The 71,120-nt window shown below is 32.4% G+C and overlaps 8 protein-coding genes, 1 non-coding gene and 1 pseudogene across 15 annotated transcripts; 6 read left to right on the top strand and 4 right to left on the bottom strand.

Annotated features, from left to right (window-relative positions):
• The first annotated feature begins 9,431 nt into the window (after positions 1–9,431).
• Positions 9,432–11,231, top strand: LOC148204849 (uncharacterized). Its single transcript, XM_088099173.1, has one exon. It carries the CDS (start codon positions 9,520–9,522, stop codon positions 10,840–10,842), a length of 1,323 nt encoding a protein of 440 aa, XP_087955299.1. The 5' UTR covers positions 9,432–9,519; the 3' UTR covers positions 10,843–11,231.
• A 5,351-nt stretch (positions 11,232–16,582) lies between these two features.
• On the top strand, positions 16,583–18,851 carry LOC148204848 (exocyst complex component EXO70I pseudogene; annotated as a pseudogene).
• Positions 18,852–20,122: 1,271 nt separating this feature from the next.
• LOC148204847 (F-box protein At3g12350-like) lies at positions 20,123–22,924 on the top strand. Of its 3 annotated transcripts, none has more exons than XM_088099156.1 (3): positions 20,123–20,251; positions 20,337–21,137; positions 21,735–22,319. In XM_088099156.1, exons 2-3 carry the CDS (start codon positions 20,349–20,351, stop codon positions 22,218–22,220), a joined length of 1,275 nt encoding a protein of 424 aa, XP_087955282.1. In that variant the 5' UTR covers positions 20,123–20,251; positions 20,337–20,348; the 3' UTR covers positions 22,221–22,319. The 3 variants fall into 3 exon arrangements, with proteins under 3 accessions (XP_087955282.1, XP_087955285.1, XP_087955278.1); XM_088099159.1 differs by adding an exon at positions 22,675–22,924 and having other exon boundaries at positions 20,171–21,137; positions 21,735–22,019; XM_088099152.1 differs by having other exon boundaries at positions 20,171–21,137.
• Positions 22,858–24,800, bottom strand: LOC124837615 (LIM domain-containing protein WLIM1-like). The gene is made up of 5 exons (XM_088099167.1): positions 24,426–24,800; positions 23,873–23,969; positions 23,743–23,783; positions 23,566–23,655; positions 22,858–23,398 (listed from the first exon to the last, which is right to left on the bottom strand). Exons 1-5 carry the CDS (start codon positions 24,558–24,560, stop codon positions 23,171–23,173), a joined length of 591 nt encoding a protein of 196 aa, XP_087955293.1. The 5' UTR covers positions 24,561–24,800; the 3' UTR covers positions 22,858–23,170.
• Positions 24,801–25,919: 1,119 nt separating this feature from the next.
• On the top strand, positions 25,920–25,991 carry TRNAP-UGG (transfer RNA proline (anticodon UGG)). The gene has a single exon. It is a non-coding gene; the product is annotated as a tRNA-Pro (tRNA).
• Positions 25,992–33,017: 7,026 nt separating this feature from the next.
• LOC148204845 (uncharacterized) lies at positions 33,018–34,271 on the top strand. The gene has a single exon (XM_088107222.1). The coding sequence runs from the start codon at positions 33,218–33,220 to the stop codon at positions 34,091–34,093; it is 876 nt and encodes a 291-aa protein (XP_087963348.1). The 5' UTR covers positions 33,018–33,217; the 3' UTR covers positions 34,094–34,271.
• A 1,645-nt stretch (positions 34,272–35,916) lies between these two features.
• ZCW7 lies at positions 35,917–38,626 on the bottom strand. 2 transcript variants are annotated; one of them, XM_088099146.1, is made up of 4 exons: positions 37,951–38,626; positions 36,686–36,845; positions 36,271–36,411; positions 35,917–36,140 (listed from the first exon to the last, which is right to left on the bottom strand). In XM_088099146.1, exons 1-4 carry the CDS (start codon positions 38,553–38,555, stop codon positions 36,078–36,080), a joined length of 969 nt encoding a protein of 322 aa, XP_087955272.1. In that variant the 5' UTR covers positions 38,556–38,626; the 3' UTR covers positions 35,917–36,077. The 2 variants fall into 2 exon arrangements, with proteins under 2 accessions (XP_087955272.1, XP_047171734.2); XM_047315778.2 differs by having other exon boundaries at positions 35,917–36,172; positions 37,951–38,618.
• A 6,162-nt stretch (positions 38,627–44,788) lies between these two features.
• Positions 44,789–47,188, top strand: LOC124839844 (uncharacterized). Its single transcript, XM_088099134.1, has 4 exons — positions 44,789–44,966; positions 45,807–45,912; positions 46,192–46,246; positions 47,001–47,188. Exons 1-3 carry the CDS (start codon positions 44,857–44,859, stop codon positions 46,204–46,206), a joined length of 231 nt encoding a protein of 76 aa, XP_087955260.1. The 5' UTR covers positions 44,789–44,856; the 3' UTR covers positions 46,207–46,246; positions 47,001–47,188.
• Positions 47,189–47,573: 385 nt separating this feature from the next.
• On the bottom strand, positions 47,574–51,724 carry LOC124839843 (protein NPGR1-like). 3 transcript variants are annotated; one of them, XM_047315772.2, is made up of 6 exons: positions 51,301–51,724; positions 50,574–50,859; positions 50,224–50,482; positions 48,822–50,044; positions 48,404–48,551; positions 47,574–48,315 (listed from the first exon to the last, which is right to left on the bottom strand). In XM_047315772.2, exons 2-6 carry the CDS (start codon positions 50,763–50,765, stop codon positions 48,005–48,007), a joined length of 2,133 nt encoding a protein of 710 aa, XP_047171728.2. In that variant the 5' UTR covers positions 50,766–50,859; positions 51,301–51,724; the 3' UTR covers positions 47,574–48,004. The 3 variants fall into 3 exon arrangements, with proteins under 3 accessions (XP_047171728.2, XP_047171727.2, XP_087955254.1); XM_047315771.2 differs by having other exon boundaries at positions 50,574–50,842; XM_088099128.1 differs by lacking the exon at positions 51,301–51,724 and adding an exon at positions 51,026–51,274 and having other exon boundaries at positions 50,574–50,842.
• Positions 51,725–54,423: 2,699 nt separating this feature from the next.
• On the bottom strand, positions 54,424–61,276 carry LOC124839845 (uncharacterized). 2 transcript variants are annotated; one of them, XM_047315776.2, is made up of 13 exons: positions 60,996–61,276; positions 60,594–60,765; positions 60,294–60,374; positions 58,429–58,523; positions 58,231–58,349; positions 57,721–57,831; positions 57,434–57,543; positions 55,926–56,235; positions 55,680–55,757; positions 55,543–55,596; positions 55,349–55,438; positions 55,158–55,235; positions 54,424–54,805 (listed from the first exon to the last, which is right to left on the bottom strand). In XM_047315776.2, exons 1-13 carry the CDS (start codon positions 61,003–61,005, stop codon positions 54,752–54,754), a joined length of 1,362 nt encoding a protein of 453 aa, XP_047171732.2. In that variant the 5' UTR covers positions 61,006–61,276; the 3' UTR covers positions 54,424–54,751. The 2 variants fall into 2 exon arrangements, with proteins under 2 accessions (XP_047171732.2, XP_047171733.2); XM_047315777.2 differs by having other exon boundaries at positions 60,594–60,663.
• Between the last annotated feature and the right edge of the window lie 9,844 nt (positions 61,277–71,120).

The following is a 71,120-nucleotide window of genomic DNA, read 5'->3' as shown; positions in this document are numbered from 1 at the left end:
TGATCCATGACCCCGGGGCTAGCCCTAACCCACTCTTGAAAAAGCCCCCTCTTAAGAAGGGGTGTTGCTCCCTTCACCACCACAGCCTTCTCCCTCCACCTCCCCTTTATTATTTTGCCCCTCAGTAAAATTTTATTTTTAGAATTATTGTTTTTTAATTTTACTCATTTATAACATATTTCACTGATAACATACGTAGTTCCTTGTATGAGTAAAATATTTTTCTGCAAAGCTCAGTGATCGTGAAAAGAATTATCAAGCAATCTTCCTCTTGCTTTCGGTGCAGTACGTGGTGCAGTGCGTTTGTGGTGTAATGTGCTTGTCGTGGTTCCTCTCCAGGTACGTAGTCATAATCCTTCCAATAATCCTAAACCCTAAACCCTAAACCCTTCCAATAATCCTTCCAATAATCTTTCCAATAATCCTTTAACCCTAAAACGTAAAATGAAAACGAAACCTAAACGGATGACATCCTTCAACGGATGTCAACATCCGTTTAAGGCAAAACGGATGACAACATCCGTTTAAGGCAAAACGGATGTCGACATCCGTTTCGCCTTAAACGGAAGTTGACATCCGTTGAAGGATGTCATCCGTTTAAGCTTTGTTTTAATTTTATGTTTCTGTTATTATTTTATTAGATATTTTAATATTTTGATTTATTATTTTTGAATATCTTTTTAATGTATTTTAATAATGTATATTTATATTAGTTTATATTTAAATATTAAAATATTAAAATAATAAAATAATAAAAATAAAAAATTTTAACTTTAAGGATATAATTGGAATTAAAGATAATTGGGGAGGTGGATGGAGAAAGCTGTGGAGGTGGAGGGAGCAACACCCCTTAAGAAGCCCTCAAATGGGAGCCAAAAAAAAAGCCCTAACCCCCAAAGCCCCCTCTCAAGGGGGTTAGGGTCAGGGTTAAGGTGGGTTTAGCCCACTAAAATTTTTTTGGAAACTAAACTTCAACATTCTTAATAGTAACTATTAAAAGTACTAAATTTTATATTCATGTAATTGATTTCTTATTTCAAATTATTAAATAAAACTAATTAATTATAGTATAATAGAATATTTAATATTCAAAATAACCACTTTTTTAAATAATTAAAAACAATTGCAAACCACACACTTAATTTTATACAACTAAATAGTATTACAAATTTATTTTACTGAAATATTATAAAAATGTTTTATTTTGTTGTCAATTTTAATAAAATTATGTCTTATGTTGCAGACACCAATTATTAGAAAATTATATATAATTAGTAATATCAAAATAACCCCAAAGAGATATAATAACATATTAATTTGATTTAATATTTGCACTGCTTTTACAGTTCTTAAAAAGAATCACTGTTTTGTTTCCTCGACTTCTAAAATATCACTCAATCTGCTTTTAATTATTTAAAATTAAAAATAATTCAAAAATTTATTATCTAATTTTTTTTTATCAAAAATAGTATTAATATTTTATGTGTAAATTAAACTTATGTTTTATTTTGTTTTTTTCTCTCTAATAATTTTTCCTCAAAATCACCATAAGATATATTATAAAAAGAAAGTTAATTTCTTAAAAAATTTTAAAAAAATGAAAATTTTAAATAGACCTAAAGTACTAAAGAATGACAAATGTTATAGTATTTCAATTCTTTAACTAACACATTAAATAATTTATTTTTAACTTTCAATTAGAACACATAACATAAATGTATGTTTATGTTTATGTTTATATTTATGTTTATGACATTTAAAATGTAAACATTTTGAGTGAGTAGTACGACGAGATTGAATTCTATGGGCGAATACAACTTTAGTCTGCACAAGGTTTATGAGTTTTTTTTTTATTTATTATTTTTGTTATGAACATGATTTGTTGAGTATAAAATGAAAAAGAAAATCATTTATATTTAATTTCTTTTTCAATAACTTTATAAGAAAATAAAGAAGCCTTTTTTTTAAATTAAGAGCTTCAATTAGAGAAAATCTTCTCTTAAATTTCAATTAGGATAATTTTAGATAAAAAAGTTAATTTCTTACTTATAACTTAAAAAAAAGTGAAATTAAATATTTAAATTTCAAATTTATAAAATGATCCTTTAATTATATACTTAGAGAATCTAACTCAATAAATATTGTCATTTTGCTTTTGCTTCTTGATTTTAGAACTCTCCTCTTATAAAAATTTCAATTTATTTTCTATAGTAACTATTTTTGTAACAAATTAGGAGTTAATTATATTTTTTCTTGTATTCAAAATGAACATTTTTTCTAAAAAAAAGGCCCATGGGTTGGCCCTGGCCCACAGGGCTTTTGAAGATATTTTGGCCCCGTGGGCTTTTTCTACGAGAGGTTTTTTGGCCCTATGAATTTTTTTGGCCCCAACCCACGTGGGTTAGGGCCAAATCATGTAAGGAGGGCCAAATTGACAGGTCTACAAAAAACGCTTGATAATTGAGGAACTAAAAACATATTTAACGTGTTTTTCTCACCTCGTCTATTTTGAGAAGATATTTAGAATCTTATTTAAATGTTGTGTCAAGAAAACATCGTCTTAAATTTACACATTAGATCAGAAGTACCATTGAAATATCTAATCCAAAATATAAACAAAAAAATCATTTTGAATTAGATGTTCATAAATGAAAAATTTTATTTTTTAATTTATATTTTGAATTGGATAAACGAAACATATTTTTAAATTCAAACTGTTTAATAGTTAAAAAAGAAAAAGACATAGAAATAACTTTTAATGAAAGATAATTGAAAGTTATAGATTTTATGGGAGTGCCTGAATCAAAAAAGGGGAGTGGGGAAAGAAACGGCCATCATCCAATGACTCCTTCTTCCTCCAAGTCTTGATTTCTGGCACCTATAGTCCAAATTGTCTAAAACTACCTTTTTAAGTTGTACAATTTGAAAACAGATGATGTAGTCTCCAGTAAATTACATTTTCAGTTTGTAAATTATGGAATTCATTTAATGCTTTACAAATGTAATCACGAATTAAATAATCTATAGATATATTTTAAATTCGTATTATATTTATAGATTGGGTTTTTAAAACAACTTATAAATTCTTTAATCCATAAGTTAAACTTAGAATTTTGAATTCCACGATCCAAAATTATTCTATCGTGATAAATCATTGTCGTTACTGTTAAATCTATTGAGGAGGAAGTTCCTTCTTTACTCAAAACCTCAATACTGTTCTATTTTTTTTTTATTTCTATATAATATCAGACTTGAATTCACACTTGAATACCCAATTATATCCGAAATGTCATAATTTATTTTTTCATCATGTTATCCCTCACTTCACTAAATATAAAATTATTATTTTGAATTGTTAAATCCTTTATCACAATCCACAAATAACTCTTGTACCACTGTGACATTTGCTATTTCTATGTTACTTTCAAAGAAATGAAAAACTTATTAATAAGAGTTAACTAACTTTATACCCTACTATACCATATGACGAATGAGCTACCATCAAGACCGGATAGCTATAAATTAAAACAATTAATCTTGACTGACTAAAGATAAAATATGATTATTTATATTTTCAATTAGATATAATTAAGTTGATATTAATAAAAAAATTACTTAAAAATCTATAAATACATATTTAAAGTAAAAAGGTACGTAATTTGGATTTATTAATGATTTCTGGACGTATTTTCTAGATTGTTTAAACAAACAATTGTTCTAAGACTTGAATTTCAGGACAGTTTTTGCATTCCAAATAACTTATCAAATTTTAGATTATTGATATCGATTCTATATCTTGAAATATACAAAACATTTACTTAAATGAATTATAAATAAGAAAAGACAAAATAAACATTTTAAAGAAATGGAGGATGATGAAAAAGAATATGGAGAAGAAAATGACGGTGATGTTGGGTTATTTGGTGTGTAATAAATATTCTTCGTAAAACTGGTAGGCATCATCACATTAGCCTCTAAAACTAAAAAACTATTAAATGAATTTGTAAATATTAAATAAATTCTTTAAGTTTAATATACAATAATAGTATAAATTATACTGAGCTAATTACTATTAAATATGATAATATTTTGTTTTATCCATCGTCTACCAAACAAGATGCTGGAAAAAATCACTTCCTATAACTAAAAACATATGTTGTGTTGTTGTTTATATGTTATATACTTGTTCACCCTTACCTTAAGCATGCTTCTGTTACAGGGAAAGTTTAAATTTAATGGAATTACATACTTTTGCTATCTAAAGGAGGGAATTTTGGTTCATGATATCAATACAATTAAAACATTTGAGTTGGTATTTTATAAAAGTTCTTGTTAAAACCATGTTATTTATTTCATTAAATTAAAATTTAATTATTATTTTATATATTAATGTGTGAAAAATATTGAAACAAAAATTGCGCAGAGGGAAAAATATCTTAAAGTAAGAGAAGATTTGTCTCGTCTATAAAATCGACATTGAACTGTCACGACACCAGCAATTATTAACATAGTTTTTCGAAAAAGGCAAAGTAAAAAACTGTATGATATACATTATTAAAAAAAACTCTTTCAAAATATGTTTGAAGTGTTAATATTTGTTAAAGCGAAGTTAATGTGAATTTATGATTTATTTTATGTTTTGAGTGTGAGGTATTATCGAAAACATTAGACATAATGACTGTGAATTTTTTATTTTATTATGATATTGAGATTGAAATAGTGTCTTATTTGTAATTATTTGTAATTATTGATTTGATTAATGAAAAGCTAGTGCGACAATTCATTTAAAAGCGACAATTATCAATTGGACCGAGATAGTAGGCCCACTGTTCATGAGAGACAAAACTTAATAAAAACTTTCTACACGTGTTCTTTGACATCTGAGAACTCATATGGGCATGGAATCTTTAAAAAAAAGTTAAATATGATTTTAATTTCTTAAAATTAAATTAATATTCTTTTCTCTTTTTCAAATTTTAATTAAAACTCTTTTCAAAACAAATTTAAATTTTCTGTTTATATACTCATACAACTGATACTCTATTTAAATTCAAACTCTATTTAAAGTCTCGTGAATAGGAATGATGAAAGGGAGTTTGTATGGTAAAAATAGTGGCCTTATAACCTATTTTAAAAGAAAGCTATGAAAAACAAAAATGGAGGTGTGTTAAAAGAATACATATTGGGCCACAAACATATTAGAGAAGATGTAAAAATAAGATGAGAGAGATGTAAAAAGAAAAACAAGTGATGTGAATATTATTATATTTTTTTTAAATGGGTTTTATAAAACTGGTTTGATTTTTTTTAACTAGATGATTTTAATAAATTCTCTTTTTGTAGTTTTCTTTTCCTTTTTTATCTTCTTTGTTCTTTTTTTTCCTAATTTTTTAATAAATTCCAATTTTTAATTTGTTTATTGTTATTTTTTCTGCATATTATTATTTCAAAAGAATTATTTAAATACTTATATTTTTGAAAAAGAAATTTTATTTATCTCAACGAAATTATTTAATATTGAAGTTTGAATGTTGTCACTTCAGTTATTCATATTACCATTTGAAAATCATTTATCACCAATGAAATAAAAGATTAAGAATGTGTTGTTTATTCTCGTGGTAAAAACATAAAAGCAATTGATGTAATTACCTTTTAAATTTAAGGCATTCTTATAAAGTGTTTCAAATAAATGTTTTGATATTCAATTTTTATTGATTAATATACTATATGAAAAACTTGAAAACTCTTTAAGGCTTTTGTCATTACATTGAAATAATCTTTTAATTTCTGAGTCAATGATTTATAATATCATTACAATTATTAATATTTTAATAAATGTTTAGGTTTAATTAGTATTTTGATCAGATAATAAAATTTATTTAATGTGATCTTTTGATTTTTTTTTTCTATTTAATCCTCATTTTATTTAAAATGATTCAATAAAGATTTTTTTCATTAAATTACAAGTTAGTTTTGTTTTTTTTCTTTTGTCTTCACCTTCAATCTTATTCCACCACCTCCTCTTTTTCTAATCCCATCACACTTACTCTTCTCTTTTTTTTAACCATAAGATAACACTTCATATAACATGACTTTCCCTTCTTTCTATTCTATTGATCAAAAGAAATCTAACAATTTTCTCTTTCAGTTTTGTTATTAAAAGAAGCAAATAGAAGATGAAAGAAAAAACCAAATGAATTTTTTTATTTATTTATAAGATTACTTAATTGCAAAATTAATTCTTATATGAAATTATTATGATCAATTTTAAATGATTTTTGAATTGCTTCTTGTACTTTGATGGATAATTTCATGGGATTCCTTGCAATGTTTACATGAAGTTATATATGGATGAAAAGTTTTAGAAAAGAGTTCTAAGGTGGAACTTCCCATTGGTGGTTTAAAGTGTTGCTAGTATAAATATAGGAAACTCAGTCTTTAGGGTTATCCTGAAACTCTAATGATTAGTCATTCTCAATTATACGTGTGGTGAGAGTAGCAGAAGATATTAGTCTAGGCGCTTCTAGTATGGCCTAAGACGCGATACAGACTAACTTTGTGAGTGTAATAAGGTGAAATTCATTAGCAATAACTTTATAAAGTAGAGACCACCACAAGTGTACAATCCATCATAACTCAACATTCTTCCTAAATCCAGATAGTCTCACTTTCAATCTTGTTTTTTCATTAAATTACAAGTTGGTTTTGTTTTTTTCTTTTGTCTCCACCTTCAATCTTATTCACCACGTCCTCTTTTCTTAGTCCCACCTCACTTATTGTGCTCTTTTCTTTTTAAACAGAATCAACATAAGATAACACTTCATAAGACGTGACTTTTCATCCTTTCTATTTTATTGATCAAAAGAAATCTAATAATTTTTTTCTTTCAGAGTTGTTTTTAAAGAAAGCAAATAGAAGATGAAAGAAGAAATCAAATGATTTTTTATTTATTTATAACATTACTTAATTACAAAATTAATTCCTATATGAAATTATGATAAATTTCAAATAATTTTCAAAGTAAAATTATTTAGTTGTTAAAATAAACTTTAAATATGATATGTATAAAAAGTTGTTATATGGTAAAATCTAATAATTTGGTTGATAAAACATTCTCATTGTGTTTAGATATAACTTTTAATAATTTTTTAACTTGATAATAAATACCGTGGAGCTTATAGTTGCCATAGGATATCTTTATAAAAAAAAAAAATATTTTTATTCATTCTAAAAATAACTTGACCATACAAAATATTTTTAAAAATTTAAATATATAAAGAAAATACTTATATAAATTTATAATTTCATATTTTATTAGGTATTTTAATTTATATTAAAATGCATTTAGGAATGATAATAACTCTTTAATGGGAAATTATTAGTCAAATTGCCAGTTTATATATGATCCCAATTGATCTTTAGACTAAGATAATGAAATTAACATGCTATTGCCTTAATATTCTAAATTAGAAAACCAAGTTAAATTTTGAAAAGAAAATTAAAATATTTAATTAAAAAATAATTGTTCAAATTCTATCAACATCCTTTCTTTGTCATTTCAATATATTTAACATATATATAGTGCATATTAAGAAGAAAAAGACATCCCATATAGAAATTAGAAAATATTAGTGCATCATATTAAATTAAAAGGGCAAGAAGAAACATAAAAGAACAATATTAGTAAAATTGAAGTAATTATTTATTGAGAAATTAACATAAATTTTCTTAAAATATTTTAATAGATAAAACCGTGTTAATATATATCAATATATCACATAATAATTACATTATCAAATATCATATTTTATTATGAATTAGTTTTAACCGAGGTTCATAACTGTACAGTAATTTTTAATTTCATTCACCCTACTTGTATCATTATTTTGTATTATATCATTTATTATATACTTAGAGAGAGAAAACATGTATTTATTATAGTGTAAAATGTTTTACATTTCTAATTACAAAAAGTACTATACATAATAAACTAATTATCAATTTTTAACAGTGTTACTTAAAGAAGTTAGTAACTTTGCCTTTATACTTTTTCTTTGTCATCATCTGAATGTTAAGCTGATGTTAATTAGTATTATCAGTATAATCTTCTTCCTCAATAACTTTAGAACTTATGGGTCTGCACTTCAAAGATACATTATACTATATTTATTTAAAGGGGGTAAACCTTGTAAACTAGAGAACAACACTCTATTGTACCTTAACAAACGACAACTTGAGACAGTTTTACTAGGAATTTTTTGTTCTGGATTCTGTAACGACACGTTGAAACAGTTTTATGGAGAATTTCTGGTTCTAAATTCTTGAACGCCGTTTTATGAGAGATTTCTGATTCTAGTAAATTCGGTAAATTTAAGGACACGCGTTAGAAAGAGATTTATGAGAAATTTCTGGTTCTAGATTCTTTAACGACACGTTGAAACAATTTTATGAGAAATTCATTGTTCTGAATTCTTTAACTCATTCGAGGAAAGGTTAGATTAAAGGGAACGTTGAGAATGACCGAGTAAGAGGATGTCGGGTTGCGACGTGGCCGAAATGCAGCATGATAAACCTATGGAAACTCAAAGTTGAAGAGTGAAAGACAGTAAGTATATATATAGACTATGTAGCAGAAAAGTAGTTGTAACGTTTTTTTTGTTGTGTCACGCGGGGTACTAGTAATAAGGGTAGAAAGAAATAATTGATGTGTGAGTGGTGGTAGATGAGAGTTGAAAAGAGTGAAAAATAGATATATATATATTTACTGTCATTTCTTGAGATTGATTTCATAAGAGTGATGAGTTGGCTTGGCCAATAGAGGCTCTCCAATGAGAGTGAATGTCATTGATTGCATGTAATGGGAAAAGGTGGAAGAGACATGTGTAGAAACAACAAATGTAACCGACTGCAAAGGGGAAGTGTTTGATGAAAGTAGGGAAAAAGACAGAGGGACCAAACCAATCCTAATAGGTGTTTTCATGCATGGCACTCTAAACCACACGCGTTATCATCACAGACCCTTTTCGTAAATAAGACCAAAATTTACCTCATTGGTCTCACAAATTGAGCCTCCCTCTTCATAAATGAGAGCATCTCTTACCTTTCAAAAAAATTACCCTATTCACAGCACTACACTACACTGTGCACAATGCTGCATGCTTATCCAATACCCTTATTACCAATAGAATCACCATGCATGGTCCCACTTTCACAGTCCAATCCCCACATCTCTTCCTTCTTGAGACACCCAACACGTACCCACACCACAGTTACAAGTGTCATTTTCTCCTTCCTTCTCCCTTCATGTTGCCTACCTCTTATTGGCTTCTTATCAATACCTCAGTGCCACCAAACACTCTTTTCACTCTCTCCCCTTCACCTCCCCACACCCTAACCCTCGTCACTTCCTTTATAACCCTCCCCATTTCCCCCTCTCTTCTTCACAATGCTCCCCACACTAGCTCTATAGAAGCATCCTCTCTCCTCTCTCCTTCTGCACTTTTTTCTCAAGCCGAAACCATGATCAAGACCTTGAATCCTTACCCCAACCCAGCAAAAACTGCTGAGATCATGTCTAGGTACAGACCTATAGCTCCCAAGCCTGAAACTCCCAACTCCATGACCGAGGGCTCTTCCTCTCTCCCCAAGCAATCTCCTTACCTTAGGAACTTATGGCCCCAGTTGCAAGCCAGGCCTACCAGAACCAGAAAGAGAGGTAGAACTCCTTTCACACTCCCTTCCTCCCTCAAGAGACCCAGAACACATTTCTTTGGATTTTGTCCCCCTTATCATGTGACCTCCCCAGCAAAGAACCTTTCCTTACAGGGTTTTGCTCCTTCACCACTCCCTCTTCCCCATCCCAGCCATGCACATCCCAGCCATGGACATCCCAGCCATGGACATCCCAGCCATGGACATCCCAGCCATGGACATCCCAGCCATGGACTTCCCAGCCATGGACATCCCAGCCATGGACATCCCAGCCATGGACATCCCAGCCATGGACTTCCCAGCCATGGACTTCCCAGCCATGGACATCCCAGCCATGGACATCCCAACCATGGATATCCCAACCATGGATATCCCAACCATGGACATCCAAACCATGGACATGCAGTTGGAGTGCTCAATCGCAACATGCAAACAAACACCGTCATCAGTCCTAGTCTGGTGACACTTCCTCTTCTTCCTTGTTCTCCTGGAGGTCCTGCACCCAAACTGGACTCCATAACAACAACAATGAAGCCCTGTGGGGGAGGGGTGATAGATTTGAACACCAAACTGAGTGTTCCTGAGGAGAGAGATCTCTTGCAACAGCTGCAGAAGCCAGTTTCCAACAATGTTATACAGCCTCTGCCAGTTCGCCCCATTGGCTCTTCCATAACTGTTGTGTGCATCGGTGAAGACACAGCTCTGCCATCTGTGCCTCGAACCCCAAAAGGGTCTCGTCAGGTGGAAAAAGAGGTTGAATCTGAGGCCTTGCCGGTTGTCATATCAGACTCAAAGCACAGGGTGAGGATGGCAAATTCTGCATACAAGGAGATGGTGGGTCAGCCACTGTGTCCTTGGCTCGAGTCTATGGTGAACGTTGGTGCCGGAAATCTGCCATGCAAGAGGATCAGTGGGGATGTAGCACTGCATCTTTGCGACTCAAACTTTCCAACTTCTGCAAACGGATTCTCTTGCTGGGTGAGGATAGAATGGGAAAGTGAGCTGAAGAAGTGCAGTGTTAACGCCTTCTGTGACGTTATGAAGTTGGCCTGTGAATCCAGGGACTACCTCTTCACATGGAGGTTCCACACTCGTGCCAGGGAAGCTCCTAAGCCAAGTTGCACCGCTTGAAAAAGTTGAAATCAATATCGCAATGAATGCACATACTGTTCTACTCGAGTCTCTCTAGTATCATGATTACCTTTCTTTTCTGCTATCATACATATATTTATATGTATATGTATGCACATAAGTATTAGGGAGATGATCGAACACAGTTTCTATGTTTCTTTAGTATAATGTCATCAAGAACTAGTAAGTGCTTGATTAGTATTATTTACTAATAAGTTATGTTTATGTTTCGATGAATCCCTCTCTAAGAAGTCCTTCTGGAGAGGAGAACATCAGAAAAAATAAATAAGTCAGTACTATTGTAAGTTGTTTCGCAGAAAATAAAAAACTGCTTTTATTTCTTCATTGTAAGTTGTTTCGCAGAAAATAAAAAACTGCTTTTATTTCTTCGTTAGCTGTTTTTTACATTTTTATTCTTAAAAGAGGTATAGAAATCCGGGGCACACTTTCACACGAACAAAAGAACATAGAATGGGGAAATTGCACCGTTTTTTCTGTCAGTTTTGCCGAATGAAACTGTCTTTATTTCATGGTATTAATTGGGATGTAATAAAGAGAGTTGAAGAAGATGATAAAAACAAGGTGGTGAGACGGAGACGTTACTGCCTCGGTTTTTAAGGTGATCTTCATCAGACCTGAGGGAGAAAATCTGGAAAAAAGGAAAATTTAATGCCAGGGGTTTAAGGGAAAGTAAAGAAACATGCACTTGCACACCATTTTCATGTTCCATGAACAGACAAGAAAGGTTTTTGAAGCACCGAGGAAGAGACACGTTTTAAATAAGCTTGCAAGTGATGAAGAAGGAGCAATCTCATTCTCTCACCTTCAAAAGTGATGCGTGAGGCTGCTTAGTTTTACGTTAAAAGAAGTGCATCAGATCACGAGAGGAACAAAGAAAACATGACCTAATTAGTCATACGACAAGTAATTAATGCCGTGCCATCAAGTGTGTTTAATTAATGTGTAGCTTAATCAGAAAACTTAACGGTAATGCAGATCTCTACGAATGCAGACATGGCACACATGCACAGGCTCGTCAAACAGAAGATGTCTAAAAAGACAAGTGTCAGCAGAAAAGATAGCGAAAGCGAAATGTTTTTCCTCGAACATGCATGTTAATGCAAACTTTAACCTCCAAAAGGTAAACAAGATTATGAAATAATCACCAAGTAAATGGGTAGAAGGATCGAGAAATTATGAAAAACAAGGCTCTGAAACTACATCGCTGTCAATTCTGAGAACTGCATACATCTGTAGGCAAGTGTTCTCTAACCATTTGTTATGGATATTCCCACCCACTGTGACAATGAAAGAAAAGGTGTTATTTTTTTAATATTATTTTGAATTATTATATTCCTATCAGTTTTTAAATCTCGAAAATATTCTTGAAGAGATTCTTACAAAGTGATATTTTTCATTACATATGGATGAGATCTAGTGAAGTTTGTGTTTTTGTTGATTCCTTTTAATAAAGCTCTTCATACTTAACCTAGATAAATACATAGTATAAAATATTTTATGTAAAAAAAATTATTTCATATAAACTACTCTTAACCTCGAATCGATTATTATTTTTCTCAATTATTTTTTTAAAAAAATACAGGTAAAGAATGTAGGGGCTAAGAATATGCTAAAAAAAATTGAGGTATTAAGCCCTCTCCATTAAAACTACACAAAGGCTTTAATCGATAAGGACATATCAAAGATAAAACAAAATAAATTAGGACATATCAATGTTCAATGCTTTAATCGATAACAAGAAAATAGTGAATGAAGGTTTTGTGAAACTATTATTTTTCATATGCTTTACTACATTGGGAAGTCAATTTTGTGTCAGTGTATTCTCACCATGGACCATGTGGGAATTCATTTATAAATATTTTTGATCTTGGAAGTTTAATTCGGGCTTTAATCATTAAGGCCTTAATCATCACTAAACTTTCATATTTTGTTCCTATTAAAACATGTTAAATTTGCCTTAATGAACTTATCAAAATGTATAATATGTGGGTAAAATTTGACAATATATATTTTAGTATTGTCTGCAGCTTGAAAATCATGAAGATAATGAATAGCATAAAGACCATGAAAATCATAAAGATAATTAATGAAATGTGTTATGCATTACAAAAATAATTTTAATTATATTATCTTTTAACTTTTTAACTTTGAAAGGTTTCCTTAATGACTTCATAATCGTTATTTTAATCATGTAATTTGAACTCTAACATTGATATATATATCATAAACTTATTAATTTTATGTTGAAACACATAAAAAACACTTAAAAAATGCAATCGTACTTATAATGAACAACATTCAGAAAGAAAAATTTATGATGATGATGATCCTAGTATTGCCAGCCAATATATGCATAATAGATCCAAGTGCTAAAGTTTAGAAAGTTTAATCTGGCAATAAAATAAAATTTGAAGGTTTCAAGAGATCATATATATAACTGTTACTATATAGTAGTCATGCTAGTACATATGCATGCTTCCAAAAGTTCAAAGCAGAACACAGAATTGTTTTCAATTCTTCCAAACTTTGGCTTAGCCTTGTTCTGATACAGTTTGGTGGGGGCATTACAATGCTGGCACATCCATCATTAAACAAAGAATAATGACACATTTACGTTTATTGACACACCTTACAAAAACAAAAATAAAAGAGTAATGGTACCATACCATTCTTTTATATTCATTTGATACATAGTATAAGGATAAAATGGTAATAAAAATTTAAATTTTTGTATTTTTTAAGAAAGAAGACAGTAAAAAATAAGAAATGATAATATCAAATGAATGTAAAAATTTATGTGTCAAAATGATATTTTGACACATAAATTTTTGACACACACACATACACACACATATTTATGTGTCAAAATAAAATCGTCATAAAAAAACATACACACACATACATTTGACATCATCATTTTTTATTTTTTGAAAAATTACAAATTTAAGTTCACTCTTTTATAACTATTTTATAGTTGTAATGTGTGTCAAATGAATGTAAATGTGTGTTATCTTATTATTACTAAAAAAAATAACAAATTTTTATATTGAAAATTTGAAAGGTTTTTTTTAAGAGATCATATATTGACATTCATTTGACACATCTAACAAGGGTAAAATGGTATTAAAAGAGTAAATTTTTGTAGTTTTTCGAAAAAAAGAAAATAAAAAGCAAGGAAGGGTAGTGTCAAATTAACTTAAAAAATTATGTGTGTCAAAGTATCATTTTTCATTTAAAAAAAGTAACGGTACTTTGACACAGGAAAACGATAAATACATTCATCTGACACGAATAAATAATAATATTTGATTATAATTATATTATTTTTTAATTCAAAATCATAATTATATTATTATATTATTAAAAATTGTGTCAAATGAATGTTTTTTTAAGCCGTGTCAAACTAACTTTTTTTTTAAAAAATAATAAAAATTAAAAAAGAGTAATATCACCTTAATTAAAAAAAATTGTGTGTTAAATTATCATTTTCAGTAATAATCATAAGAAATAATACAACAATTAGATCATATAAATTAATTTTAACTTGAACAATTTCTTCTAAAATTTGTTATAAAAAAGTCATGTGCACAGCTTGATGGAATAAACAAGGTAAAATATACTAACTTTTGTCTTTTTTTTGTTTTGCGTACAAGACAATAGTAAGTTTCAAAGTGATTAGTTTGTTAATGAAAAATCAAATTGTATGAATATCACACTGTAAGATTTTGGTTGCAAGTGCATTTGTCATTTTGGTTAAAGAGTAAAATAATAGACAAGCAAGTGATAAAGGAAAAATTAAGATAAAACACTCTTAAGAGGTGAAACTACTTGAATTTAAATACTCAACTCAATAAAAAGTTAAATTGTAGAAAGCAGATACTATATTAATTAGAAAGACAATCCATATAGAATATGATATCAATATATTTACAAAATTATATGTATCTAACGTTGATTTATTAATATTATATATTCGAGAGGAAAATCAATGTTTTGCAGTAATGTTGTTTTACTTCCAATTTTCAAATGCATATAAATCATTAATAAATATATCACCTTTTATTTATTTTTTTATATATAATTTAATCCTTTCACATACTTTATGGTTGACGTTAACTTTTACGTGATTCATACTAAGTTTATCATTTAAAATTTAAATATTCACAATATCAAATATATAAGAGGTAGCTTTTAAAGCACAATTAATAATATATAAAGTTAAGAATTCCAGTTAGATATAAAATTTCATTTAAAATCTTGTAGAATCTTATTAGTGATGTTTTGGATTCAGTTAATAATTACTCTATGTTATTATTTAAAAAAGTGATTCAATAACTATGTCATCAAATACATAATGTTTAAATTTTTAGTTATACACATAACATACAATTTTAAAATATGGTTAAAGTTTAACTTTTTGTTAAACAAAATATACGCATTTTGTATATAATATAATCTCATTCGTTTTTTAAAATATTTAGTCAAAGTAACCATAATATAAAAAATTGAAACTAGAAGTTAAGATTTAACATTCTTTGGGACTAAATGTATGAGAAATGAATGTAGAAAATAACGAATTTGAAATGAAAAGAAAGTAGAACTAAATGTATGAGAAATGAATGTAGAAAATGTGAAAAATAAGAAACAGAAACGAGGTAAGATGTTTCATGTCTTCTTTTTTTCGCTAATAATTAATGTCAAATGTAGTACTTAATTTAAATAGTACCAGCAAAATATTATGCGGGAATAAGTAATTAAATTGAAAACAAAAAGTATAAAAATACGTTTACTTTGATTTATTTGACTAAATTATCATATGTGATATTCACAAACACCACGTCGACTAATTAATAAATAATGTATCAATATCATAAATGTTAAATTTGTCATATGAATTTTAATAATAGGACCAGATTAAGATTTTTTGGTTTTAATTTAAGATTGCTTTTATAGTTTTCTACTTCCAGATATTAAATTGAGAACGCTCTACTCTCAGGATGAAATTGACCATTTCAATAAATTTGAATTATATATATATATATATATATATATATATATATATATATATATATATATATATATATATATATATATATATATATATATATATATATATATATATATATATATATATATATATATATATGTATGAGAAAGTGTTTGTTTTTTCTAATACTCTTCTTCGATAAAATCAAGTATAACACTACCAAAAAGCTCTAATAAAATCAACTTATAAGCATGATAATTTATAATGATCATTTAAGATTTACAATAGAAAGAAGCTCTAATAATTAAAGTCAAGAAAAGTTATACATTGTAATGAAAGCCCGAAAAAAGACACCAAGAATACTGGAAGAAGAAAAATAATAATGGTGAAAAGGTTAAAAAGTAGAAAGAACAAAATGGGAGGAAAATGAAAAGTTAGTGATAGTATTAGAGAGGATGAGGTCCATTAGAAGCATCAATGACAGCGGGAAGAATAATAATAATATTAATAATTAATAATTAATAATTAATTATGAGTATCATCAGCATATCCTACAAAATAAAGTGATATAGTGTTTGATGCAAAGAGGGAACAGGGGCACCGGCTTTGCATATTCTAAGGTACCCAGTTGTCGTGTTCTTTGTTTCTCACAATCTAACGCCATATGTCTCCTTGTTCGCATCGATTCATGCCTTCCCTGTCGACCTCGTCTTCTTCTGCCTCCAACTCTTCTTCATATATTCATTCACTCATCCATCTTCACCCTCCAACCAATGCCCCGCAACAATGGCATCCAAGGACCCAACACTTCTCAAACTCCACTCGGCACGCTCCGACCTCAAAACCCTCCTCCAAGCCTCATCGGAGGCACAGCACGACATCAAAGAAACCGAGAAAAGGTTTTCTCTCTACCAGCAATCTCTCTCAACCGCCTCCAGAAGAATCCTCCCTCTGCAGTCCCTAACCATGTCCAGAAAAGCCCTCGACGCCAGGATCACCAGAGCGGTTTCCCCGGCGGTGGAACTCCTCAACACGTTCAAGCGCACGGAGGCTCTTCAGGGTAAGCTCGTCACCTTCTCGGCCGAGCTGTCGTCGGAGAAGTCGCAGCATAGGAGGTTGGAGAAGCTGGTGGAATACGTGGGGTGCGTGGAAGAAGTGAAGGAAGGGATAGAGAACATATGCGACGAGGTGGAGACGGTGGTTCAGAGGCTGCAGGAGGTGGTGGAGTTTGTGAGCAGGACGAAGGCTGCGGATCAGGACAGGGACGTGAGGCTGAAGGATGCGTTGGTGACGCTGAAGGTGCTGTATGAAAGGGAGGTGGATGAGATGAGGTTTGAGGGGTTGTTGGATCAGGCGTTGCTCCATGTGCAGGATGAGTTTGAGGAACTGCTGTTGAGGATGAAGCACCGGAACATGAAGGATTTGGTGCACCAGCATGGTGGCGAAGAAAGGGAACTGGGGTCGGAGACGGAGGTTGAAGCCCTCAGAAGAATTTCAACCACCCTTGCTGCCAATGATTGCATGGACATTTGCATTGATATATACCTCAAGGTACGTTTTCAACCTTCGTCTCATCACAATAATATTAATGACCGTGTTCTTGAATTGAGCGTGTTAAAAATTATTCTTTTCTTGTTGTCTTCCTCGAAATTGTACAAAATAAAGTTGTATGTTAAGTTTTTTGTTCAACGTGATTGAACAGGCGAGATACAGAAGAGCTGCGAAGGCACTGATGAAGCTAAATCCCGATTACCTTCGAACGTACACCCCAGAAGGAATCGACGAAATGGAGTGGGAAACCTTAGAAACAGCCATAACCCTTTGGATTCAACACTTCGAAGTCGCAGTGAAGAAGGTGCTGTTTTCAGAAAAGAAACTCTGCGAGAGTGTCCTGGGCGATTTCATGGAGGGTCTAGTTTGGCCAGAATGCTTCATCAAAATCTCCGACAAGATCATGGCCGTGTTCTTCCGCTTCGGAGAAGGCGTGGCACGAAGCAGCAAAGAGCCCCAGAAGCTCTTCAAACTATTGGACATGTTTGAATCCCTAGAAAAACTCAAACCCCATATATCACAAATCTTCGAAGGAGAACCTGGCGCAGACATATGCACGCGGTTCCGTGAGTTGGAGAAGCTCATCATCGACGCCTCGAGCAAAGTCTTCTGGGAATTCGGACTCCAAATAGAAGGCAACATCGACGGTCTCCCCCCTCCGCAAGACGGTTCCGTTCCGAAGCTCGTACGTTACGCCATCAACTACCTCAAATACCTAACCGCGGCCAATTACAAAACATCCATGATCAAGGTTCTCCGAACACAACAAACGTGGAGAGGCAAAGATGGTAGTAGTAGTATTGAAACAAGTGGCAAGGAGACGTTAACGGACGAGGGTTTGTTGAAGCATGCGATTTCCAACGTGATGGAGGCGCTTCAGAGGAACGTAGAGTCAAAGAGAGAGTGTTGTAGGGACAAGGTGTTGGTGCATGTGTTCACGATGAACACCTATTGGTACATATACATGAGAACAAAGAACACGCAGCTTGGGGAGGTGTTGGGAGAGAAGCGTATGAAGGAGGAATACAAGGCTGTGGCGGAGGAATGCGCTTACTTGTATCAGAAGCAAGCATGGGGGGCTTTGGTGAAGGTTTTGGATGGTGAGGATGTGAGGGAGGAAGGGAAGGGGAGTGTGGGAAGAGTGGTGAGTGAAAAGGTTGAGACTTTCTTCAAGGGTTTGAACGAGGTATGTGATAGACATGCCAGAGGGGTGTATAGTATACCTGATGTTGATTTGAGGGAGCAGATGAGAGAGGCTACAGTGAGGCTTGTGGTGCCTGCATATGCAGAGTTTTTGGAATGTTATTCAGAGTTTTTGAATAAGAAAGGGTACCCCAGTGTTGAGAGGGTGAAAGGGTTGGTGGTGAAGGCTTTTGATGGAGGAAGGTTGAGGAGGAAGGGTTCTGCTTCTGGGTCATTGGAGAGAGATGTTGTTGTAAGAGATGTTTGAGAATTCATTCACATTTCACATTTCACATTGTCTCTCTCTTCTTTGTCTTTGGCCTCACACTGCAATACATGAGCTTCGACACAACAGAATTCAATTCATGGTACTGTGTTGATTAATGCAACTAACTGTATGATATGGAGTGATGAATATTATTTCTTGTTTTGGAATTTGGACGAATCTAATGTTCAGAAGAAAGGAAAAGTAAATTCAATGTAACTAGTGTTGTTGACTAGTCATATAACTATTAGTAGTTAACTTGTACACAACTTCTTTTCAACAATTAGCAAATTTCAAAGTCAAAGAATTGAATTTTGAATTACTTATTTACTTTTTGTAATGTTTTTAACTTTTAGGGTTTTTTTCATCAATGTAGAGCAATTTACTAAAGTTATAAAATTAATGTAATTTTTTAAGAAAATTTAAAATTAAATAAGTTGAAATATGATAACACGATAAAAATAATTACATATATTTAAATTTAATTATGATAAGAATAATGGTAGAATGCCATATATTTATATTTATTTTTTATATATATTATAAGAATAAAATAATATTAGAAGAAAGTGTATTTAAAGAAGAGAATGAAAGATAAGAAATGATAATGTAAAATAAATATAAAAACTTTATACGTGGAAATATCATTTCTCTTAAGTTAATAAAACGAGAAATGATAATAAATTTTTTAAATTTATTTAATACTATCTATTCTTATTTTTTATTTTATTTTTAAATATAAAATTTTACTTTTTTATAATATTTTACTTTTGTGTGTTGTATTAAATGTATCATTCTATTATTATATAACATAAATTTTTTATTTTTATAAAATTCAAATCAAACCTGGCAAGATTGTTTTAAATTAACAGGACTTAATTCTTTCAAAAACTTGTCAAACTTCAATTTCTTTTTTTAAAATTATAAAATTTTCAGAATTTCATAACCTATCTTCCCTATTGTTTAAAATCCTTGATGCTTATACGTAGAAACATTACAAGTTTTAATTTTGACATATATTTATTGGATAATAATATTTTGATAATATTTTTTAATAATATTTTTAATTATTTATAAATTGATTTGTTTGTATTAATATTTATGATTATTATTATTAATTATGAAATAATTTTAATTAATTATATAATAATACGTAAATAATATTAAAATATTTGAAAAAAATACCGTAAAAGTATTGTCCATATTTATTAATTTGTTTTGATCCTGATATGTTCAAAATTATGTAAACTAAAATATTAAAAAGAAAGAAAAAGAAAAACAAAGAGAGGATGAAACGCAGGCATGTTATTAGAGGCGTGACGCTTGTGGTTGTCGTTTCACCGATACGCACGAGGTTTCCCTAACCAAACACACATGGAGGTGGAAGGAATGATTCCATAGCGGTAAAGAATCTACCAAACTCCATAGCTTATATATCTCTCCACCACGTCACTCTTCTCTTATAACTCGATTTTATTTACTCTGAAGAAAAACAAGAAAATGGCGAATCAAGAAACCTCTTTCACCGATTTTCCGGAGGACATTCAGGTGTGCATCCTCTCCTTCCTCGCCCCATCGGAAATCGCCACCCTGGCCTGCACCTCCAAGCAATTGGGTTCTCTCTGCGGCCGTGACTCTAAGCTGTGGTTCAGTATGTGCCAGCGCAGGTGGGGTTCCAAGACTCGCATCACGCAATGGGGCAACGCCAAGGGCACAATTTCCTACAGGCACCTCTACAATACCCTCCACCACTGGGAGAATTTCCTTGGTTTCTGGCGCCGAAGCGGATTGAACCCTTTGTTGCTTTTCTTCGAATGGGGTCCTTCGTTTATCTCGGCTTCTAGGGTTTCCCCTTCCGAATCGCTTGCCTATGGAGTCACCAAAACGCCTTTTCTCTGGATGAGTCTCTCGGAGGAGGGGGACGTCGTCACTTTTCTCGATCCTGATGGAAAGCCCGATGGGGAACGTGGGATTCAGAGTGAATTGATTGCTGTGGATGTTAGTTTCATGGGAAAGACACACTTTGTAGTGGAGGAGAAGCAGTTTAAGAGTTTTATCAGTGATGATTGCGGAGATGAGGTTGTAGAGAGCGGATCGCCGCCGGAGAAACTGAAGGCGGAGATTTACCAGCATTTCGCTAATCGGCGGAGTCCCGGTGGGGATCGATCCCGGAGACAGCGCCGCAGGGAGAAGGAGAGGCTCGCCAGACGGAAGTGGGAATCTCAGCATTTTGTCAAGATTGTGAATTGCTCGCCCACGCCGGAGAGACCCTTACAGGGCCTCTGGAAGGTGATTATTTACTCTCATGATTGTCAGTAGTCTGGTATTATTCATGTCATTTGATGATTGATATTATTTGCTTGTTTTAGGATTAAAGTACACGATTTGATGTGATGGTTTTTTGAGTCATGATAATCAATCTGTTGAATGATGAAATGAATAGTCGAAATAGCCATGATCAAGATGTCGGAATTGCAATTTCAACGGTTTTGGGGCTCTCTGCGACCGCAAATATGGCCACGTTTGTCCGCAATGTCAAGGATTGCGGTGAAAACACAACTTCAATTTAGAAACTTGATTGTTGTAGTGGAAATTGAGAAGTAACTAGATGTTGAGATGGGTCAATTTGATCTTTGTGGTCTCTTAATTAGACAATGTTGACAAGTGTGGATTTGGACTGGATGATCTTGTGCGTCTACTATTGAGTTCATTTGAATATAAAATAGCTGTCGTTTGTCTATGTTGCTTGCATGTTGAGTGACCCGTGTATATACTCTAAAATTTTCGGTTTTTTTAGATATATGATGATTATGAAGAGTGAATGAGAGTAGAGATTTTGATATAGTTGATGATGGTTCATCTAATCTTTTGTTGTGGTTGTTGCAGGGAATTTGTAACGACAGGAGTCTGGCATTTTATTTGGTTGGATATGATGATATTGGAGGCATCTCTTGTCGTCGGATTGGAGATCATCCAAAATATGCCCCATTTTTCTGGGTATCAAATGCTACATTTTTGGAATCTCCCTTTCCTCCTGAAGAAGAATCATTGTACGCTGGTCGTGTTCATGTTAGACCACTTCAACCAGTCAATGAAATACTTGAGCAGTTCCTTTTGTTAGATGATGAAGTGATGAATGGGATTCAAGAGGTTCGGATATCAGAAAATGTGGTAAATAGAATTCTTCACATTAGATCAAATTATGATTTAGGTGTTCCAACCGGAAATCCAAAAAGTGTAGAGGGAAGGATTTGGCAGTACCAGGATGGTACTTTTGGATTTGGATTCCTTTCCGATAATTTGGTTGTACACATGAAACCTATTGTACATAATGGTTTCATTGTCGATACTGTAAAAGCTCCTGCTAATTGATTTTCCCTCTTGCACTCTGTACACCTAAACTTTATGACATAGTGTATTGAATAGGATGGGATATCAATATTATGGATATCACAATGTTTCATTTCATTACATCATATTTATCCCAATGTTGACAACAAATTCCTATTGATTCTGTTCTTCTCCATTTCATCTTTCCTCATCAGTTTAAACAAATCCTGAGATTATTGCATTACGTTTTATTTGCTCAAATATTTCATATCTACAATAATATCAGGACTTCTGCTTCTTTAGCTGATATCCCGCAAGTTTAAACTGCAATGTCTAAAATATATTTTACTTGATGAAGACTGAAATAATGATATAAGCAGAACACTCTAATATGCAGTCAGAAAATATGTAGGTTTATTCTCTTGTCCTATTACCCCTTACCTTTTATCTAAACTACTGAAACTCATTTGGTTGTTTTCCATTTCTTTGGTTTCAGTTATATTGAAAGAATGTGGCTTTTCATGAGAATGCTTAAAAGTCCGCAAATAAGATTTTATTTCGCAACCGTCATATATCATCATACTTGGATTCAGAGGGAGAATTCTTCATTGTTCCTTTGAGAGGGAATGGAAGTTGGTTGCATTTCTGTGCAATAATTGGGCAGGAAGCTGTGTAGATGGATAGTAGAAAACCAAATTTGTGTATTGTAACTTATGTATATAATATCAATATCAATTGGAAGTGCATGAGAGTTTCAAGAAGTGCAGTAACATGTACTTCTGAATCACATTCTGAATCAAACGCTCACAACAACCAAAAACATATGATAAAGATTCGCACACTTCAACTAACGAAAATTGAATACCATATTTGTCACGGGTAATGAGCTTCCCGGACTGCAAGTAATGATAAAAGATGAGAGACGCAGAAACATATGGTGCACAAATATGGAACTTGAAAAAACAAAAGTCCTGGGATTCAAGAATCTTTCATCATGCCTCCGCAGCAACTTCTTCACCGTTGGTTTTCCCATTATTTTCACCCTTCTCATGGTCACCTTCGAGTTGACTTAAATTTCCCTTCTCCTTGATCAATTGGATATGATGGTGTTTGCAGTAGAGTTTTCCCTCGTGTGCTATGTAATTTGAAGGACTGATAACACACCCTCCATGGCAACATTTGAAACAGCTCTTATGGTAAGGTGTTCCATTCACAGTAACCTACATCATCAAAATATTGATTCCATAAGCAGAACAAGTAGTTCTGAACTCATTACTCAACATCAAGATTTTATATTAGAAGAGGAAGGTGAATTGTGTGCCAACGATAGATGCTTTGGCGGCCTTATAACTTGTGTTAGCTGACAAACATTATAGTTGAGTGTTACCTTCTCAGTGGGATACACTGTTTTCTGACAACCAGCACATTTATCCCTTGTTCCACCAAACATACTCGAGACTTTGGCTGCTCCAGGTTTCTAATTAAAACATATAACAAGTTACACAAATGCTGAAAAACTGATTTCTATTGTGCATTGTAAGTACCTAGACTTAAGATTTATTACCTCCTCCAAATTTTTCTCTGGCTTGGCAATTTTTGGTGTCCCTGGTTAAGCAAAAGGAAGTGGGGTTTGAGTAACTAAGAAGAAAAGCACAGTGTGACATTAAATAATTAGATTCGTGATCCCTTGTTACCTTCAAAGCTTTTGTCAAGGCTCCCAGTTCTTTTGAACAGTTGATCAAAGTGTGGCCTGCAGTAAAGAACTCCCTCAAAAGAGTTGTAGTTGCTAAGCTGCAGATACACTAATTTGTTAGTGTGGCAACCGAAATCACGAAGAGATTGGATGTTGAGAGCTAACAAACTTCCTTTTATGAAAACTGCAATGTGCTATCAGGCCTTAATACACCTAAAGAGCAAAGGTCCCTATATTATTTGTCAGTCTTCTAAAACAATAATATCATGCAATCCTGGCAAGTTTTGAGGCAAAGAAATACAATATTCCTGATAGGAAAGTGCTTAGTTAAAGGAAAGGCTAAGATTGATGCCACTTTGCATTCCAGCACATTTACATTTACATCAGATCCAAAACCAGAAGCCTGAACTAGACTCTGTATGTTTGATAGCACGTTGATGATCATCAACTAACAAGGATCTGGAAAGCAACTATAAGTTGTTTTTGTGTTGCTTTGAAAACAAACATGCACTATATAATCAACGAAAATTGTCAAGAGGGGCAGAGAGAGAGACCTTGAGGGTTCCTTTGCAGTGGTGGCATCTGAAGCAGGCTTTGTGGAACACTCGGTTATCTGCAGTCAACTTGTCAACCAGATAAACAGTTTTGTCACAAGCCATACACTTCTGGGTTGTTCCTGCAAATGCCATTATTTCTTTATCTTCTCACCTCACCAACACAAGCTATGATCTCTGCGCGTGTGTTATTAGTCTTGGTTTGTCACCAAGGAGAAGAACAGAAGAATGAAGATTGAAGAGGAAACAAGGAAAAAAAGGTAAGAAGCAAGCAGAAAATTGCGGAGACTAAAGCAAACTTCCAAACAATTATAATGTCACTGACAATCATTTTGATCAAATGTTAAGCACCTAACCACACTTTTCTCTCGTATATTTTAATGTTCCAACACTGTCTTCAACTGTAAATATAAATGCGTAAAAACTAAGAAAAACATTTAAGTCTAACATGTACGTGACATGATTGTACACTCAACTGTTTACTAATAACTGTGATTTTTGTTTGTTACCAAAACCTTATGCACCATTTCTCTAATTGTTGTTAACATCATTAACAAATTTAGCCGACGCACTTTGGCACATGGACATTCACTTGATGTAAGAGAAAGCTGCACAGCATGAGCCTACCAGCAAGAATTCATTGGCCCTTTTGCTTCAAAGTCCTCCAAAGCACTTTCCAATCTGTTACCAATAATTTTAAATTATCCACCACCATCCTTTTAATATTCCACTCTGATATTTCTTGATAAAAAAATATCAAATAAAAATAATATTTTTAATGACAGAAAGTGTTTTTATTGGTCCTCAAATCATAAATACCAAATAAGGTCTGTAATTAAGTCCTAAACAACTGCATTAACTGGTTACTGGTTATTAAAATAGGTCTCCCGAGAAACCAGAAAATCTTATGACATTGTAATGTGTATTTGATTAGAAAGGCACTTTGTAATTGTGGGGACCCATGGCTTCAAAGTTGCAGCTGCCAGCACCTTATGATTCAACATCCAGCTGGCTTGCTTCTTGAAACCAACTTTTCTGAAACAGTAACACATAATTTCTTGAGTTACAAGGATGGATGACGTTTCATTTGTGTCAATGTATGATGGACCAAACCAAGGAAGCATCTTTTGCAATTCAACCCCAAGGTGATTATTGATTGCATATGCACCAAGATAGATAAGTGGATGTAAATCTCTTTAAATATTTTGGTGGGGGAAAGTGTTGATTTTGTATATTTTATTTACATGAATGAAGAAGCATTGAGATGTGAGTAAATGTGACAAACTTTGAAGATTTGCATAAAGGTTCCATGATGGGTTGTGTACAAGTGTAGGTGGTGTGGTTATTGAGATCTACCCTCCTACTCCAATTATGGTGACACCTTGTATTAATCTATTCCTGCCCCCACTTTCAAAACAAACTTCACTTTGCAATTTCTTAAAAAGGTACATTTATTTTGGATATTAAAATGTTAATTGAGAAATTAATATAGCAGGGCATTTGGTCTAGTGGTATGATTCTCGCTTTGGGTGCGAGAGGTCCCGAGTTCGATTCTCGGAATGCCCCAATGTTTTTGGATTTTGCTTCTTGGTTTTTTATTTAGGTGAAAGTGATTTTTAATTGTTATTTATTACTTCGTTGAATGAAATTAATGCTGTGTAATTAATTGATTAGGAAGAGATGTTCTAATTAAATAGGTTAGGTAGAATAATGATTTTTTTGTTTACCGTTCTTCACTTTATTTGTTTCCGGAAGACTTTGTAACATCCCAATATCTCACATTGGATAATTCATATTATTACATTTACGGTAACATCCCGTAATCTCACACTTAAAAATTCACAGTTGATATACATATTTTAAACTCACATTTCAACTATAAACTCCTAAGTATAACTTGAATCCTTCTAACTTATCTTCGATCTCTTTCTTCATTGGTATTGCTTCAGACGACATTCCTTCATCTGCTCCCGTATAATATCACGCATTATACGATCATCGCATTCAAATGCACACACATGTAAGGGTGAGCTAACAATTCAATACAATAAACATACCTCGATATCAAACCATACTATGCTCACTATACCAGATCAAATTACATAAACAAATATGAGTTACACACTAAACCACATTGCATGCATCAATATATATCAAACACCAAATCAGAATGCATACACCAATATGCATCAATGCATACACCAATATGCATCAAACACCAAATCAGAATGCATACACCAATATGCATCATGCATACACCAATATGCATCATGCATACACCAATATGCATCGAACACCAAATCAGAATGCATACACCAATATGCATCACGTCCATCAATCCCAAAAGTCATACAAATTGACTATATCACATACATTCACATACTTTCCACATAAATCACATTATTATAATTCACAATCATGTTCAGATGCATAAATTCAAATCTAATAAAATCCAATTATTTCAGAAATCATACAAACTGAATATAGTCCAACAAGATATATTACACAATAATTTAACAGTCCAAAATCTGTTCAATAGGATTTAAGTTAAAAACTTGTCGAGTAGACTTCCAGGAAAGAGAGGTGCGTCACAATGGACAACTTAAGTACCAAGTCTTTCCTTAGCCAAAGTGTTCCTCAAATAGTTTTTAACAAATTTCTTATTTACAGATTTAAAACAACAGCATATAATATTAACACCGAAATTTAATATAGATATCAAAAAATAGAAATTTAAGCAATATTGAGATCTCTGAGAAGATACGAAATTAATATCTATAAATCTGTAACTCCGATTTCAAATCTGAATGGTCACAATAATTCACTATTTGTTATAAACTATATATTAAAATTTCAGGTTGATCCAACGGTTAACTAGATAGATATTGAGGTTTTACCGAGGTAACTTAGGTGCAGAATTTTAAGTGGTTTTCAATTATACTCAAAATGCGGAACTAATTTCCCTAAGCACAAACATTTAATTACAAATCTGAACGGTCAAAATGACTTAATATGTCTTATGAATTACATACTAAATTTTGGGCTCAATCTAACGGTAAATAAAATATATATGAAATGTTTACCATAATAACTTAAGAACAGAAATATAGTGTTCATCAGATTTTTCAAAACTTAAGAATTATTTTCTCCAAACATAGGCTTTCAATTTATAATCCGATCGGTCAAAGTGTATTAATATATCTTAGGAATCATATATAAAATTTTCAAGTTGATCTAACGGTCAAATAAGTCGTAATATATATTTTACCGAGATGACTCAGTAATAGATCTACAGGGGTAATTAATTTACTCAAACATGCAGGATTTATTTCTCTAAGTACAGACTTCTAATTACAAATCCCAACGGTCAAAGTGAAGAAATAGGTCTTAAGATTCATATATTAAAATTTTAGCTAAATCCAACGGTCAAAATAATTAAAAGAAAATTTTTACCATACTAACTTGAAAATAAGAAAATTATAATCATGAAAACTAAATTTATATAAGTGAATAGATAACTACCATTACCAAAATTTTAACATACTCATAACTCATATTCATTATCATAACATGGATAAAAATCATATACAAGAAGGATTAGCTCCCCTTACCTCTATTCCAGACTTAATCTCCTACTCCGAATTTGTTTCCCTGAAATTCTTCAGAACCTCTACTCTTCTTGCAACTAAAAATTTCTCCCTAACTCTTTCTTCTCTATTTCTCAAGCTCTCACTTGATTCCTCTTTTTTTTTGGTGCCAAATACCCTTCCCTCCTATGGCTATTTATAGGTAAAAAAAATTTACTATTCATTAATATTTTAATATTATTTATTATTTTAATATTATTTAAAAAATAATATTTTAATCATTTACTCACCAAATCTGATCTTAGTTTCTACCTACTAATTTCTTCCATGCTAAGGAATCTTAATGCTGAAAATTTATTTTTATTATTTTTTTTTTACTATTTACTATTTACTATTCACTTTTTACTATTCACTATTCAATTTTTACTATTCGATTTTCTTAAAAAAAAATACTAAATAAGTTATCAAAAATTTTAACTTCTCCTTATAAAATTACTATAATTTTATATCCAAAATTTACATTTTTCTATCCACTAAAATTATTATTACTAATAAAATGCTAAAATTTACTACTATATATATATATATATATATTTTTTTTTATTTTTATGGGTCTTACAGACTTTGTCTTCTCGATTTAAAAAACCAAGAAAGCAGGAAAATCTTGACTATAATTTATGATTTGAAAATTTATTTTACTTTTATGTCATGGCTATGTGGTTTGTGAAACTATAGGAATATTTTGTTTGGATGTAAAATATAAAAAAGGTAAAAGCTGTGTAAAAGTTTTTTCTTTTTAAAAATATTGTTTTATGAAATTAATATTATATTTTTATCATTTTTCTTTATTTATCTATATATTATATGTGTGTAATTTAGTGACTACAAACAAATATAAGAACATATTAAAAAAAACGTATCTATATATGTATCGAACAATATCAAGTTTTTTAAATTGATAGTTTAAGTTAGGACAAAACCGATCAACAATTCAGCTATTCATCTAACTAAACTAAGTAAGGTAGTAATCAAATTTAATATTCATCTAACTAAACAAAAGAAGGTAGTAATCAAATTTAATAAAATTAAATTGTGATTAGATTGTCCCTAATAAATAACTCAAATAAAAAATTTATAAATATATGTCAAAGTATATTTGTTCAAAGTTTTGCTAAACATTTATTATAGTTGCTAACTCAATCGAATATTGAATTAACTTAAAAATCCAAATATATTTAACATCAGCTATACTTAATCACTTTAATAACTCAAACAAGGAAATGAATAGAAAAATAAAAACTCTTTAAAAGGAAGACTCAATCCCTTCACCCAAAATAGTATATATATTAATCTACCATTATTCAAGTTTATTTCAAACGTTAAGAAGAAAAGTAGGTTTAATTTTAAAACAAATAATCGCAATCTTAGAATATGAACTAAATAGAGAAAAGTTTTAATTCAAAGCAAGTTTACTTGAATTGATAATAATACTATTATTTTGAAAAAAAACAAACTTTATCTCAATATTATAAATTAAAATCGATAGATCTTAAATATTTACATAAAAACTGATTTTTAAGTAACCAAGATATATATTAAAAATTTTCATTTAAGTCTTGTGACATAATAATAAAGGATATTATATTCTTTATAGTTTTAAAAGAAATATTTAACTCGTTTTGTGTTTAATAAAATGATACTAGATTCTCTCATGTTTTTGAAACATAATATTCGTTTATCTTATACATTTTTACAATATGACAGTCACTTTTTATTTTATAAATATTATTAATTTAATATTATGTTCATATTTTAAAATTTAAGTATATAATGAAAATAAGTTCACTTTATTAAAATGATAAAAAAGTGATTTTAAAAAAAATAGAGAAAATATGAATATAATGTTATTAAAAGAAGAAAAAATTAAAATTTATTTTAAAAGTAGAATGCATAACTTACATAATATTTAACATTCAATGAAAGGAACTGATTATAATTTCAAAATATAATAATCAATCTCATTTCCATCTATATACTTAACAACCATACAGCAGAAACTCACAAACATAATTTTCCATAACCTAAAGGTCAACCCTATCATGATTCAACATCTCATTTTATATGAAACATTTTGTGTACAAACAGTAATAGCCTATTGAGAAAGAAAAAACAATGGAACTTAGAACCAAATATGTCACATGAACATGAATTTCAAAGGAGAGAGAGAGAGAGAGGAGAAAATGTATGTCACAAAATTCAAACCATAGCCAACACTTCAATTTCTTAAAATACGAGTGTGTTGATGGAGATTTTTTTATTAAATTTTTTATATAAATGGGTCTTTGGAAAAATTATATTTTTAGGTATAAGTTTCTCTTCTTATCACATGCAAAAAGAAAATTGAGCAGATAATTTTTTTAAGACTTCATTTACACAGAAAAATTAATCAGTCTTTTAGTGAAAATATTAATCTTTCATTGAAACATTTATTTGGCACTTATCTAATTTTCTCTCTGTAATGAAGGTTTTAATATTTTGTCAACCATTTTGTTTTGTGAAGACTGATTACAAAGATTTTGATTAGATTGAGATTAGAAAAAGATGGCCATGTCAAACAAAACCACTATCCTATTTTGTGTTGTTTTCCAACAAATTACTGCTTCATTATGTATATTTCAATATATTAGCATTTTTTTCCTAATGTTTAACTTAAAAAAATTAAATTAATAATACCAAGATAAACACACTTGTGTTCCATTATGAATACATATTTACAAGTATAGTGTCATTATCTTTTTTACTATATTTAAAGTAAAAAAGCTGAAATATATTCCATCTGTCTTAAAGAAATCTTAGAAGTAAAACACAAACAAAATTATTAAGAAAATTATATACATAATTTATTTTTTAAATAAATATATTAAACAAACCTCTTAAATATAAAAATGTCCACTTTGTATTAAAACTTTGTTTCACAATAGTATGAATTTCAAAGGATTTTTTATACATTCAATAAATGAAAAAAGTATGATAGATAAAGTATATTCACATTAATAAATAACTCATTAATTATGATTTCATCAAATAACAAGAAAATTTATCGTAAACAATGTTAAGTACAATAAACATAGTTAGGAATACCAAAAAATTTATAAAGATATATATAAATTTTTGGACGTTCTAATTATATAAATGGTTTAATCATTCACGAAGTCCCTATTTTCGTGTGGAATCTCAATTTAGTCCCTTTGTTTCTGCAAATCTCAATTGAGTCCCAAATTTATGAAAATTGCAACGATTGGATCATTTCCGTTAAATTGTCTCCAACGTCGTTAGTGTGTGTTTGACGTGGCACGCTGTAGTCAGTTTCTTAACTGATGTGGCTGACTGAAGCAGGGGCAGTGAAGCACGTTGATAATAACAATTTTTTAAGTAAAAAGAAAATGAATGTTTTAAACCAAAATGGGGATTCAGATTTTGAATTGATCGAATTAGGGATTGGGATTCTTCTGAGTACTTCTAGGGTTTGTCCAAAGTTCATTCCATTTCACAAATTGGGGTATCAATTTGGGTATTTAGGGTTTAATCGAAGTTGCTGAACAGTGCTTGCATGTATTAGAAAATACAGAAACTTCAAGGAACGAGTGAATTTAACTTACCAACTCCAAACAACAACTTGTCTGGTGAAAAGAGAAACTCTTGCCACCAAGAAACTCAGGCACAGTTTAAATTGATAATCAGAAGAAAAAGAAGATGAGAATTTGTAGAGAGAAGGAGGAGAATTTTAGAGAGAAGGAGGAGAAAATAAAACTCAGAATTTTGGAGAGAAAAGTGCATGCAGAAAATAGTCCGAAATTTTGAAAAGTTTACTTATATACTACTGTAAAAAATCGATCAGTCCAACCAGTTGTATACACCTAGATTCCACTTTTCTCTCTAAATTTAATGGTCTGACAATTACAAACCTGAAACATATAAATTTTATAAGCTTTGATTATCCGACCACTGAAACTTATACTTATGAGTTTAAATAAAATAATTAAAAACGTAACAATTTTAAAATTTTTGTAAATTTATAAACTTTGATTCTTTCATAATCGAAATTTATAAATTTAGAATAGTTTCATAATTATCATCGTATTTTTTTATATGTTTTATTTCCTTTAAAACCATGAGAAAATTTTAATAGCCACAAGTGCACATTATATACTTATAATTCATTTTGACCATAAATCATCACTTTAATATCTTTTGGGTATAAATCATCACATCAACTTAATCATTTTCTAGCATATCATTACATCTTATAGTCCACCTCAATGCATCACCTTGGTACATTTTACACCGGCTGAAATTGACAAAATTATATTAAATCTTATTTGAAAAGCTAAAAAAAAATAAATGAAGTTACAATTTATTATTTAAGAACACAATTTCAGATTTTCAGTTTGATTATCAATGTTTTATTTTACATTATATAATATTATTTTAGGGTTTTTTTTACTATAAATAAGATTTTTTTTTCTGCTTCTGTTATTGTAATAAAAAATATATTATATTTGAGACTAAAAAAGAAGATAAAACAGGTCATAAATTTAAACCGAAAAAAATGGCAACAAATAATTTCAAACACAATCAATATGATAAACAAAACATTCTTGAAATTGACACAAGACCACGCACCCTCAATGTTTTAAGTTGACATCTACATCTAGTGTCATTATTAACTAATTTCTGGCTTTGCATTCAAACTTTGTTCCTTCTAGAATCACTTATCAATCCATATATATAAAATATTGGCAAAAATATCATAACTTGTTTTCACCGAACAAAAGACTAATTCCATACCCTTCTCCCCAAGAAATTATCACCTTCTCTTATAAATTTTGTACAAGTCTTAGCTCACTTCCTACGCCACTTTAGTCTATCTTTTCCCATAAATTCATATTATATAAATCCTTCTGAAAGACCAAACTAAAAATTGTTCCTTTCTTCCCCTCAGTCAAAATCATTAATGTCCCTGTAGAAGCTTCTTCGACTAAGATCATTGTAAAAGTTTGAAGCTTTTGTTTTATCTATGAGTTGACTCTGACACATGCTTTTGTTCAGTCATCTCATCTCTATCTTTCTGTTTAAACCCATTATCTAAGCAACTTCACACAACTCATCAAACCAAACCTCGTTTTCTCCTAACACCATATTTTCATGCATACGCTGAGCCCTTTTGTTTGTGGCACTTTCCATAACGAATACGATGATGATGACACGTGTCTTGTTGCAAGTCCTCTTTCTAGCCCCAGAAAATATAAGAGAAAAGATAGAAAAAGCAACCCGTATTCGAGCCGTGGTCTGGACAAGTTTTCTGAGCTTTTGGCTGATCTTGATGAGAAGAGGCAGAAGATTTATTCACAGACGAACCCTCATGACATCTCTTTCGTTCGCTTTGTGTACTCCAACACTGACGATATCGTTCCCGTTGTGGTCAAGGTGAAGAAAAACAACAAGGATCATAAACACCAGAGCCAAGAACTCAAAGGGGTGATGAGATCAAGAACAACGTTGACTCACACCTCCGAGTCAATGGTAACTGATACCGAAGAAAGAAACCAACCCAAGAGAGAGAAAAATCATGGGAAGGTAGCTGAGAAGAAGTTTTCTTGGGATATGGGGAAGCCTTCTTTCTATTTGCCAGTGGTTATGGTGTTGATTCTGTTGCTCTTGGTTGTGTTTGGAAGATCTGCTTCGACTGTTTATACGTGTGTTTTGTGGTATGTGATCTCCACTGTGAGGAGCAGTTCACCATCAAACACAAAGATGTCAACGAAGAAGAAGGGAGAATTGAGCGAAAAGAAGATTGTGATGAACAATGAAAGGGTGAAGAAAAAGGAGTATGTGAGAGGGTGGAGTGAGAAGAAGATGGTGGTGAATGAAGGGATTAAGAAGAAAGATTACGTGAGATGGTGGAGTGAAAAAAAGATGGTGACTGGTTGCTTACTTTCTCCAGAAGGTGGTGCTGATTCTGAGGCTTTCAAGAACAAGGTTCAAGGGCAGATTCACATAAGCAAAGCTGGTGAAGAATGAAGATTATTATCTGTTCATTTTTTGTGTTTTGTTTTCCATTGTTGAACTGGGAATAGAGTTTCTTTTGTTAGTGTGAATACATGTTGCCAGGTTTTCGTTGGAAACTTGTTGAAAATTCAATTCTTCTGGTTACACATGTTGTGAGTAGAAATTATGAATTAAGGTTGTTGACAATCAACCCATGTGTGTTTGCTGCACATGGTATTTCGTTCTTTGAATTGGAATATGATGAGAAATGGTCAAAATTGCAGAGATTTATTCTGTACATTTTGGACAGCATAGACATTCAAACGAAAATAATCTAATTAGATAAATTTTTCCCAAAAAAAAATTCAAAGAGAAAAGCAGATAAAATTTTGACTTAATATAATTTTAACTTATATAGAGTGAATGAATTTAAAATAAAAATTATATTTAGAAATACAACTTTTTTTTACGGAATTTCTAGAAAATACATTAGCGAAATTTAACTCTTAGCCTAAATCTTTTAAAACAATATGTGTTTGTAAATATTTTTTATACGTTGTTCAACACATTTTTCTTATCAGTGACCAACACATTTTTCTATTAGTTACTACATTTATTGAGAGACATTTATTTTCATTTGATTAGGCCATCTACACAATCATTCACTCTGATAATTTTGGATTAAAAAAAAATGTGTTTCAAAATTTGTTTTTGAATGCACTTACTTTTATGAAATTATGTTTCAAAAGTGAACTATTTTTTGCAAATTTTGTGTTTAATATGAAAAGTTGAGTGAGTTAGAAACCAAACTCCCTCCCAACAAACCTAGTTTTGTATTAACTGCGTGAAATCTAATTTTTCAACAATGCGTCTTTGTCTCACCAGCACACAACCGGTTGTTGTTCTTGAGTGGATATATTTTTTCAATATCTCACTTTTAAGTAATACGAAAAATAAAATTACTCTAGAAATGAGAAATTAATTCAAAACTAAATAATTTTATAGATGCATATTGAGATACGGACAATTACGAATTAACAATTTTTTCCTTGTAAAATCCAAAATGAGCATAATTGTCCATTAGTGTGAAGTTGAATTTCACTTGGGAAAATTATTTTCATAGAGAAAATTTGAGATGCAAAGTTCTCCTCTTGAACATTGTTTAGCGAATTTGTATCCATTGAATAGAATTCTTAAAAAAATAATTTATTTATAAGATTATTGTTAAAAAGTAAATTTAAATCTAACTCAATCCTTACTATTTGTAAGATATGATTTACAATCATTTATATATTATAAATTGATTTTATTTTTAGTTGGTGTGAGATTTCTAACTATTATACTTAAGAAAAAGATAGTATTGTGATAGTTGTGTGTTGTAAATTATTATACATGTATTAGTTTCAAATATTAAATAAAAATTCTCATCAGTCTTTTAGTTTTTTTATTTAATTAATACTTTTGATATCTTTTATAGATTAGGAATGTGTCCGATTATTTATATAGTATTGTTAGGTATCTTGTTATGGAATATTGGGGTTACATTTAATCTCGTTAAATCGTCATCCTTACCTAACATTCTTGAATCTGAAAACAACCTGCATTTGTTGTTACACTTAATCCACGTCCTTGTCCTCACCTTAACCCTCTGTTTGGATTTGGAATTGAAACTCAGAAAACTAACTCTTGATTTCTAACAGAATAATAATTTAATATAAATTTATGATTAAAATTAACTTAAAAACTCATTTTCTGGAAATCAGTTTCATTAATCTTGAAAGTAGCGAAACCTTACTAATCAGAAAAGACCTCTTTTGGTCTACCATGAATCCATGTTGATGTAGTATTGCTTCGTGTAAACTCATTAAATAAGTGGATGACCTTTATAATTTCTGGAAGAAAAAAACTCCCAGTTTCCACTACACCAACCGTAAGTAGCAGTGTTTTAATGACTCAGTATAATTTAGAACAAAGAATTCTAAAGTCACACCAAAGATAAGCTTGAATTTGACCCAAGTCAGAGCCCCCAAAAATAAGTTGTCTTGAGTCGGTCCAAAATTAAAGTGCTGTGAATTTGTACCTAAAAATAAAAAAGCCTTTCAGTCCTCATTCCTGCATTAAGTAACGGGGTTTGTAGTCAATATTTGCAGACTTTACAAAAGCCAAGATTTGGAACAATAAGAGAGCCACCTGAGATATCAAAATCTAACCTTAAATCTCCTTGCTCGCACATTTTCTGGCTTTGTGGACACCGTGCTATTCTTCTTCTCTCGACTTTCATTCCTAGAATTCCGGAAAAATTCGACTTTGTCCCAACTAACCTCGTAATCAGCCTTCAATCGTGATCCTTCCTGATCATTCACAGCAACTCACAAATCATAACCAAAACATCACTTATCAGGTTTTAACATGTTAAACCTCTCAATTTCTGTCATCACTGCTGACAAACAATTTAATCCTATTTCCTTTGATCATAGAATCATCTTACATATATATATATAAGTACTTATTTACTACTAAATTTTACCTCAAGTTGTGAAATTTTACTATAACACATCAGACACCATGGTTGTGCATGATTTCATAATAAAGTGAAGAAAAACAACTCAGATCCTAAACCGATACCTTTTGCATAGACCGACCACACAGAACTCTCATTGCATCATGGCAGTCTTTATATTTGTCAAACTGCACCACAATCTTGCAGTAAAGGCCTGAAACTAGGTCTCCACTGTCTTCATTTTCGTCCTTACCAAATTCATTATCCTCAGTAACATTAAGATTCCTATTCAAGAAGATCATGTAAGCACAATCACATAACTGAAAGTAGTGCAATTGCAACAATTTGATAAAATGTGTTTTTGGTCCCTAACTATTTAGTTGACCAAAACTGAATTTAGTTCTTACACTTTTAAAATGCTGATCTTGTCTTCCGTGTGATAGATTTTGTCCCTTGTCAAGTCAAAATGTAGTACACGATAAAGGACAAAACCCACCACATTAAAGAAACATGGAGAACAAAACCACTGATTTTAAAATGTATAAACTAAAATCAATTTTGATCAAATAGATCAAAACAGACATTTTACTCCCAAGTTGGCTGCACAAGAATAAACCACCAATTTCAGTCAATCAAATTTTATCCCCTCTCCTAATAGCTTCTCAAGTAATAAAACTGTTGATTTTGATAAACTAGTCCGAAATCATAGAAAAAAAATTATATAAATTTTTCCAGAATCTAAAATCATCTTATTTGCAAGTCAACTTTTGTTAGAAATCATGTTATCATTATTCTGAACTTAATTATCACACATTCCTATCATCATCTATCTTCTTAGTGAGTATTGTGGGTGTTGATATATGAAGTTTAAAGCATATTTGAATATGAAGGAGGTTAATTAATTCACTTTTTATAGCATGTACACTTTATTATGTACAAAGAAAACTTTTACAAATGCAAATTAAATCTTAATTTGAGGAGTAACTTATTTAATTTTCTTCTGCTATGTGTTTTTAGAAAACTTTACTTAACCATACACTATATCATACACAGACTAATTTTCTTATTTTATTTTCTAACAAGAGGTTCCAAAGAAAAAAAAAATCAAACATATCTTGAATAAATAATCCCTCAAGTATCGAATTCCCTTAAATTGATTTTTTTTACGACACCAATGATTAAAACTGTGAAGAACATAGTATTCCCAACATTGTGATGCAAAATATTTTTGAGAACTACTTAACATGATTGCTAACACATAGAAGATTACTCATACACAGTTTTAGCGTAATAATTTGAAGATGAAATTGATGGTTCATTCTGAACAAAATATATGAGTGAGATGAAAAGCGATCCAAAATCATTGAGCAAAATTACATAACTAACGGACCTGATTTTGCCGAATGTAGAAAAGATGGTGTGAGTAACAAGCATGGAGGGTTTAGACGAAACCCTGGGTTCAGCGAACCACCGCGACGGCACGCCTCTCAGAACAACTGTATCAGGCTCTCGCCGACTTCGAGACGCGGAATGCTCCTCCCAATCCTTCTTCATTCTGTCAAAATCGTCGGAAACGGGAAGAGTAACGGCGAGTTTGAACTTGACGCCTTCGAGGTTGAGTTCGACCCCGTTCAGATTCTCCACGAGGCGGTTGCGCCACTCGAGGAAGCGGGTCTCCGTAGGTAAGGAGGAGAGGTCCCACACGCGGAGCGTTCCGGCGGCGACGGGGTCGTCGCGCTTGCGCTTCTTGAGGTTCTTGTGGCGCGTGAGGTGGAGGTCCTCCTCGGGGAGAGTGAGGGAGAGAGAGGTGGTGTGGAGGAACTCGATGAGGGCGCGTTTGGTTTTCCATTCGTCGATGGGGTGGGAGAGCGTGAGGGGCGTGGAAGGGTATATGACGAGGTTGAGCTTCACGCGCGGGACCAGTCGGAGACCGTTCTCGATCTCCAACGTCTTCAACCCTTCTTCTTCTTCTTCTTTCCTCTTCTCTTCACTCATTCTCCTTTCTCGCTATTCACAGTGAAACGCTGTCGTTTTCTTCTATCTTACCAAGGTCAACAATTTCTACTTCTCATCTTGGCCATTGATTTCCTTTAATTACTTATGCTCCCTTTGATCAGCTGCAAAGTTGTTTTTCTTTTCAATTATGTAGTTCTAAAACTTGATTAGTGGGCTAAAATCCTTTTTTTTCTATAATTTTTATAAAATATAAAATTATATTCCTAATTTTTATTTCGTTTAATTTAGTCTTCTAATCTCTATAAATAATTCAACCACATCATTTTCATTACATTTTCCTTAGATTTTCGTTATCAAATCATTTCATTAGAAAATAAAACTAATTTTATTATTTAGGCTATATAAACTTTAAAGAAAATCTAACATTAATAAAAAAAATTAAATATGTTTTTAGTTCTTAAACTAACAAATTTGCTTTTATCTCTTTCAAAATAAGGTATATTTTAGTCTTTCTATTTTAAAAACATGTTAAATAATTTAGACACCTAAAACATATTTAATCCTAATAAAAATGACATCAGTATAATTAAATTATTTACTTAAAAGTAGCATATAAATTACGTTAATATTACCTCATATTAAACATTTTTAACGGTTATAATAGTGACATTTTAATAATTGTTTAAATCAAGAAATTCAAGCTATTGATCAATGCTCACTCAATAATTAAAAGGCAATTACATTCCTCCCAAAATTCAAATAATATTTACAATAAATGAAAGACAGAAAAACTTGAAACAGGAAGTTTTTTTCTATTTTAGTTAAGGTTTAATGTCTCCGTAGGTCCCTATTTTGGTCATGAATTTCAAATAGGTCATCTTCATTTTCGGCGTATCAATTGAGTCCTTTTTTTGTAAAATTGAATCAATTACAGGCCTGCCGTTAATTTGGACAAACGGCCGTTACACGTGGCATGGTTGAGTGCAGTGACGTGGCATTTAAAACGATTTTTGTATTAAATAATTGTTATGCACAAATGTATATTCAGATTTGGGTAAGGGCAAAGTAGGAAATTTGAAAAAATTAAAGGGCAACTGAGATTGGGGAAAGAACTTCCAACTCTTGAGCCCCAACGTCCGTGAACTCACCTCATCTTCATCCATAAACTATTACCTCATCACCTTCATCTTCATCCCATCTTCATCCTTACCTCCCAGCCAAACCTCTATCTCGTCTTCCTCACAGGAACTCACGGCCAAACACCTATCCTCCATATTCACACACAGCCAACATCCAACGCTCACCTAAAAAAACCATCAAAACAGGGACCCTCGTACTCGCACTAGCCATCACAATTTCCTCCATTTACTCAACAAAACCACAACCATCACATACAACCACGTACTCCATTCGTAAGCCCAGTGGTAGCCATGGGTGGCGACTAGGGTCCGACGGAGGCGCTGGCAGAACCTCTGGTGGTGGCTGTCTCGAGGTGGAAGCCTTGGCCGGCACGGGGGCCGAGCTCATCCAGGAGGCAATTCATGAAGGAGGAAGGAGGAGACTCGTAAGGAGACCCGTGAAGGGCGACGGCGCCTCCAACATTAGCGTTTGTCGCCGTTGATGTTTCTGGTCCAGCCTTGGGACGCGGCGGTGTGGCATCGGAGGCAATGGTAGCTACGAATAGAGAGGGAGAGTCTGGAGTCGTGACCGGTGATAGCTCCGACGGCGAGCCTCGGCCTTGGTGACGCCATGGATCGCGGTTAGCGGTGGCCGATTTCAAAGAGAGACGAGAGAGGGAAGGCAGTGATTCCGGTGGCGCCTGAGGTCGCCGTTGACGTCGAGATCGGTAGAGGGTGGAGGCACGAGTGGCTGGTTCGAAGAAGCGTTGGTCTACGGTGACCGGTTGGGAGAAGGTTGAGGCGTAGTCGTGGGTGGCAGAGGTGAATGTCTCTATTTCAGAAAAAAACCTTCAAATTCTTTCCCCAATCTCAGTTGCCCTTTAATTTTTTCAAATTTCCAACTTTGCCCTTACCCAAAACTGAATTATTTAATACAAAAATCGTTTTAAATGCCACGTCTGATTACTGTAACGGCCGTTTGTCCAAATTAACGGCAGACTTGTAATTGATTCAATTTTACAAAAAAAAGGACTCAATTGATACGCCGAAAATAGGGACCTACGGAGACATTAAACCTTTAGTTAATATATATACTACTACTCTGTTATTCCAATAAAATAATAATAATTGTTCTTTGTTAACTTAATTGTCATTTATTTTATTGTTTTTTTTTAATTTATAAGTTTCATTTCTCTTCCATAAAATTTTACTATATATAATTTAAAGAGTATACCATTTGATCCACAACTTTAGAAAACTGATATAATATATTTAAACTACATATAATTATCATATTTAATATTTAAGTTAAAATATTATGTGTATTCTTTATTGATTATAAGATAGTAAATGGAATTTCATTTTAGGTTGAAAATCTCAAGTGAATTCAATTGTTTTTATGCTTATTAATTTAATTTTTATTGTGAAACATTTGATGTACTAAAATCATTTTCATTTGTAGTGTATTAACAATATTAAAAATGTCACTAGTTAGTGTTTTTTTTTATATTTTTTAATTATTATTTTTCAAATAAAATTTTGTAATATATTAAGTTAAATTTTTTATTACTTAGTCTCAATTTGATTTTTATATTTTTATTTTTCTTAATTTAATTCTAATTTTTATTAAATTAAATAATTTAATTACTTTTCAAATTTTGAAACAAAATTTAATTTTTATATAAATATTATACAAATATTTTTATTAAAAATATTTTATTAAATATTCTTAATAAAATTAAGTTTATTTATATTTTATCTTAAATTTTATTTAAAATTATTAATAGAAAGTGATACTTATTAAAAAAATTCAAAATTAATTTTAACTAACAAATATATTAAACTGGTTTATTAATTACTTTTCATAAAATACAAAAATTATCAACCTTTTCAATTCTTTTAACTAATTGTATATTTTTAAAAGGTGTAAAATTCAATACTTTTATATAAATGTCTGAATTGATTTAAAAATAATAGTTTTACGAATTCAAATATAAAATATTAAACTAATTTCAAACAATTTAAAAAAAATAATTAAAATTTAAAAATAATTTTAAATAAAGTTTAATATAAAATATAAATATAAAGTCACTAATAAAGTACTAACTAAAAAGATTTAATTGAATCAAAATTTTCAAAACAAAAACTAAACTAAAACACTAAAAAAATGACCGATTTAAGATTTTTCAAAAAAAAATTATAACCTATGACATGATGTAATCTTTATTTTATTACACCATATTTACATTACAAATTAATCAATTATAAAAATAATTATATCATTTATCAATACCAATTGTCGAAAATGTTTTTAAGAATAATAAATTTGAGAAGAAGATCGAAAGCATGTCTATTGTAAGAACCTGAAAATGACTTAGAAAGTTAATAGGATATTAAGTTAATGAAACCAGAAATTGTTCCTTTAAAAGCACATTTCACACACATCCTGGTTCATTAACCCAACTTCATTCTCTCTCTAAAACTCAGTTCTTCTTTTTTCTTTGCCTTCTCTCTACCACACCTCTGTCTTCTCTCTTCAATCTCTTCTCACTGAGCCATCGGTTTATTGATCAGGTAGTGTTCGAGCGTTTCCATTGTAGAGGGCTCCGTTTTGAACCGATCACTTTCTTCCTTCTCACTGGTAAGTAGTTCTTCCTTTCTCCTCCGTTGCCTTGGAACCTAGGGCATGCGACTCTACTGGTTGCATGTAGCTAGAAACACTTTTCTTCAAACCTATGTCAAATTCTAGCTTTAAGAGCTGTTTTCTACCATCAATGTGGTGGTTTGTAGGGTTTGGTTGGGCCCTTGCTGTGTGAGGTACTGTAGAGAAGCGTTCTTATGAGCTGGACAGTTCAACCCTGAGGTAAGGGGAGCTAGAATACGTTTTTAAATTGGTTGTGTGTGGTGTATGTATATGGATTTTTGTGCTATTATGTTGTTGATGTTGTGCTTTGATTTGAGAAGATTTATTTGCATGTGCTGGATTGTATGACTGTGGAACTGGAGTGTGATGATTTTAAACTGTTCTGGATGTATCTAATTGTTGTAATTACTATGTTGAAGTGCTTGGGGGTGAGAAATTTGTTGTAACATTGAATAGGTAGAAAACTTGGTGTTTTGTTAGGGTTTTAAGTCATCTTGAGAGGAAGTGAGGTAGTGATTCTGAGTATATGAGGTCTAGAGTGTTTGAGGAGGGTTAGGATGGTTTAGATAGGTCCAATGTGGTTTGCTAGGAACATAAAATCGGGCTAGAACATGTTAAAAATGGTAGAATTGGATTTGAGCCCTTAAGTTGAGGAAATTAGTGTTTTAGGAAGGAATTTGGGTCTTAATTACTTAATAATCACTGTAGCAACGTTTATAATCATCTAGATAAGTTTAATTAAGTATAAAACACGAATTAGAGGTGTTAGAAGTTGGGGGAAATGACTAGAAATGGTAAAAGGTGTGTGAGTTGCATATTTCTGCCAGAATTGCGTTCTGCACATTATGCAAACTCGCTAAGCGAATGTTTTCGCATAACGAATCCTCACAGAGAGGTGCTCTCTGTTTGATCATTCGCACAGCGAGTTGGTGCGTTGTGCGAATGGCTAGAAAGGGTTGCTCTCTGTTTGGTGATTCGCATAACGAATCTGGGTGCTATGCAACTGATGGTTGCCTGGGAAAATGCTAGTTTAATTTGAATAGCGAATTTGGGGCTATGCGAGGGTTTAGGGTATGATAATGTGTATCAGAATTTTCAGTTTAGCATAGCGCACAGGCTTGGTGCGCTGAGCGAATGTGAGTGAGTAAAACCCACTGTTTTTGTTATTCGCACCACGAGTTCGGTGCGCTGAGCGACTTGCCCAGAACCTGTTTTTATTCTTTTTATTCTTGTTTTATGATAACCTTGAGAACTATGTTTTGATTATTAGAATGGTGCAAAAGTATCTATGATTTTGTATGATCAGTGAGGTTATATGTTTGGATTCAATGTGATAATATTATGGTATTTTGTTGTTCATGTCTTGAGTTAAGTTTCAAAGTGACAATATGATTGATGGACGTAATTCCATGGATCTCAAAGGGATGTCACATGGTGGTGCCCTATGTTATGGACATAATTCCATGGATCTCAAAGGGAGGTTACATGGTGGCGTCTTATGTTATTGGACGTAATTCCATGATCTTCAAGGAGAAGATTCATGGTGGTGCCCTTAGTGTTTATAATAATTTGCATGGTAGCTCAGTCTTGGGAGTTTTCCTGACGCTCCTATGGTCTTTCATTCTCAAGTAGAGAGGATTGAACCATGTGGTGAGGAGTAGTAGGAGGTCTTAGTCTTACGGGTTCCTAGTATACCTCAAGGCCCAGAATAGGCTAACCTCGTGAGTGTGGTAGGATGGGGAACCCAAGTTTCATAAGCCACCATGAGTGGATAACCCGTCATAGCTCGACAATCATTCTAAGTCCGGACGAGTCAAGTCTAGTATATGACATGCTAGGTTGTATGATTTAGCTTGCTTTGATTGAAGTGGCATCTGATATGTTGTTTACTGTTATATTGTATGTTTTCTTGTATAACTAGCTCACCTTTGCTTTTGTGTTTGTGTTTTGTTTGGGTATGTTTTTCTTTTGCAATAATCATCCACTTGGATGTGAACAGAGATGGATAAGGTGCCCTAGAGCAAGATTTGGAGGAAGATGATAGTACTGCTTAGTGTAATTAGAATGTTTATCTACTTTCTCATATTTTGAAATACTTTTTGTACTTAAAGATTACATTTATAGCCATTTTAGATGACTATAAGTTGAACACTGTACTTTTTAGGTTCTAACTGCTTTATTATATTATACTTTATGACATCTTTATTATATATGCATGTTGTATATTTTAAGGGATGTCATTATGGTGAAGTTTACAAATGCAAGATGATCAGGTCATAATAAATTTTAAAGAAAATGAATTCTTAACTTTATGTTATGATGTATTTAGAAAAGCACTGTTGTAATAAAATAACAAAAGAGCATGAGCATTTTGAAATTAAATACAACTTTACACCAAATAATTACAAATAACAATAAAAACTGAAAACAAAACAGAAAAATAAATAAAAGATAAGTGACCTTAAATTTCAAACAATGAAACAATATAAAAAAGTTTGTATTTTGCCGGAATTTAAATTAGATTGAAATTGTAAGAGAAGTTGAAGGAGAGAGAAAAAAGAAGAGAGAGAGAGAGAACATGGGTCTCTGCTTTGGTTGCTTCGGCGCAGACAAGCGCATGAGCAAGGAAGAAGAGAGGTTGGCCTCTGAAGAAGCGCGTGCTAAAGCTGCTGAAGCGGCACAGAAAAGGTTTTACCTTTTTCCATTTCTCAACATCCCTCTTTCTTTAACTCTCTTTCTTCTATATTCTCTAATCTTTTAACTTAACCCTTCAATTTCTGGAAAAGGAAAAAGGGTTTTTATTTGTATGTTAGACCCTTAATCATTGTACTTTTCTTGATTAAATATGTATCTGCTTTTGAATTCGCTTTTGCTTTATACCTTGCTGATCACACTTTTTGGTGTTTTATTTTATTCTTCAGATCATTAGTAAACCCCAATTTGAAATATATAAAGAAAAGGGGAATTTTGGTAAGAGAAATTCTAGGGATGTACTATCGGTCATACTCCTTCAATATTTCAAGATCACAGAATCTCGTGGATCAAGCGCCTTGTTTAATTAGCTTCTATAATGAATTCGTAGTTTTCAATAATTGACTTATAAATGAAAGAGTATTCTATAGAGTGTTAAAGAATGTGTTATTAGCACTTCTGTTGTTGTATAGTACTGTGTCCTTAATTTTGTTTATATAGCTCACTGCTTCTTCTTATCCTTGAATGCCATACATTGATATGTAATGCACTCCATACACTAAAGGCATTATACCAATATCACAATTGTCTGGGAAAATACAATGTCAATGTCTCTGGGGATTGTTTATTCGTGACACTGTTAGGTACTACTACGTGACATTCTAAAATATTTGTACAAGTCAATAGAAAATGGGTGCAAGGCTTACTGCAGTTAACAAATATATAATGAAATATAGTCTACTTTTAGAGGTCGGGTGAAGCATGATGAAACAACAATAGACATTATAATGTTGTTATAACTGCAGACCAATTTGTGCGTGTTAATTGGAATTGCAGACAAGAGCAATTTGAGAAATCTGCAGCAGGACGAGCTGCACGTGCACAGCAACAGGCAATGGCAAAGCAATCTGCAAACTCCAACAAAGGCGAACCAGTTCTAAAGGTTTGGAGATTCAAGACACCACTTATTTTCTTGAGAACTATTAATAGAGAGTTTGATACTGCCATTAATCTGCATAAGTGTTACATATGAATCTGGAGATATGTTCGTGCTCTTATTATGAGTTTGTTGAATAAGTTTTTTATTTCCTTAAAAATGTCATTGCCCTGTAATATACTGCTTTCTTGCCTGTGCTTTTTGACTAACAACCTTGACATAAGTTTGTACCATACTCATTTTACTATATCTCAAATGTTTTGGTTCTTCCATTTGTGACTGCAGTGGCAGATGGGTTGAGGTTAGGCACTCTGTGGAATCAACTTTTATTGGGTGTAAGGTGAATAATCCATCTGATGAATTCTTCTTTGTCCATTTATTTGGTTATGAAACTAGTTTAGTTTTAAGTTCTATAAAAATATAGCAGATTTTATTTGAAGATAACTAGCATTAACATAACATATTAACATCTATATAAAAATGCATAGAAACATAAACAATAAAACTGAGTTTAGGCATATTTTGGATTAAATCAATTTGGGAAAAAGGTGGGGTATAGCCTATTGTGAACCGACGAAACTGTTTTTAGTCTCATTTCTTGGCCGTAAACAATATTTGCATAAACAGAAGTTTAAAGTCTATGTACTGCAGCTCACTTCAATAAAATATTAATTGGAATATTTTTTTTTTCTGGAACATTCTGTTCAAGCATTCCATATGTAGTAATATAGCAGTATCTGTAAAGGGCTACTCAACTACACCACTGACCACTTCATCCAAATATATAGTGACAGAACATGTATTATTTTTGTATGGGGTAATTTGTAAAGTATTTTGAAGGACCAAAATTTAAAATGCAAGGGGGAGGGTAGCAAATGAGTTGGTTTCTGATTTAGATCTTCTCAGTAAATACATTCCAGTTTTACTGGAGTAAACATATCATATAGAGATCTGCCACTGAGCCACTTGTATTTTTTGCACCATATATTGTTAAAGTAGAGACCAATATCAAGTACCGTTTTACTTCTCATACTGCAAATGTCTCTTCATGGATGCGATAATTGTCTCATTAGTTTTCGTTTCTTGTGTCACAGTATTGATGACAGATCCAATCAAAATTCTACCCGCAGCATGTTTCCCTTGTTTGGAAGATGTAAAGATATTTACAGCAATAATTTTATCTTAAGTGTAATTTGTTGTTTTCCAGACCAAGAAAAATAGTGAGTGTAAATTTGTAAAGAAATCGTGGTAGCTGGAAAAGTTGAGATGGCTGTTTGTTTTTCTTCCCTTGCATGAAATTCAGCAACTCCATTTACTTTCTATAAGCTTTAAGCATCATATAACGAATTAGAGAAGTGTGACCCTTCAAATATTATTTCCATTATTCATTTTTCGCTAAGATTATCAGTAGAACAAATATATTTCATTCTACTCTACTATCCATCTTTGGTTACAATTACTATTAACAAGCTAAGTGTATTATTTTATACGAGTTAGGAGAAAAAAAGTTGAATACTTGTCAGTTAACTGAGTGTTTTTGAAAAGTAAGCAATTATTTCTGAGATTTTATTCTTTTAAGTCAAGCACTAAGTGTTTCCAACATAACAAAGTAATATCATATAAAATCATAGCAGAGAAATGTTACTTAATCCAATCAATTCTTATCATATAAACTATAAATAGCGAGTATTAATTTTCTAAAGTGAGGAATGTATTATACAAATGAGAGAATAAAGAGTTATAACTATCAACTAAAACTTAAGAAGTCAGTCAGCAGCAAAACTATACGTGTATGACTTCACACGCTGGGATTACCCTCGCCTCAAACATTTATTGTACATTCCGCTCGAAATTATGTTATAAATTCTTTACCACATGGGTCCTTCAACTCATGTCAAATGTGAAGGACATTGCTTTGGAGCATAACGAAATAAATATATAAATAAGCTATGTATAGCTATTGGTTTTTTCAAAAATATTAACCGAGGGTATATTTCTCTTCCACTAGTTGCTGCTCATGACTCTTGTATATCGCTCTTGTTGAGCTCACTTTTTTCTCAACCACAAAAAGTTTACAATTCTTATTTCAAGGTGTCAGTCACTCAAATTCTTGCACTGGAGCTGAAAGCTTCAGCTCATATGCGGCTTGAAAGCAATCTGCTGCTTGTTGTAATGAACCTTCCATTTTTGAAACTAGTCCAAGGTTAAACCATGCTTCATGGTTTGTAGGATCTAATCTCAAAGCATTCATTAAAAAGCTTCTTGTGATTGGGAGTGATTGCATGCCAAGTTTAAGCATTAATTTTGCAGCTGAAATGATGCTGGGAATGTAATCCGGTTCTATTGACAATGAGACTGAGAAGGAAGCTAAGGCCTCCTTATGCAATGTCCGAGATTCAAACAACAACCCTGTCATTGTCACATGCAATTAATTTCAGATTGGTAAATACAAAATGTAGAAACATACTGCAGTTCAACAATGAAACTTGTTCCATACCAGTAATATGCCAACTTCTTGGAGAAAAAAATTCTATCAACTGAGCCTTGTCAACACAAGCTTTTGCATCTAGAAAGGAGCAAAGATCTACATAAATGGTGGCCAAATCTTGCCAGACTTCCATTTCCAACTTCTGTTGTTTTAATGCCTGCAAAGGAGAGATTATTCTCAAGGATTCAGGAGATTACTTAAATATCTACACTAACAATAATCAAAACTGTCCCTAGTCATAAATAAAATTTCACTATAAGCAATGGATGTAAATAGATAGGGAACTACTGGTTAATGCTTTTAACTTAATTAAGTAGTCTCAATATAAAATCTTATACTGAGCAACTTCAAACCAGACAAGAGCACTTCTTTAGTCAGTTTTAGTACAAGCCAAACAATGGATGTTCCCTTAAACAGTACTACACACCTCATGCCTGAATGCCTTAGCCTGAAGCCAATGCTCCTTTTGTGATTCAATTACTGCTAGCAAGATTCTGTAGGTCTCTACTGCTTTCTTGGGTTGCTGCTGTGTAATTTGAAGAATAGCTTTCAGTCTCAGTAGTTCTAACTGGTCTATGCTACCAGCCTCATCTAAAGCAAAATCAACTATAGTTTCTGCATCCTTAAACCTCTGTTCCGCTGATACTATGAGTGCTAACAACTGCCAACCTCTTTTTGAGCTGCCAGCCATCATGTCAGAGTATATCATTAAATTGTCATATGCTGTATTTAAATTTCTTTGCATTGCATTTTCCAATCCAAGGCTGAGTATCACTTCTGGATCATTATTTCCATTTAGAGCGACAGCATCATTTAGAAAGTACAAAGACTCTCTTTGAAATATAATTCTTTCAGAATCTAGTACAGATACTCTGGCAGAAGCCCCTTGGCAAGTGCCCATAAATTTTAGGCCCTCGCCCAGAAAATGCTCATTTTGATGCTTGGCTAGATCAATAACTTCCTGTGAAAATTTGATGCCTTCATGAGCATGGTTTGGACATAAAGAACACAGCTTTGCAGCAAACAAAAATGAAGGAAAATAGGGTCTATGCTTGGCTTCAGAACTACCACAAGCTTTCCTCAAAAGGTTCAAGGCCACTTCATTCTGTCCTGCTGCACTGTAACAAAGAGCAAGAAAATGCCACCTCTCTGCCCGATCATAAACCCCCGGAAGGATCTTCTCTACGTTATCTGCCAATGATTCAAACATTCCAGTAACTGAAAGAGAAAATGTAAGATGATCCATTATTTCAGGGTCCCAGTCTATTTCCTGAAGTGCCATCTTTCCAGAGAGTATTAACAGCAAAAGTATGGCTTCTTCAGTACCACTCATAGGTGTTGTTAAACCATTCACTTGCAGCTGAGAGGGTATGTTTGCTTCAGCACCACCATAGAGTAGTGTGGTAGCCAAATCTTTTTGAACCCTGGCCAATCTCCACGGCTCCAAATTCCATGGCTTGATTAGAGCCCTCCGGTAAGCAGTGACAGCTTCGTCTAGAAAACCAGATTTGATCCATAGATTTGGAAGCAACTCCAATGCTCTGTGGAACATTTCTTGCAACTTACAATCTTCACCGATACCCTCAGGCATTCCATTTGGAAGAGCAGATTCTACTGTATCCACAATAATTCTGCACTCTTTCGCAGCCTCTGGTAAATAAGAAAGCAGAAGTAATTAGTGTATTGGATTTATGATGTTGCATTTATGATGCATGGATGATAATATGGGCAATTATTCACGATTCTCTGACATATAAGAGCCAAACTTTGAATCAAACAAAAGAAAAGAATCTGCAAGACATCTGAAAGAGATATGAAGGTGGTGATACCGGTGTATCTTCCAAGTTCTTCTAAGGATTTGGATTTAAGCAAAATTGCCTCTAGAAGCAGGCTTACTGAATGCATTGACATTACATTAGGAAGCACATTATCCACCTTTGACCGTGGTTTTCTTTGCTTGGTTCTTTCAGCTATTGCCTTGATCATCCTTGGGGTCAAAACCCTTATGTCTATACCTTCAAAAACTTGAAGGGCAGCATCAAAGTTCCCTCTTTGGTATTCTAGCCTCCCCAGCAAAGCCCGAGCTTCCTTAAATTCACCAAAAAGGAGAAAATTAAAATAAAAAAGTAGTCTTATCTTGGCAGAATAATTTCACAAAGGAAAAAACACTAATTCATACCTCATAGTTTAATGAGAGTGTTTCTTTTAGAGTAGATTCAGCTTCTTCAACTTGCGTCTCATCAAATTTGGATTCCCAATCCCCAGTCCTTGAAGAAAGACCACTTGCAGAGAAATCCCTTGTTGCCAAGGACTCAGGTGACTGTGGTGCCTCTTCAAACTTGAATTGCTCCCCCGAACAAGCACACAACATCTTCCAAAAAGTGTGTATTTCAAAGTGAACCCAACACAAATCACTTCTGAGTGCACACTTTCACAGGGGCTCAACACCTTCAACAAACACGGTTCTGTTAAAATTCAACAACGGATTACAATTTAAATTTATTAACACAGTTGAAATGGTTGGAGTGAACTATCGTTACTATTGAGACTGCTTATTCCTGTAGAGCTAAAACAGCAATGGTCTTAACTTTAATTAGCAAAATGAAGAATGCCACACAGTAGTTTTTTTACCTTGAATTTAGAATTTCACCACTAGTGTCATGAAATGCAAAAACATAATGCTAAGAATGACACGTTCATGCAACTGAAAACAAACCACGTAACTTGTGGGAACACAAAAAAGATAGAGAGAGAGATGATGACAGATTTTTCAAATTCAAAGGCAATGATGGATGTCATAAGAAAGAGAAAAGGAGGAAAAGTTTTCTAGATGAACACGGGTGGACATGTGAGAGCTGAGGAAAGAGAGAGAAACAACAATAGTAAGAACAGTGCCTAGGACTTACCAACCATAGCTCAGATTCCAAAAACCTGAACCTTATCAGTGTTTGACGCCATGAAAGCTACCCTTCTGTCGAACTTTCTGTTTCTATGTTTGGATTATCTGAAACTGGTCCTAATTGGTTAATCAGACTCACCCCTTTGAAAAATTCAAAACCTTTTGGCCTAAGTAAAGAACAAGTCACTCTTGGAGTGTTGAGAATGTTTGGTAATAGGAGCATTCAAACGTTGTTGCTAGATTGATTGAGTTGGTTTGAAGTTTCAACAATGTTGGTGTATGTGTTTACACTCCACACCACCTTGATGGAGATAGTAGCAGAAGTAGTAGCTTAAGGGTTGGAGCAAGAATTAACGGAAGAAAGTGAAATGAAAGGAAAAGCAAAGGGTGTTGTCGTGGGTTGCCACCATCGACATGTCCCCATACATAGGTGTCGACATAAATGTTGTTTACTTTCCAACCTTTTTGTCAGTCACTGTATCCTAAACACATATAATAATTTTAATTTTGCCATGCTTCAAATGCCAAACTTTCAAATAATCAAACAGAAATATGTTCAAAGTATATACTATCTAATTCACTTTAGATCCACTATATTTTTCCTTATTCTTATGTGTAGCCGACTTTTAATTTCTTTTATTTTATCTTGTTAGTATCATTTTCAAGCTTTTTTAAGGAGCCTTTCAGATATTTGTGGTTAATCTTTTCACTCAAAAAATTGAATATATATATATATATATATATATATATATATATATATATATATATATATATAATTATTTTGGTTTGTTCCCTCCATATAAGAGATCAACATAAAAATATATATATCATATTAAGAATGTGTTGAATGTATAAGTATTAAATTAAGAATATACAGGAGTGCTGAAATCATAACATTTTATACATAAAGAGACCAATTTAATAAGATTTTATATATAAATGATGAATAGAAAATTTGCTACACATAACCATTAATCTCCTTCATTTAATACCAAGTAAAAGAAGAAGAAAAAGTTAGAAAGAGAGAAGTGAAGTTTAATGTAATGGTAGACAACAAGAAATGGTTTAAGCTTTTACATGAATATGTAAATAAGAGGGATAATTATCCTAATTTATTTTTTTATTGTCGTTCTTTTAATTTGATAAAAGTTCTTTTTTACAACGATTAGATTAAGAAAAAATATATAGTGATGAGATGAGGATGGATGAAGAATACATAAATAGTTAAACTAAATATTAAATTAAGAGTTTGGTGAATATACATTAAAGTGTAAACAAGTTTCGTGTTCACTCCGTCATAAATGACAAATAATAATTATTATAAAACTCAATAAATTTTCGTGTTGACTTTTAGTTGAATGACAGTATACAGTATCCACCATGGATAATATTTATATATCCACAAATAATTTTCTTGCTTTGAAAATAGAAAACCTTTTTCTTTTTGAAAACTGAATGTCACTTTTTGAAATTAACGAGATTAGCGGATAAATTAAGGCACGCCTCTCTTAATTATCGCGCCATGATAAAGATTAATATTATAATGACTTTCTTATCCTATATCAGAGAGTGTTATGTTACTGTCTAATCAAATCATTAAGTGATTTTATAGCATCATGGTTACTTTCTGGACAGTAGAAATTTCTTTCATGAACGAGTTTCTAAGTTAGTGTTTTAAGTTTATCATTTCCTTTTTATTATAAGAAAATATTATCAAATAAAATCTATACCAATTTCATTGCATCACATGATTTTCCTTTTTCATAGTACAATTTGTATAAAATTCACATTAAATAAAAAAGTATTATTAATATTATTAATTTGTAATTGTTTAGCATAAAATCAGAATTTGACAGCAACAACATCACCTCTGTAAACTACCAGAGCACGTACATGATTATTATGACTATTCACACTTTCTCATCAGTATGCTCATGAAAGTGGTCACCATTACATAAGTAAGTACACTTTTATATTATTTGTTTCTGGACAAAACCCCTTAAATTAATTTTAACATAGTGGAAAACGCCTCATGCTATTTTTATTTTAAGAATAAAAATTAGGAGAAAAACCTTAAACTTTAGAATTAAAAATTATCCTAAATGACCGTAATGATCCAAAATGATGAAATGAAGATTGAAAACATTTTAACAAATAGATTTAAAAAATCAATAATAAAAAATTTACCAAATTCCTCGGCTGAATTTGCTTGAAAAATGATTGCACGACGATGATAAAGTGGTGGGTTAATGAGGGGTGTTTGGTATTTCCTAAAAGAGAAACATTTTATGAACAGTGAATGACAATATTCAAAAGTTAGCGGTTCGGAAAAAAGAAGCAATGATGGTTGCCAGAACATTCAAACGTAGGCACATGGACAAATCCTTCAAACTGAATCCAGCTCAGGCGGCTATCATGTGGAGCTGATTTGGCGGGAATCTATCAAGAGAATCAATGTAAAAAAGTGAGTAACACATTTTCTATTATAGTTTCTTAAAATATATCTTATTGAAAATATTATAAAATATTGATTGTATAAAATGTTAGATTCAATAAAATTTAAACATAAAAAATTGTCAAAAGTGTATTACTAATATTTTATAATAATAATAATAATAGTAATAAAGCAGCTTGGACTCATGGAGTGGTAGTTTCTTTTGCTTTACCTTTAGTTTTGTCGCTTCTTGATTTTCTGCAGCCGAGATTCCTTCAGCAACCAGCGACTTTCTCCTACTCACACACCACATGCTTCTGTCATGTCAACCTCCTTCTCCCTCATCCTTCATACTTTACAGCTTCATCGCATTTTCCAATATTTCTCAGAAATTAGGGGTTTGGAATAACTCCTGTCCATAAATTTACTTACCGGAGCGAAACTTTTAACTGTTTTATATCAAACAAAACTATTAAAATAAAAAAAGGTACCAGGTAAATATAAAGAATACGTTGATACCAGCATCATTAATATTGAATGGGTTTATCTTAATAATATTACTATTATGTTAATATCTCTCAGATTAAAATTTGCTAGTTTACTTAATGTTTAACTCGCTATTTCTAAGTCTTTAAATCTATTTAAAGATGCCGTCTTCCAATTGAAACTAAAATAAGGGGGAAAAAACACGGTCTGTGATCCCAGGAAACTAACTTTATTGCATTACAAATTTACAATAACAATAAGCAAGCTAACCGGATCGGTTCTTCTTAGTGGGTAAACAGCTAACAAGCTCGTTACAATATATAGTCTCAATCCAGTGAAGTCATTTGAGTTTTTAATTAAGAACATGCATACGATGTTTTTTGGCATAAATATGACATGCCAAGCTGGCATAGTATGCAGAAATAATTTTTTCTGCCATTAAGTCATAAGGGCAGGAGAAAAAAAATATATTTAAGTATAAAATTAATGATCGAATCATGAAATGAACACAATTCCTGATAATAATTACATATCCCGCTCAAAACGCCTCGTCGTCAACCATACTGGCTGCGTAGTGACCCAAATTTCGGCCCTGTAGTTTACCAGAAGAGAAAAAACGAAGAGAAAAAACTTCAGTAACGTAGGACTAATAAGTTACCCCATTATATTTAAGATGATTATATAAATGGCAAAGCATGATTGTGGCCAGAAAACTTAACAGTTTTGTATCAAACAAAAGTGATCTTATTGAGACAGTTCACATGAATGTCACGTCTCAGAAATCCCCCACATTGAAATTGAGAGGGAGCCTTAGCTCGCTCCAACGTCAGGGCTGGGAAGGTACCAGCCCGTTGTTTATTGTAGCAAAAATTATCAAAGTACTTCAACAAGCACTTTAAACGGGAAAATAAAACTTAAGATCGTTACATGGCAAGAACACCAACCTCAGATAACAACCGTTGCTTATTAAGTAATTGTGTCCTAGCCTTGTTCTGAACTGAATTTGGAGACTTGAACATTCTCTGAAGAGGGACAATAATGCAGATAAGTACACAATGACAAGAAACAGGGAAAAAAAGTATATAACAAGTGAGAGTAGCAAACATATAATCAGTAATCAGTCATAGAAACCAACCTTTTCACCGCTAGACATCCGATGTTCGTTGTTATTAAGATATCTTCTCTTTGGTGTGAAATTAAATACATCTTGAAGGAACTCATTTTCCTAATTTGACAAGGGAGAAGGGGGAAATAAATTAACCACGGAAATAATAAGTTTTTCAGCAAAACTAAAATTTCATTGATGAAAATTGCCAAGAGAAAGCCAACCTGCATATGCTTGATGAATCCTCCTCCCCCTAAAAAGTGCTTGAGAAAGTTCAACTGCAAAAAATGTATGTTAAAGTTTAACAGAAAGTGAAGCTTTTGTCAGAGAAAAAGATGAATGAAAAAGATAAAAAAAAAACCTGTATCATTTGGGACCATGAAGATGTCTGCAGTGAATCACCACCAATTTTCATAGAAACTTCAGGAGAGTAACCATACTAGTAACACCAGGTATTAATGTAAGGTCAGTAAATGATGTTTGGGAAGGGTAGATGTACACAGCCCTACAACCCGAGAGGCTGTTTACAGAATCTGAACACATGATAAGGTAACAAGACTTTTTTTAAAATATAAACTACAGTTAATTAGAAAGGAAACTCAAGTACCTCAAAAAATTCCACAATATCTCGGAACAAGTTCCTCTGATTATTAAGATCTTTCTTAGCAGAACCTTTTCCACCAGCCTCAACAGAAAGGTTTTTGACTTGATTGATGACCTTCCTTTTCAATCCTTGTAAATGGATGTAACTTTCCTGCAGGTTAATCTCTTCTTGAATCATTGCACTTGCACCCTTAGAATCAGCAGAAAATTTCTCTATAATCCCATTCTCAAAAATTACAGCTAGTGCTTCACCAGCAGCAATACGTACAGGCCGATCTTCCTTGTCTAAAAGACTTGATAAATAAGATATTGAACTGCATTAACAATGAAACAAGCCAAAAACATAGTCAAGATTTTAAATATATAACTGAATAAGGAGTTTGGAATTGGAGTTGGAATTGAATTTGGATCTTAATTTTAATTATGTTATGGGAGGCCTTTAAGAATTAGAATCATAACTCATGACAATTCCTAGAGTCTTGGAAATGTAAGAAGCAAGATCGTGTTTCTAAATCTTCTATTGAGATTGAATATCGTTCTGTGCCGTCTGTTTGTGCTAAAGTGGCGTGGTTACGTAGTCTTTTGGAGCATCTTGGTTTTTCACAACCCAAATCTACACCTCTTCATGTCGATAATACAAGTGCTGCAAATCCCGTGTTTCATGAACATTATATTGAAGTGGATTGTTATTATATCCGAGAAGCCTTTAACAACAATATCATCTCTTTCCCTTACATCTCCATCGATCCTCAAGTTGCTGATATCTTTACCAAAGCTATGACTAGACAGCACCATCAGTTCCTTGTTGGCAAATTGTTGCAGGTTGACTTACCAACATCAATTTAAGGGGGGATGTTAATGTGTATAAATGTAATTGATTATGTCTTTAATAGATTATTTTATACCTTTTATAGATAGCCATTAGGAATCCCCAGCAATTACTCCTTGTAAATAGGAAATCTCCTATAATCTCTCCCATTATTGCATCTCTCTTGAAATCTCCTATAGATTATTTAAGAAAGGAAGGTTCTAAACAATAAGTTCAATTACATCATCTAAACTGGTCCTTAATATACTTTAATTTTAATAATTCTTTTAACATTTTCCCTGCCCCCAGTTTGCATGTTATTCCAAGTTCCATGGGAGAAAAGTTACAAGTATTCATAACATAATCCTTCACAACAAAATTTCATCCTCCCTGTCCTCACTTAAACTTCCAGTCAAACTGCATGTCAAATATAACAATGAATGCACAGAGGCTTTTTGTTCTCTTCCCCAATATCAAAGAAGAACGAGTCAAGAACTAGGTAACAATATTAAGAAGTCTAGAGTGCAGATCTGAAATGCACTCAAGGTTGGTTTTTAGGAGGAAAGTTCCAACTAACTGCACCCAGGTCATCTGTAGAACTAAGCTAATTAAATCCATGTAAAGGTAAGTTATGAACTTTTCGAAATACCAAAAACTAGTGCAGGATTAAATGAAAATGGATACACAGAAACAGGATATCTTACTTTTGCCAATGTTTAGAATTTAGCTTGAACTCGCTCATTGTAGATAGGAGAAAGGACCAAGCAGATATGATGGCAGTTATTAATGGAGCAGAAGGTTTGACTGTAACTACCTAAACAACAAAATAGCTAAGGAAGTAAATTTAAGGTAGAAAAGTTAGGAGCGCTAATATAGAAAAAAAAGTGCAATAATAATTGAAAATAAAACAATTATTAAAAGAGATGCATAAAACTTTGGATTAATAACAAAATAGAAATAAAACTAACAGTATGTTTGAAAAAATTCCTACATTGGAACCTAATCTGGGATGAATCACTCGCCACAGTATGTCCATTGACTTCTCTGTTTCCTCTTGATCATTCCCACCAACAAAAGTGATTATAGCCAAGCATCCAAGCAACTATAGAATAAATGGCATTGAAGAGAAAAGATTCAGAATCAGTGTCTCAGATGAATCATAAGGCAAATTTTTAGTACACAAGTCTTTCCAAAATATTCAAACTCCTACTTACTGTTAAAATTCATGAGAAAGTAAAACATGAGAAAGTGATAGAAAGTTGAGAGTATTGAGAAATCTTTGGTATTTTGATATCTAACCACTGAGAGCTTGTCCTGAGTTTATATATACTTCTAGAATCAGTTGAAACTGTAATAATTAGTTACAACTGATTAGAAACAAAAACACGACAGAAAACTGACTTCTGAAAGCCCAATGGGCTAGGTATTCATGGCCCCAATTTACAAAAGAGAACAACAGCTACAATAGCAACAAAGTAATCCGCATCTCGCTAATACTTACTGAAGGAATTTTTGTCAAATCTGATTTAGATGTGAGAAATTCATCAAGAGGACGAGCTGTTTCCTCAAATATTTCCCTTGCACGATTATCACCACATCCAACAGTCAGAGACAGCAAACCTACAAAATAATCAAATTATATGTTTAATTATATGAATGAACGCAACATTATACATTCATAAGATGATCCAAATCTTACCAATGACATGTGATGCCAAAGCTATCTCCTTTGCAGATGCTTTTTTGGATCCCTTTTTTATTGAAGCAAGACAGAGATGCAATAAAGTAGCAAATCTGATAGAGGAAAGGACCTCAAGGTTAGAAACATCATATTTATTGCAATAAATAAACCGATGGGCAAGATATCACATCTCTGTTCCGAACACAAATACTTTTTGACATTGTAACTATCCAGTAGTAACCATCCTATTGAAGGATAGGAAATATATATGGGAAACTTATAACAATTTTTTCAGATTAATGTAGTTTTGCACATAAACCAGCCAGTTAATGACGCAAGTACATTAGAAATAATAAGATTTAAGAACACAGCATAAAAGACAAAAGTGCGAGCGTGTTGAATACACCAGTATCATTACTCGACTGAAACACTGAAATTAATTTGATAACTTGGTTGTTAATTTGACAAGTCAGAAACACTGAAATTTCTAGACATAAAAGTCTAAAGAAGGAAATGTAAGCACCAAAGGATGATGGTTTTATTTTAGTGTTTAGTCATTCAAAACAGGAAAGAGTTGCTATAATATATACACGGAGGAATCTCATACACCGAGTACTCTAGTACTTTCTCAATCAATTTCATTTTTGGCAAGTAAACGGGCGTGGTGTTATTGGAACTCCAATTTCCTATTCATTTGTACTCTACACTAAATACTTTTCATAGCAATTTCTTAAATTCTGTCAACTACACTAAAAATTAGGCTTAATTACCTACTTAGTCCCCATGTTCGTAGGTAATTTGCTGTTTAGTACCTGGTTTTAAAAATGTAGGCATTTGATACCTATGTTTTGAAATTTGTATCAATTGAATCCTACCCACTTAACGCCTTATAACGTTTTTCTGACTGTGTATGTGATTTGTGGACGAGCGTTTGTGGACGAGCGACGAGGACGATCGTCCAGCGAAGAGGACGCTCGTCCAGCGAAGAGGACGCTCGTCCAGCGAGGCAGAAGAGGACGCTCGTCCAGCGAAGCGAACGCCCAGTCAGGCAGAAGAGGACGCTCGTCCAGCGAAGCGAACGCCCAGTCAGGCAGAAGAGGACGCTCGTCCAACGAAGCGAACGCTCGTCCATAACCGCTCGTCCACAAATCACATACACAGTCAGAAAAAACGTTAGATTTATAACGGCGTTAAGTGGGTAGGATTCAATTGATACAAATTTCAAAACATAGGTATCAAATGCCTACATTTTTAAAACCGGATACTAAACAGCAAATTACCTCCGAACATGGGGACTAAGTAGGTAATTAAGCCCTAAAAATTACTAATGAAAGTGAGCAATGTGGGATGTGAAAAGCCAATCAAAAGTGACAATAGCCGTAACCGCTAAAGAAACACTGCTAAAACAAATTTCAGCTTTCAGAACTAAATTGAAATTCTGGACTTCCCCAAATTAACTCATCCTTTATATGCAATCTCTTAGAAAGGAAATATATGTCTGACTTAATTAAACCTTGTAAAATCGACTTGTAAAACCTTGTAAAATCGACTTGTAAAACCTTGTAAAATCGACTTGTAAAGTGATATTTGCTCTTACTTATATACTCTATTTTAGTCATATCTCTAGACATTGCGAGATCTCCAACACAATCAAAATATAGTTAAACTCAAAGCCAAAGATATCTTCTTAAGCTCTAATGAAGAGCTTGCTAGGAAACAGAAACACTCCAATACAAGACATGTGGCTAGGTTGGACAAAGCACATGTATCAATTTTCTTTATGTTGCTTTAGCAAGTTGTAACACATACAATGCAATTAGGTAAATAAATGATACAATAGAAAGAAACAGAGTCAAATAACGTAAAACTCGTTAGTTGCTTACTTCTTATCCACAAACTGATGCTGCAAGTTGCTACTGAATGCCCCAACGATCACCGACAATGCTCTCTCCCTCGTGGAACTCCTTTATTTCCAAAACAAAAGCTAACAAAATTTATACATGCATTGATAGTGTAAAAATCTTTTACACCATAAACCATCATGTACAGTAAGTTGTTAAATATAATAATAACTAACTAGTCTAAAAGTCATACCAATGAAGATTTTCCACTAGTTGAGTTTACTCGTAAAATAAAACTTGTTATAATTTTAGATTTGGAATTTGCAGCTGTAAACCAAGTACCTTTTCTCGTCCAAGGCATCGAGAGCATGATCGAGGAGAGCGTCTTGATCGAAGAGCACTTCTTCGTTCCCTGAGACGGAGACGTGATCAGTTCGCGAAGTTGACGACGAACTCACACTACTACTATCATCGTCGCTATCCAACATTGCAGCATTTTTACGTTGAGAATTACCTACTCATACATAACCGAAACACAGCACAAAAACAACCAGTAACTTCATTCAATTCAAACTCCGTCATTCATTCGCCTCGACGTCATAATAACAGCACTTAACATGCTCATATTAGTCAGTCAGTTAACCAACTAAGAAATTTCAATTAATACGCGATGGATCCAATAACTAAGAAGAAGAATAAACCCTAGAAAATTAAATATAACATGATATGGTTGTGAGCTCTTACGCTTTCCCATAACGGCAACGGTTCCAACGCTGTTGTTGAGTACAGAGCGTTAGAAAGTGTCACGAGACGGAATGGAAATGCGATGGAAAGGTGTGAGGAGGAGGGAATTGAAGGGAACGGAATTGGGAGAGAAGGAGGATGAGAGAGATAGGTAGAATGGTGAATGATGAGCCATGAAAATTCAGAAGAAGAAACAGAAGAGAGAGGGTGTGTTTGGTTTTATCTGTGATGAAATTTTGATGTGAAGATGAAAAATGAGGAAGGGTGTGTGGCGTGGTCTTGTGCTTGCTGTACTGGGTGGAAGCTTGAAAGGGAATTATTCAAACGGGTGGTGTGGAATATTCGGAACGTGGTCTGCCTCGTGTGGAGTGATTACGTGGCACATCACAAACCGTTGACAAAATGAACTTTGTCATTCTCTTTTCTTTCTTTTTTTTCTTTTTAGAGCTAATTTTTGTAATTATACACATTTTGGAAATAAAGGAAGTGAAAAAAAAATGAGTTAAGTTAGATGTTGTGTGGGTGGAAAACAATAAATAAGAAAAAAAAGAGTAAATTGATATTTTTAATTCTTTAATTTATTAATAGGATTATAATTTATATATATTTTTAATGTGTGAATTTATTTTTTTAATTTTATTAAGTTTAGTTTTAATTTTGTTAATACGATTTCACATGTCTTTTTTCAATGTTAATTTGTGTTTTAAATCTCAAATAAATTTAAAATTTTTTAAATGAAAAAACTAGTTATAAAAATAAATTAGTTTAAAATTTCAAAAAATAATTAATTTTAATTTTCACAATAAAATCTTAGAAAATTGTGTTTTGGTGGTAGTCTAAAAAAAATAGTGAGATTCGATTATTTTAATATTAAACAGTTTTATTATAAATAGTTTTGTTATAAATGAGTTTCATTATTTTAAAACGTATCATCTCTCTATAAACTACTTTTCTATAGTTCTCTACCTTCTCTCTAAGAGTTATTGATCTCAAGACATCTATTTGACGATCGGGAGGTCCCTAGACAATAACGGTGTTAAGGTCTACCATTCTATCCGATCAATTTGGTGTTTAGAGTAAGTAAGTTTTCATCTCTTTCTTGTTCCTTTTCTTGATCCTTGATCATGCAAAGAGGAACTGTTTTACATGTATCAAGTGATCTTCTTCCTTGATTATTGGTTCAATTTGTGATCTAAGATTTGTCTCCAATCGCCAATTGGTGATTCATGGGTGTTTTTAGAAATTTCTTGTGCGAGAAGTAATCGGGGCATTATTTGAGCTTTGTACCGTCGATATAAGGTAAGGGAAGCTAGAGTTTTCTTTAAATCATGTTAATTGTGCATGTTAAAGAATGTATGAATATTGAATGGTTGAAGTAAAATTTTGTTTTGTGAGTGTAGGTATAGAAATCAATTTTATGTTTGATTGCTTTGGGTGATGATGAATGTTGTATAATTATGTTGAATCTGTTTGTATGAGTTTTGATGTTGGATTTGGTGTTGATGAAGTGAATTGTGATGATTGAATTATTGGGAGCAATGGTTATTATTGGGTGTATATTATTTTGGTCTAAAAATGAGGTTTTGGGCAAGGAAATTATGTGAGAAGTGTTTTGAATTGGCTAGGAGTATTGGGAGTTGGTTATAAGTTGATTTGTGAGTTGTTCTAACAATTAAAATAGAAGAAATATGAAGTGTGAGTGTGTGATGATGATTAGGTAGAGTTCAACTTGGTTGAGAACTCAATTTTTAGGAAGTCGACTAGTGAAAATCTGAGTTGTAGGTTTTGTGCTTGTATGAACAGATTGGGGAGTCTTGGTGAGTCATATGGGACTTATTAGAGTCTCTAAGTTACATGGGATTGTGCCACAAAGGGTATAATTCAATTTGGGTCTATAAGTTGAGTTTTTGTAAGTTTTTGGGTGAAATCTTGAGGCTACTTGTTTAGATTGATGTTAGAAGGGTTTAGACACACTTAGTTAAGTTTAATTGAGTATATAAAACAATCTAGGAGAGTTAGAAGTTGGGAAAAATAGATAGAATTGGTAAAAATTGGTATAGGTTGCGTACTTATACATAATTGGTGCTGTAGACTATGCAGACTCGCTCAGCGAGTGGATTCACTCAGCGAGTGGATTCACTCAGCGAGTGGTTGTAGAAATGGGTTTTTTGTCTAAGGACTTTCGCTCAGCGAGAGGGTGCGCTCAGCGAATGGTTGAGGTCTGGGAGTACTATCAATTTTATCTGGATAGCGAGTGGATTGCGCTGAGCGAGTGGGCTTTAGCTGAGCGAACAGACTTGGTGCGTTGAGCGAAAATATCAGATTTTCAACTAAGTTTTTATATGTTTTCTTAAAGTGTGTACAATGTATGTGAATGTTTGAATGATTGGTTTCTACTACTTGTTGTGAAGTATGAATTGAATTGTAATATGAATTGAAATACATAATGTTTGATTATTGATGTTATGTATGTATTTGAAGTATGTTTAGTGGACGTAATTCCATGACTCAAGGTGAGATTTCATGGTAGTGCCTTGGTTGATGTTGATGTTGTTGTATGAATTATGGAGCTTTGAAATGGTAAGTCTATTCTGACACTCTAACAATCATTCATTCTCAAGTAAAAAGGAATTATGCATGTGGTGAAAGTAGCAGGAGGTTCTTGTCTATAGGCTTTGAGTTTAGCCCTAGGCATTGAATATGGACTAACATTGTATGGTGTTGGGGAGTACCAGTTGTACCATACAAGTGCACATACTACCAATAGTTCGACATTCATACCTAATCTGGATGAGTCTTGACGAGGTCTTTTCATGTTAAGATGTTTGGGTTGATATATGTGATTTAAATGATTTATGTATGTTACATTATAATTGTGATATGATTTATTTGGTATCTAGCTTACCCTTGCTTTTTTGTATCAGATGTCTTTGTATGTTGTTTCTCTTTTGCGATGATCACCTAATGGTGTGAGCTTAAGATTCATCTTTTCAGTTGTTCAAGCAAGAGGTGAGGGAGAAACATATGAGTTGCTAGGTAGATCTAAAGGAGTATATATCTTCTTTTAAGGAGGTTTGTTTTACCTAGTTGTTCTTGTAGCATGTAACATTTCATTTTGATAGTTTTATACTATTAAAATGAGATGTAACATTCACTGTATTAAAAGATAAAAAAATATATATTTAACCCTTTATTAATAATATAGTAATATTTACTAATTTTTTCTTTACTGAAACTTTCAATTTATAAAATTCATTTGTAAAATTTGTAAGATATGAAATCAATATTCACGTTTGTAACACCCTACTATTTTAAAGGGTATTACTGATAGTAGAGACTAAATTAATTTGATATCTCTTATAAACAATCAAACTTTATTTCATTTAATCCAAAGTACAATACCAAACTTACAAACTTTAAACAATATAGTCTTCACCATTGAAATTTCAACTTATAAGTTTTACACAACATAATCTTCCCCATACAAATTTATTCTTTTACAAAAACCCCTGAAAGTTTTTGCCCGCATCTCTCTCATCTCTAAGCTTGTTCAACCGCATCTGCAACATTATCTAATCACATATAACATGAGTTATATGATCATAGTACAAACAAATAAGGGTAAGCCAACCTTATCATAAAATCATTAAACTTGTAATAAAAATATTATAATCATGTATTTTTGCAATTGATAAAATATCATTATTCCGGTGTCATTAATTCATCATTATCAAAGTCATCTTTCCCATTTCCATAAATCTTACAAGTGTACCATGCTTACTCATGAAGCCTTATGGTCAGACCGCTCTCTGCCTGCTTCCTTAAGCCTCACTTATATACTATGTCTTACTTTCTGAAGCCTTATGGTCAGACCCCTCTCTGCCTGCTTCTTTATAACTTACGAATCATATGTTTATGTCAAAGCCTTTTGGTCAGACCACTTTCTGCCTGCTTTCATAAACCTCAGGTGTTACTTTGCTCATACCAAACTCTCATGGTATAACTCGAACATACTACTCCCGGTAGTAAACATCATTTCATAAGTAATGATTTCTCATATCCACTCCAACATTTCATAAAACCAACAATTCATACCCTCTTATCCACCTAACTCAATCATGTTCATTCTTTAATCAAGAATTTATAATAACCCGTTTTGGTATCAATAAATTAAACATATTACCATATATTATGCTTCATATTATAAACTCATTTTTGCCCATAACGAGTATAACTCAACATATTTTCACCAAACAAAGATCATGGATCAACCAAAATATATCAACATATCGTAGGAACTACATATTAAAGTCTGGGCTCAATGTAATAATAAATAAAATATATATGAAATTTTTACCATGATAATATTATGCATCTACAATCAACTTGTTTTATTTTATTTTCATCCTAGTAGAGATTTTTCTTTACTCCAATTGGTCACCGGAGAGGACCCAGATGTCTGAACGCATCAAACTCACCTTCGACGTCAGCACATATGACTAGTCACAACTGACTGGACCAGGCCAGGGCTGCTCTATGATCAGGGATGTGCCAACTCAGGTTTTTAAGGTTCCTCTATCCTACCAACAAAGGGAGGCCCTCAATAATTAATCAATTTATTTATTTAATTTATCTACCTTGTTGTCTTATGCTCTAAATCTAAAATGTCTAATTTTAATATTTTTACTTCATCTCACAACAACCTCAAACAGTATATGTATATCTATTTAATACTCATATATAAGCAATTACAGAACCCTTACTCCAGACCTTCCAACAAGATCAATTTCAGCCAACAAACTCATTCAATAAATTCATCGCATCTCAACATGTACAATTTAACAGTTTCAGTTATAACACCCAATATAATAAAAGTCATAAAACAGTTTCGCAAGAGAACACCAGTTCAACATTCGTATATTTATAAATTCATACAAAAATAATTAGTTGCCCTTACCATCAAAATAATATTAATATAAAAATTCAGGGGAAACAAGAAGTTGAATCTGGCAGAGCCGGTTAGACAACTTCTCATCCTTCCACAAAGATGCAATAAAAAAAATAGATAAGACAATAAAATTTCTGGGGAAACAAGAAGTTGAATCTGGCAGAGCCGGTTAGACAACTTCTAATCCTTCCAAAAATGCAATAAAATAAATAAGTAAAGCAATAAATAGTTTGGGGAAACAAGAAGTTGAATCTGGCAGAGCCGGTTAGACAACTTCTAATCCATCCAAAAATAAAAAACGAATAAGGAAAACAATATAAAGTATGGGAAACAAGAAGTTGAATCTGGCAGAGCCGGTTAGACAACTTCTAATCCATCCAAAAATACAACAATAAACAATTAATAGCATACATATGGCATAACATAATCAACATCACATTTTACAACTATCACACTTGGATCTAAACAAAGAAGCATGTTCTCATCCAAAATTCAAAATCATACAGAAACAAAATACTTCACATTCAAGATGTAAGATAAACTAAAAGCAACATATACAAGACTCAAAATAATATCAAACAAAATGTAACTCCCCTTACCTCTATTCCAGACTTAGTTTTCTCTTCTCAAACCGTTCTCCGGAAACCTCCAGAATTTCCCCTCTTCAACTAGAATTTACTCCAACTCTCTTCTCTCACAATTTCTCTAGAATTTTGGTGTAAATTTCCAGCCTCCCCCCTTGGCTATTTATAGTAAAAAAATTTACTATTCATTTTTACTATTCATTTTTACTATTCATTTTTTTATTCATTTTACTATTACAAAAATAATTTTTTATTTGCAAATTGGTGAATTCTGATCTCAATGCTACGTGTAACACTTATCCTTTCCAAAAATAATTTTTTTTTTTTTTTTTTTACTATTCACTTTTTACTATTCACAATTTACTATTCACAATTTACTATTCACTAATTTTTTTTTTTTTTTTTTTTTTTTTTTAAGTATCTAACAAATATTTTCAAGGATCTTACAATCTCCCCAACAACATTTATTTTCGTCCTCGAAAATTATTTATTTAAACAAAGACTATTTAACAAAAGATTACTTACAAAAGAGATATGGATTTTCGAAAACCATTGCTCTGATACCCAATAGTGTAATACCCCAATTTAGGCGTTACAATTTATTTTTCCACAAAAATACATATACAACTTTTCTTTAACAATTTTCAACACCAACAAAATATTAAGTGATTTATTACAACACAAGTCTTCTAAAATAAAATTTCACACAGTTCATAAACTTCTGAAATTTAAAATTCCACTTATCAAAGTGTTACAACTTCACCTTATCTGACTTACTTACCAAAGTAGTACAAACCAAGTTATTCTCTCTACTTATCAAAGTAGCACCGCAAGACATTATTGTCTACTTACCAAAGCAGTACGGTATAATTAATTTGCCTACTTACCAAAGTAGCATGAAACAAGATCTTCTGCCTACTTACCAAAGTAGCGCAACAAGACAATACTGTCTACTTACAAAGTAGCACAGTATAGTTAATCTGCCTACTTATCAAAGTAGCCCGATTTATATCATTCTCTTTATCTCTTCCTTCATCATCTCATCCTGCCTACTTATCAAAGTAGCACAAATTAACCAAATTACCTTTTTCAACATATTATTTATCGACAATCTGAACCAATCAAACTAATCAACAACATGTTTAGATTATATGGTAAGATTTTCAGTCCAATTCAACGGTTAATGAGGCAGAAATCATCAATTTTGTATAAATGATCCAAAAACATAAATTAAGCAATATTGAAATCCCTGAGAAGTTACGAAATTAATATCCCTAAATCGGTACCTCCGATCTAAAATCCGAACGGTCGAAGTATGTCCCTATCTGTTACGCGCTTCATACTAAAGTTTTCAAGTTAATCTAACGGTTTACTAAGTAGATATGAAGGTTTTACCGAGCTAACTCAGAGACAGAAATTTAAGTGGTTCTCGGTTAAACTCCAAATACGGAATGAATTCTTCTAAGCACAGACTTCTAATTCCAAATCTGAACGGTCAAGATCACCTATTATGTCTTATGAACTCCATACTAAAGTTTGGGCTCAATCTAACGGTAAATGGAATATACATGAAATTTTTACCAATATAACGTAAGAACAGAATTATAGTGTTCATCAAATATTTCAAACTTTCGAAATTTCTTTCTCTAAGCATACACCTTTAATTACAAATCCAATCGGTCACAATGTATTAATATGTCTTAGGGATTCTATATCAAATGTTGAGGTTGATCTAACGGTCAAATAGGTCAGAATTCTATATTTTACTGAGACAACTTAGTAACAGAACTACAGGGGTAACTAATTTACTCAAACTTACAGGATTTATTTCTCCCAGTACAGACTTCTATTTTCAAATCCGAACAGTCAAAGTTTAGTAATATGTCTTAGGATTCACATATTAAAATTTTAGCTAAATCCAACGGTAAAAACAATTAATAGAAATTTATCACCACAGTAACTCGAAAATAAGAAATTATAATCATGAAAACCAAATTTTACACAAGTCAATATATAACTACCATTACCAAATTTTTTTCTTTTTTTTTTTTTTTTTTTTAACATATTCATATTCATGATCATAACAATAAAGGATTAGCTCCCCTTCATCAAAGTCAAGCAATTGGAACCATATTTCTAACTACAAAATTCTAGAAATCAAGTTGAGTTAGCTCCCCTTACCTCTTGAAGGCTCAAACACCTTAAACTCTTCTTCAAAGAGAGCAACTCATCTCCTCCTTGCTAGACCAAGTCAGCCTCCACACTTAGGACACTTAGGATTTCGTTCACCTCCCACCAAGGACCTCTCTACTCTCCTCCAAAACTCCAAATCTGATTTGGAATTAAAAGAAGATGCCTTAGACAACTAAGGACCCATGCACTTGGCACTTAACAATAATAAACAACCAATGGACCATTCTAAACCATTTTCCAGCCCTAAAACATGGTAGGAAAGTCTCCAAAGGGTCCCAAAATGTTCTCCTAGTGCAGAACACAACCTACTCACTCCAAAAAGTTGCAACTTGTAAAAAAATTACACCTAAAATTAAGGTTGGACGCTAGCCCCTAGATAGCAAAACTGTCACGTTTTCCCCAGCTCGGTTAGACCCCTTCCCGAAGTCCAAAATATGCGTATGAGTAGTCAAATTGAAGCTCTTTGAGTCTAGTTTCCAATAAAATAAGAATCAACTCAATTGATATTTTACTAAGAATAATAATTTCACTCCCCAGAGTCCCAAAATATTTTCGAAAACCATTGCTCTGATACCAAAATGTAACACCCTACTATTTTAAAGGGTATTACTGATAGTAGAGACTAAATTAATTTGATATCTCTTATAAACAATCAAACTTTATTTCATTTAATCCAAAGTACAATACCAAACTTACAAACTTTAAACAATATAGTCTTCACCATTGAAATTTCAACTTATAAGTTTTACACAACATAATCTTCCCCATACAAATTTATTCTTTTACAAAAACCCCTGAAAGTTTTTGCCCGCATCTCTCTCATCTCTAAGCTTGTTCAACCGCATCTGCAACATTATCTAATCACATATAACATGAGTTATATGATCATAGTACAAACAAATAAGGGTAAGCCAACCTTATCATAAAATCATTAAACTTGTAATAAAAATATTATAATCATGTATTTTTGCAATTGATAAAATATCATTATTCCGGTGTCATTAATTCATCATTATCAAAGTCATCTTTCCCATTTCCATAAATCTTACAAGTGTACCATGCTTACTCATGAAGCCTTATGGTCAGACCGCTCTCTGCCTGCTTCCTTAAGCCTCACTTATATACTATGTCTTACTTTCTGAAGCCTTATGGTCAGACCCCTCTCTGCCTGCTTCTTTATAACTTACGAATCATATGTTTATGTCAAAGCCTTATGGTCAGACCACTTTCTGCCTGCTTTCATAAACCTCAGGTGTTACTTTGCTCATACCAAACTCTCATGGTATAACTCGAACATACTACTCCCGGTAGTAAACATCATTTCATAAGTAATGATTTCTCATATCCACTCCAACATTTCATAAAACCAACAATTCATACCCTCTTATCCACCTAACTCAATCATGTTCATTCTTTAATCAAGAATTTATAATAACCCGTTTTGGTATCAATAAATTAAACATATTACCATATATTATGCTTCATATTATAAACTCATTTTTGCCCATAACGAGTATAACTCAACATATTTTCACCAAACAAAGATCATGGATCAACCAAAATATATCAACATATCGTAGGAACTACATATTAAAGTCTGGGCTCAATGTAATAATAAATAAAATATATATGAAATTTTTACCATGATAATATTATGCATCTACAATCAACTTGTTTTATTTTATTTTCATCCTAGTAGAGATTTTTCTTTACTCCAATTGGTCACCGGAGAGGACCCAGATGTCTGAACGCATCAAACTCACCTTCGACGTCAGCACATATGACTAGTCACAACTGACTGGACCAGGCCAGGGCTGCTCTATGATCAGGGATGTGCCAACTCAGGTTTTTAAGGTTCCTCTATCCTACCAACAAAGGGAGGCCCTCAATAATTAATCAATTTATTTATTTAATTTATCTACCTTGTTGTCTTATGCTCTAAATCTAAAATGTCTAATTTTAATATTTTTACTTCATCTCACAACAACCTCAAACAGTATCTGTATATCTATTTAATACTCATATATAAGCAATTACAGAACCCTTACTCCAGACCTTCCAACAAGATCAATTTCAGCCAACAAACTCATTCAATAAATTCATCGCATCTCAACATGTACAATTTAACAGTTTCAGTTATAACACCCAATATAATAAAAGTCATAAAACAGTTTCGCAAGAGAACACCAGTTCAACATTCGTATATTTATAAATTCATACAAAAATAATTAGTTGCCCTTACCATCAAAATAATATTAATATAAAAATTCAGGGGAAACAAGAAGTTGAATCTGGCAGAGCCGGTTAGACAACTTCTCATCCTTCCACAAAGATGCAATAAAAAAAATAGATAAGACAATAAAATTTCTGGGGAAACAAGAAGTTGAATCTGGCAGAGCC

This window comes from Vigna umbellata, chromosome 1 (assembly GCF_029865625.1).
Source record: "Vigna umbellata cultivar VRB3 chromosome 1, Vumbellata_1.0, whole genome shotgun sequence".
In the NCBI taxonomy this organism is placed as follows: domain Eukaryota; kingdom Viridiplantae; phylum Streptophyta; class Magnoliopsida; order Fabales; family Fabaceae; genus Vigna; species Vigna umbellata.
Note: the sequence above shows the minus strand (reverse complement) of the source record. Positions and strands in the feature narration are given on the sequence as shown.

Coding starts and splice junctions, on each gene's coding strand:
- LOC148204847 (XM_088099156.1), top strand. CDS start 20,349: ATGGCGAATCAAGAAACCTCTTTCACCGATTTTCCGGAGGACATTCAG. Junction 21,138..21,734: donor CCTTACAGGGCCTCTGGAAG/GTGATTATTTAC, acceptor TGGTTGTTGCAG/GGAATTTGTAACGACAGGAG.
- LOC124839843 (XM_047315772.2), bottom strand. CDS start 50,765: ATGTTGTGTGCTTGTTCGGGGGAGCAATTCAAGTTTGAAGAGGCACCA. Junction 50,483..50,573: donor CACTCTCATTAAACTATGAG/GTATGAATTAGT, acceptor GGTGAATTTAAG/GAAGCTCGGGCTTTGCTGGG. Junction 48,316..48,403: donor AAGAAGTTGGCATATTACTG/GTATGGAACAAG, acceptor TGACAATGACAG/GGTTGTTGTTTGAATCTCGG.
- LOC124839845 (XM_047315776.2), bottom strand. Junction 57,832..58,230: donor ATTTGACAAAAATTCCTTCA/GTAAGTATTAGC, acceptor TTTATTCTATAG/TTGCTTGGATGCTTGGCTAT. Junction 57,544..57,720: donor ATCCCAGATTAGGTTCCAAT/GTAGGAATTTTT, acceptor TTTGTTGTTTAG/GTAGTTACAGTCAAACCTTC.
- LOC124839844 (XM_088099134.1), top strand. CDS start 44,857: ATGGGTCTCTGCTTTGGTTGCTTCGGCGCAGACAAGCGCATGAGCAAG. Junction 44,967..45,806: donor GCTGAAGCGGCACAGAAAAG/GTTTTACCTTTT, acceptor TTGGAATTGCAG/ACAAGAGCAATTTGAGAAAT.
- LOC148204845 (XM_088107222.1), top strand. CDS start 33,218: ATGCATACGCTGAGCCCTTTTGTTTGTGGCACTTTCCATAACGAATAC.
- LOC124837615 (XM_088099167.1), bottom strand. CDS start 24,560: ATGGCATTTGCAGGAACAACCCAGAAGTGTATGGCTTGTGACAAAACT. Junction 23,970..24,425: donor ACTGCAAAGGAACCCTCAAG/GTCTCTCTCTCT, acceptor GTGTATCTGCAG/CTTAGCAACTACAACTCTTT. Junction 23,784..23,872: donor CCTTGACAAAAGCTTTGAAG/GTAACAAGGGAT, acceptor TTGCTTAACCAG/GGACACCAAAAATTGCCAAG.
- LOC148204849 (XM_088099173.1), top strand. CDS start 9,520: ATGATCAAGACCTTGAATCCTTACCCCAACCCAGCAAAAACTGCTGAG.
- ZCW7 (XM_088099146.1), bottom strand. CDS start 38,555: ATGAGTGAAGAGAAGAGGAAAGAAGAAGAAGAAGAAGGGTTGAAGACG. Junction 36,846..37,950: donor TCTACATTCGGCAAAATCAG/GTCCGTTAGTTA, acceptor CTTCTTGAATAG/GAATCTTAATGTTACTGAGG. Junction 36,141..36,270: donor TGCGAGCAAGGAGATTTAAG/GTTAGATTTTGA, acceptor TTTTATTTTTAG/GTACAAATTCACAGCACTTT.